At 39.9% G+C, this 60,948-nt stretch overlaps 1 protein-coding gene across 1 annotated transcript; it reads right to left on the reverse strand.

The window, feature by feature from the left end:
• Window positions 1–21,966: 21,966 nt before the first annotated feature.
• On the reverse strand, window positions 21,967–52,496 carry zgc:174356 (uncharacterized protein LOC100137120 homolog). The gene is made up of 7 exons (XM_036542197.1): window positions 52,380–52,496; window positions 50,087–50,822; window positions 49,172–49,269; window positions 41,863–42,001; window positions 39,510–39,593; window positions 37,692–37,848; window positions 21,967–22,153 (listed from the first exon to the last, which is right to left on the reverse strand). Exons 1-7 carry the CDS (start codon window positions 52,494–52,496, stop codon window positions 21,967–21,969), a joined length of 1,518 nt encoding a protein of 505 aa, XP_036398090.1.
• Between the last annotated feature and the right edge of the window lie 8,452 nt (window positions 52,497–60,948).

The following is a 60,948-nucleotide window of genomic DNA, read 5'->3' on the forward strand; positions in this document are numbered from 1 at the left end:
CTGAAAATTCCAAAGGTGTTTTTAACAAGATTGCACCTTAACATCAACCACCATCTACAGGGGAGTCAGCAGTTCTTACTGTGCAGCTGAGATGGCAGTGAATTGGATTCATTTTCCAAGCAGTTTCAGACTGTAATGAGCTCATTAAAGGCACGTAATTTTGGTCATGAGGGTTAACAAAAGTAGACATTACAGGGCACCTTTTGCATTTTTTTCAAACTCTGTGCCAGGCTTTTATAAGATTAAATATGTCAAAATTATTATTGTGATGACACCTATGCAAAGTTTGTCAGACCAGTTCTTCAGAGTTTATATGTTTTTTTACGGGTTTTCTATATTTTTTTATTGTTATCACCACTCCTCAATAAAGCATCTGTCACATCATGCCTTGGCATTATAATGATCAACAAATTTTGTGGTCTGTGAATAGAACTGCACCACAGGACAATACACACACCGAACAGAGCATCCATATGAAACAGAAATGCCAGGAATAACAACAAATCAAGAGCTGCCAAAGGTCATCCAGTCTAATGGGTGAGATTTCAATCCACAAGAGTAGCATCTGTCCAGCATTTATAATTACCTACCTTACCCAGCGTGCACCACTCTGTTAACAAACTCGCATTCTCACAGACTCATTAGAAAGAAGGGAGACAGCATAAAGGTGCTCTTCTTACAGAACCTGTGTACTTTCTTAATGACTGGCGCAAGCACAAATCACCACTCCACCTGCCATTCCACTAACATTCTCATCGCTGGTTCCTTTCGTGTTACCATGGTTACTGAGCAAACGATTTCAAAAAAGTTGGTTCTGGTTGCTACACGGACCCTTTGTGTGTAGTAACCATCATTTACATGAAGAAAACAAGTTGTATAGCCACTGAGGTGTGACACATTACTACACTGGCTGGCCAGACACTGTTGTCCAGAGTGACTTGTATAGTTTATGTACCATACATGTATCTAGCTGGATATTTACTCAAGTAATTGAGGTTAAGTACCTCACTCAAGAGTAAACAACAATACCCAAGAATTGAGCCTGAAAGCTTTTGGGTAACAAATGCTGCTCATTACCATTACATTTACCTTTACCTTTTCATTACTTAGCGTGTGAGTTATCGGGAGCAACTTGCAAAAGGCGAGTAAAAAGTGTTTGTGATAAAGTGGCATGAAAAGCTGTACAAGTTGTACCAATCATATTCAAACATGCGCCTGTGACAACCAAAGTGCTGAGATCACAAGCGCATACTTGGTACTTGGCCATTACTGATGTTGTAACTAATTTTGAGTACGGTGAACACGGAGACTCACGCAGCAGTGCGAGTGAGAAGGACTCCGTACATAATCATGTGAGTCCCACTCCTAAAGCATGAGACTTTGCAGTCCTGATAAATGAGCTTTGTGAGATTAACACAAAAGATTATTGCGCGCGGTGCTCAAGTGAACCATGAAGGCAGCTATTAGCATTAATAACGCCATGGCATTATGAACAGCTTTTTTTTCCCACTGATTTGTGCAGTGCAATAAAGTCATTTTTGCGTGATGCTTGACTGTATACTGGGACAAAACGCTGTCAGCTTAACATAAGGTACATCCAACTGAGTGAGGTCAAACAAGGGAATGACTTTTCCACAGGTTCAGACACAATTTAGAACAACTGACCTGCGGCTGATACAGTGGCCAGGAGTTTCACATGAGGTATTAAAGCATTGTTAAAGGTAGAAATGAACTGACAGATTATTAGAAAAAAATTGTTTTCTGTACCCTAAAGTGAGGAACAGGGGGCCAATTTCAAACTAGGTAGCTAGGTATTCATCTGTTTCTCATTACTTTGCCAAGGTGGGGAGTAAAAACGTGGCTGAACCCGGGGATATGCGTGAATTCCTGAAGCTGAGAGTTCACCTGTGTCTTTTGTTCTGATGTTCTTCGAGTCTGACGGGTGATAGATGGGGAAAAAATGGAGTGGATTGCCTATCTTGTATGAAAAGCAATTGGATCAGTGTGGAAGCAAGCTGCCCAGATGAAACTGGTGTCAAGCTGAGTTGCTGGGTATGTTAGGGTTCAGCCATTTTTCAGAGGTATATTATGTTGCCCTTTCTTGAAAAAAGTATAAAGGCAAGGAATATAAACCTCTGTTTTTAGAAAAAAGGAACTGTATGTTGGGTATTGCAGATAATGGCTTTAATGCCTTTGTCCACACTTTCAGCAATAGTCTTTAGCCAATAAACAATAACTCTTTTCAATCTTATTGTTTAAGAGGAGGAACAGTGCCATAGCACCAGTATAACACTAATCATTCAACCTCCAGCACCTCTAATACAATTGCTTGGATGATATGCAGTGGTGAAACAGTAGATAGCTAAATACAGAACATAAAAATCATGCAGGAAATGTTTTGGGCAGAATGTGTTGAAAGAGAGTTGGCTGCAGAGGTGTAATGTTGTGTTAAAGGGTTGTGTACACTCAAGGGAAACATATGATGTCATAAAAAACTTTTTGAGGAACTGCAGTATTTTGCCAACCCAACATCATGAACACAATAATATCATAGTCGCAGGGGTGTATGATTTTTTTATTTTGGTTTCACTATTTTCCTAGGCCTAACTCAACAAAACACCAGTGAAGGGAGATGTGCACTTGATAACCCCAATGATACACTGGCATCTACTTGCCTAATTATTTTCTTGTAGCATAATGGTGCATGTTACCTTGTATATTTTACGGTGGAATTGGGCTTGGTTGTCTTAGCTGAGCACTTTTTTTTATAGCACTTTGTGTTGTAATATTAACCTATGAAAATTATGTGAATGATGACTGCATTTGATCAGTTCTTTGTAATGATGCGACTGACGTGGAAAGAGACAGCAGTTCATGTTTTTTTGTAATGAGTAAATTATGCCATTTGTGAGATATTATGTATGTTGTCAACACGGTTCACCCTCAGGTGTAACCAGCCAATAAAACCATGAATGCCATCCTCATGTGATGTGCGTGCCACCTATGCATGTGGCATTCATTTTCATTTGTGCTCATTTGTATCAAACTGTCAAAAGTATTGAAGCGTTGCCTTTAAGTCTAGCAACCGAGGGCTTTGTAATAGGAAACAAAAGCACTAACAAGAACATGTTCAACAGTAAAGTCATAAAACCATAATTATTTTGAGCAAAAAAATAAAACCCCTCCATGTCAAGCAGCATAAATTCATAACCGCAAAGGACTACATAATATGGTTGATTTATGTAGAGGGGGTAATTATGGAATGATAAAAAGGTTTTAAATGAAGGGTTTAATTACTCCACTCTCTTGAAACGAGGTCTGTGCCGGTGGTTTTTATTCTGTGAAATTAGCCATAAAAAAGATAAATGTAATTTTCCTGCAGTCTCATTGCTTTCACTCCAGGGGCAGGAATTTAGCACTTTCTCTTCCAGCGATTCTCGGCATTTTATCGCCGTGTGATTCGCTTGACCGGCTCAGTGATAACAGCCCGCCCTGCTCATGTCACATGTCAGGACACCTCCGTCTGGGAAAACGTTGTGCTTTTAACGGTTGGCCTTCGGGACTTGGCACTTTATTTTATGTAGAAAAGGGCAAAAATTTTGACTTGGAACCCTGGCACGGAAAGATCACCCCTCACAGAAACCCTTGCACAGAAAGATCATCGGCTGACCAGCGCCCCGTGATGTAAATGGCAAAAACAAGATAAGGCAATTCTTTACAGACTAAGTACATATCCTACATTACATACAAACGGGGGCACTGGGTGAGCTACAGGGATACTGCTATGCTGAGACATCACTGGTGCCATTTCCAGCCCACAAATCCACAAATAATGGCAGTGAGGTCAAAGATAGCGGCTGGTACTAAGAAAATGCTAGATTACAGTGTGGAGTCTCACCTCAGCCACGCTGGGCTTCTCTGATGGAAGGTCACTGAATTAATTGAAAACATTTTAATTACCAATACAAAGGGTTATACGTCTTTGATATTGATGTTTCATCTCTGTTTTGTGTTTATAGGGGTGATATGTGTTGACATTTACTCTCACAAGCCAGTGTATCACATAACTAGTAGGCATGAGCTAGTGATAGCTGCAAGCTTAAAGTGGTTGCTGCACTGTTGTGCAAAGATTTTTCAGCAGTTATATTTCTTGGGCATATATATATGTTCTTATATGGATAAAACAATTGCTGTAGAATTGTGATTTGGCATGAGGAAAAAGAAAAAAAAAACATTAAGTGAAATAGCTTGTGTCTCTTGATTTTCAAGGTGTGGTATAATCAACGATGCAAAGCAGTAATCACCAAGTTCAAGGAAACATCATCTGTAATCAACAAACCCAGGACTGGAAGACCCAAACAGCTGTCTAGGAAAGATGAGTAATACTTGAGGATAATATCCTTAAGGAGCAGAAAGATTATGAGCTTTGAGGAGTACAACAGAACTGGCAGAGGGCCCATGTGACATTGTCAACAGTATGAGGGTCTCTCTAGAATTCAGGACTTAAAGGAAGCGTAGCAGTAAGAACACCTGTTAAGATGAGATTAAGAGGCTAAAATACACACAAAGTTTTAGATTCCTAATCAAAATTTAAAACATCTGAGACTTTTACATATTCAGTTGTCTTACTACTAAGTAGGCCGCCTCAGATTCAGATCTTGTGCCATGAAGTGGTGATATGTTTTAAAAGAAAAGCGCTCAGCGATAGTATGAGCAGCAAAGACACTTCGAAATCTTACTGCATTTACCAACAGCTAATGAAAGAGTTTATGGTTAGATGTTGGCCTACAAGATAGTAGCTTCCTGTAGTTCCTAGTAGTGTAGAAGAAGCTTAAAAGAGTTATGATCTAGTTACATTACATTACATCACATTACATCATTTAGCACAGCGTTTCCCAACCCTGCTCCTGAAGGCACACCGTCCTGCATATCTTCTATCTATCCCTGCTCTACCTACCTGACTGAACTCATCAGTGGCACTTTTGATTAGCTGAGCACACCTGATTTAGTCAAGCAGGAAGGATACATAGAAGATATGCAGGACAGTGTGCCTCCAGGAGCAGGGTTGGGAAACACGGATTTAGCAGACGCTCTTACCCAGAGTGACTTACACATAAGTTACAAAAACAGTTGCAAGAAATGAGCCTACATCCCAAGCCACACCTATTTCCATGGTCTCACAGCACTGGTGGCCAAGAGACATCCAGTGAACACCCTGCATATTGTGCTGAACACTGATCTGAGATTACGGAGGCAGTGATGGACTGTGTGCTTTCAAACACAGCCTTATAATCATCAACTGTCTTCAGATCTGTTAAAATCTACTGTATGTGGATCTCAACAGGTGACAAGACTGACTTGAGGAAAAAAAAAGCAGTGCACTACAGTCCATGCAGTTTAATTACACAATGAAATGGAAATACCTCGTCACATGTAAGAGTGTATGCCTGCATGTGCTCAGCAAAGCGGTCGGTGAAAACTATACACAATGACCGCATTACATGCTCCCCTTCTCCAAGCTTCACGATTCTTCACTCACACATGCAGTAATTCGGCAGTCAAAGCTATGAATTATTCAACAAAGCTCAGGCTCACAGTTGTCAGGTCTTGGCAGGAGCTGAGCCACAAAGTCTAAGAAGTTGTTTTTTTAAATAAATGAGAAAAAATATCCCCCCAGTTGAGAAGATTCAGTGGGACCAGTCTAATTTATCTTTAGCTGGGGTGATGCATGCGATAGGTCACCCGAAGCTCTGCTCTGACGTCTGAGGCACTCATTCTGACCACCACCCCCTGCCCCATTTCTACTTGGCAAACCCTGGCAGGTTCATCATGTTCTTCCAAAAAGCAGCATGAAAATATATTATTAAAATGCAATAAATCCATGTTCTCAAATTTCCCTCAAATCTCAAATTTCCCTCGGGATTAATAAAGTATTTCTTATCTTATCTTAAATGTGCAAAATAACGTGTGTGTGTACATTTATTTTAGTGTCCATCCTATTCCATGCTCATTTAGCATTTATTTAACTACTTCATGGGGTATATTTGGTAGTTTAAAGATATACTTACTTATTTAATCAAGCTCCCTCACTTAAAGCACAAGAATGAGTCAATAGCTGCTGTATATGAATGTATAAGAAGGTGTTTTTCCCATGCCCAGCCTCTTTCTCCTGTCATGGCTGATCTCTGAGAGGTTACTATAGTTTCTGCCTTTCTTGCATGTTCCTCCCTGGCTCTTGCCAGCTGCTCATACAAATAATATTGCAGCCTACAGCGTTCAGTTTTTCTCCTGTTCTGTTCTTGTTGCTCTGTTCATTCACTGCACCGGCACTAAGTGAACTTACAGAATGTTCTTCCAAACTTGTGTGTGCGTTCAGCACATTTTTGAGGCTTTTTCTTGGTGCCTTGCTATTTTGGGTCTAAGGGAAGCGTGGGTGCGTCTGTCCTTTTCCTTATATCAAGCGTTTCTGTTTCATTCAAAAAAATGACATGCGATATACTGTTGCCTTTAAACCACAAAGATACAAACAAAAATGGGAAATGTAAATCAGATTGACAAAAAAAAAAAACAACTTTCAAATGAACTTGGTTTAGAACCTTTAAAGCGAAAACGTATCAATTATCTGGAGATGGAACGGTTCAGCAGGTATCCCAAAATGACGCTATTCTGGGGACACAGCTGAACAGCTGGCTGTATTAGTTTAGTAATGGAGAGCACTGTGATGCATTCTGTCTCTGGTCTTTGTAGCCTGCAGCGCTTTCACACACATTAATTGTGAAGTTGAGAGGAGGAGAAACTAGGATGGAATTTACAGAAAGAGAGAGTACAACAGCAGTCTCAGAGGTAATGTTGCATGTTATTGCTTTTACTATCAACAGGGATTTGTGTAGACTAAGCGTACACAATAATCGTCTAATGTACATTAATACATATTTTGCAGATGCTAAAGATGAGAGAAGGACTCTATTCATTTTAAGTAGTCTGCCTTTATTGTCTCCTCTATGTTATCTCTTGTAAGTGATGAAAAGGTAACAATGCATTGAGAATTATGGCAGGCATGTTTCTTCAAGAGATTTGCTGCTCTTTGTTTTCCTTTTTATTTTTTTTTATTTTTTTTTTACAAGAGCTTTCATTTGTAGTGTTACCCATGGTAATAAAATTCTGAGGTTTGAGTCTTCCTTTCTTGGAAGATATGTTCATAAAATGTGTCCTAGTGTGACACAAACATTAACAAGAACAAGAACCTGAATCTCTAAATATTAATATTATGTTTGTTGAGAACATGTACTACAGCAGTCAGCGATACAGTGTATAAGTTGTGGGACTGTACTTGGAGAAAGTGGTACTTTAAGATTAAGTCAAGACAATAAAGAAAGTAAAAAAAGGTATTTAAAGTATTTAAAAAAGATATTGCTGCGCTACTACCAATGCAAATGTTCAAAATTGTGCTCTGCATATTTTAATACTATAACATTCATGTATTGCAGTGCCCAGCACAAAAACTTGACCTCTACCTGACAGAACATCTGTGGAATGAACTAGAACACAGAATCAGGGCAAGGCAAAGATGGCCCTCTTCAGTAATGGAGCTTACTAATGCTTAAAGGTGGAGTTGAGCATATACCTCCAGCTTTCTACCAGAAATTATTGGGCAGTCTTCCACTGATTTGACGTACTCATTATGGCCAAAGGCGGACCAACACTTTTGGTAGGATAGCGTGCAGGTGAGTATACATAGACCAACATATACATTCCAAACAAACAACCAATCATAAAAGATAAGATCATGAGAACTCACGTGAGAATCACAGCTCAACAGGAAACATTTTGATGGATACACACAGCAAAGAAAAATGCAATGTGTAAAGCAGTGACAGAAAGCTCATTTGCTTGTGGAAAGATTTCCTCTTGCTGTGACTGACAGCATATGGGATTCCTGTCTGGAGAGAGACAGGAAGACCCGATTACCTGAGGGAAAAAGCGTGTATGAAATTCAGACCTTCATGGGACTGGGACCTGGGAACTTTCCCAATGGACTGCTGCATTGGCCGTTATCGGCTTCCCTCACACAGAATTCAGACAGGCCTGCAGTATGCCCACAGCTGCAGGGGATAACAACTTCCATTGCAGCTTGTTGGTTGTTTTTTTCTATCAAAACAAGCAAAATCTGAAAATATGCACGAAGGCAATTAAATGATAACGTTGTTAATAGATACTATCGACTAATCACATTATAATAACTGTTCGCTCAATTAATTTAAGTCAATTTAAATGAATTTTTAGTTAACAGTGGCTAGTTGGTAGCATTTATCACATAAGCCTGCTCCCATTGGAAAACTGGGCAAAATAAAAACAACTTTTGAAAAAACTAGATAAAAATTCCATAGCTGTTTTATTTATTTCTCTATAAAGAAATAATAGTAGTAGTAGTTTTATGTATTTCTTTTTAACTTAAATAACTAGTTTAGCCCCCAGTATCTTTTTTTTTCAGCAACAAACCTTTTGTTGAAAAACTCTAAAGCCCAGGGTATGACTGATGCCCCCGAACAATGTTAGCCCTGTAGATGCCCCACCTCACTAGCCGAGCTGGTGTGGTCCACCCTATCCTGACCCCATTCACACACCCAATACACCAAGCTGCGGCTAAAAAATGCATGGATGAGCTGCTGGCAGTTATCATTAAACCATTAAGTTGCCAATGGATGTCACTGGGACAAAGCAGTGCTTGTCCCGAAGCAAGATGGAAACTATAGGCTCTGTGTAGATAAACAATGTGGTTATGAGGAATTCATGCCTCAAACAGACTCGTGTCTTGGACCTAGTGGCTTGGCTTAACCTTTTTTTTTCTCTGTAGACTTCAGGAGTTGCTGGCAGATGGCTTTGGCCCCAGAAAAGAATGGTGAGATGACTTTCCCCACCGGCTGGGGTTTGCAGCTGTTCACAGCCCTATTTATCGCATAACAATGTTACTTATTCAGCCAAAACATCCTGAAATTTCTTTCCCTGCTTATGGAACTTCCCCAGAAGACACTGGCCCTGCTGCCAAGTTTGTAATTTGCTGCGGTTCAGATGCCAATCCAATTGCTGTTTCAAGGTCTTTAGGCGTAGCGATCCCTAATTACACCCTTATCTCAGTACTCCCAGTCCTACGCAAGCATATCATGAGTTGATACATTATCTAACAATTATCTACCGAGGATTATCTACCAATATCTTCAGATATTTTTCACCCAGTTGTGTTCCTGCACCTTCTCACCGATGTATCCTACATTCTCCAAAAGCTTTGATTTCAGTCAGGTGGATTTGATGGCCCCAGAATGTCTCCTCACAAGACCTCCTAATGGCCCGTAATAAGTATGGGCATCTGGGGCCAAATTCCAGTATACCTCTGGCTTTACCCATGCATAATCACACCATCATTTTCGCTTCCTGGCCTCCTCCCCTTTTGTCTAATTCACTTGCCAGCTCATATTACTGTGCCCGGTCCTCTGCCCGTTCCGGATCAGTGCCCACAAAGCTGTCTGGCATACCTAATAGACAGGCCACACTGGTGCCTGGGGCTTGATGGCCCAAAACGTCCTCTGTTGACTTTCCCGCTTTCCCGTGTTATATGCGAGGGGTGCTTCTCGATCCCTCCGCTGCCACTGGGTCTTTGCATCACCAGAAATAGCATCAGAGGCATGATGCTGGCTTCGGGCGTTCCAGAGGCAATACAATGTTTTAAATAAAACAGCATGTTTATAATGCGGTAATAATAAAAAAAAAGGCTGGAAAGGATACCATATGTCTCCTATCTCCTCCGTATGCCATAAGCAAGAAACACACTTGGCACTGGGCACCCGGGGCGAAATTGTTGTCGCTCCAGATGCGTTAATGCTGTAAGCTTCAACCTTGGCCTGGATTCAATAGTACCACCCCAAAAGTTTGTCCTTAAATTTGAACAATGAATGTAAGCTAATTGGCACAGTTTTCCCACCTCACACAACATTTTTATTTAACTTTGGTCAATAAACTCATTCTGTCACATAGAGAACTTTAGTTGGCCAACACAGGTTAAGCATTGGAGACCTCCAAAAATTAATGTTGCTAAAATAATTCCTATATAAACATGGTAACCTAACTCCACCAACACCTTTCAATGTTTCAAAAGATGTCAAGGTTGGCTAAAAAGCAACTGCATCATCTATTGGAAACAATTGTTAATTTAATTGAATTTGCCATTTTAAAATATATTTGAAGAGGAAAATTTTCAACTGATATATAAAGAAAATTCAATTCATTAATTATATTCATAAAATCAGATTCATAAAGTAACGGCATCTTCAGACTTTCACACAGAACTACAGCATGAAAACAGATACTGTAGTTCCTGTGGCAGTTCCTCTTTGTGATTCACTAACCAAAGCTTGTTGTATTGTATATGAAGATCTAATAAACTGCACAAATTAAAAAGTTCTAAATGGTTTAAAGAAAAAAATACAATTTCATTGTATTGTAGTCATTAGTGTTGTTGACACTGCCCCCTGCTGTCACTGTGAGAAACTATTTTTTCCCTTCTGCAGGATCTCCAAGCTTGGCGATATTTCTTCTTTGTGGGTTGGCGATTTCTGCCTTTGCTAAGTAGGAGTCTGTTCACTTGCCTCACAGACCATTTGTGGGGTCCACACACGATGCAACATGCATACCTGTCCCATTCAAATTGTCAAAAGAAGTTGCGTCACATCAGCTTCCCCCTCCACCTATTTTGTCACCTTCTGCGAACAACTGCGGACTGACAAGGACCGCACTGCATATTGGAGGCGCCCTCCCCTTATGATCTATGGTTTCATAAGCCACCATGTCCCCATAGGGAGTTCGCTGCCTTTTATATGCGACTGCCATCAAAACTTCTCTGTCGTCTACAAAGACGAGCTCAACGTCTCTGTTCAACTCATAAATATTTGTGCCACCACACAAGACAAACTTGAATATGTTAAACTCCTTTGAGGTTGCTTTTTTCTGCAAGGTTTAGTGCAGTTATAATTCTGTGGCACAGTACGCCATCAGATGCCTCAAACTGACAGCTTGGCTGGGAGCTTCGCCGCGGGAAACATTTGTGTAATGGAGTATGGAAGATGCATCACTAGTGACTTTGAAAGAGCTGGTCCACTGATCCATGCTGGCTTTGATCTGGTAAAATTTCTGCATTATTGCTGGCGTATGTCTTTGATAGTGTAAATTCCCACCAGGTGTTTCGCGTTGCCCTATTCCATTCGTTCCTCCTCCCCCTAGAGCCCGTACACAAGCCTCACTCTCGCTTTAGAGCAACTTCTGAGGGCTCTTTTGTTGTGAAATTTGCTTGTTTTAAAGCAGAAGGAAGGAAAAGCATCAGTCAAAGATCAGAGAATTATGGGCGGTTATAAGGAGAAAAGTATAAACAAAGACACAATTGATTGTTAAGCAGACAGTTTAATCAGTTTCTTTTTTTCAGCGGGTACAATTTGATTTCTTTTGAAATCATTTGAAGCCGCTGATTACTTTTCAATCTTTTGAAATTTGACCCTCAAAACCCTTCTCACATCTGAGCTCCATTCCACAGCTTCAGTATCTGAAACTGTAATTACACTTTGGAAACGCTGCAATGAAAGCAACACATTATTTTTTTGTCCAAATGTGGCATTTGCGAAAGCAAAGTAATTTTCCTGATACAGGCCAGTTAAGTACACTGTGGTTCAAATCAATACTACACCCTTATGGTACGTGAGAGAGCATTTTGCTCAATAAACACCGACTGGCAACATTTTTTTTTTTTGCTGAATATGACCAATGCGGCTAATTGAAAAGTTTCCTCAGAGCTAGTCTGTATGCAGCGCATTCGGTCCTGAACGCTGCCCCAGACATCCGCTGCACTGTGAAGCAGAATCTTCTTTTGAGCATTCCACATCAAGCCCGAGTCACAAAGGGAGCGCATCAGTGACATCACAGTAACCGGGTCACTTTGCACCTGTCAGAAGCGGTCTGTCACACCGGGAGCTGATACTGTGGCGGCGGCATATTGCACCACTCCACACTATCCAGCGCCTTAGGGCTTTATCATCAAAATTACAGCAGGCCAGAAGCGTGTGGCCACAATTTCTCTTTTACTCTTGCTGAAAAATGAATGTCTCTGTGTCTGCTTATGAGTATGAGCGCTTCCTCAGAACGCGGCCATGGCTCCTTTCTGGAACAGACCAAATGCAAACAAAAAAGAAATCCAGGGAAAGTATTTTGTCTGCAGTAGCAGATATTTATAAAACACCACTGTGAGGGTCATCTGCTTGGTGCAAGCTTGGTGGGGCCAACCGAGCCCTTTCCCTGGGTTTCATTTTCTCTGAGTCATTCGGTTGCTCGCAAGGGAACTTGGAAATGCCTCGAAATCAATGCAAGGTAATAATAGCTGGGAGAATTGGTGATTTTTGAGAGAATTTCCCTCGGTGCATTTTAAAGAGCCCCCTTTTAGTGAGGCAATGTACCGGAAAAAGTAATCAAACTGAAAAAAGTAATCAAACCCAGCATTTAACCCCCCCCCCCCCCGCCCCCCACCATTACCACCAGTCCCTCTTGGCTCATAGCTGATCAGAAATGCTGTAGGATTTCATTACATTCAGTCTGGAAATGGAGTCGCCTCCAACAGGGATGCTATGTTTTCAGTACCATTTGCAGAGGGAAGCAACTATTGTGGAGTGCTTGGCAACAGTTGCCATTAGTTCCAGAACAGTTTTAAATAATCCGGTGGTTGTTGAAGGTTGATTGAAAAAATATCCTCCTAACATTTCTTTTTGGCAGAAATACCAAAAACAAGAAAAGGAGCAACAGAAGAGAATGAAGGTTTATTGATTTTGCAATTGCCTATGTAGCACTTCAGAAAATTGACATAGTATATTGTCTTGGCTTGTACTGCAAACCAGAAACACCTTGAATTTCAGACTGGCAAAACATGAATGTCAGTTCATCTATCAGGTATCTGTTCACCTCCGTATTGTTTTTTTAGCATGTTATTTTAAACTATGCACATATTTTTGTGCCTCAATTGTGCTTCGAATCCATCTCCCTGGTTACAGATCTCCTCCCTTTTTTAAGATAAGCCTTGTTGAGTCACTGTACGCCAGAATAACAGTACAAGACTGATGCCACTGATCTCCAGCATTAGCGGGATAGACAACACTGACACAGAGCAACTTGCAAGGCTATGCTGGGGAGATGCATTAAATACGTATCAACAGTGAAGTCGCAAGGCTCTGGCTGTGGGGTGCACTCAGAGGTCTGTCAAAGGCGTGCCAGCATTCTTGCCAGAGTGTAAAAGAAGTTTGAGTAAACAGAGCTAGAAGACTGCTTAGAGTGGGCTCTGTTGTTCTTTGGCGAGTGTACTGTTTCATCCTAGCAGATAAAAGTCAGCCTAAAGACGGTGAGACAATCAGTTGCGCAGTTGAAGGGGACTTCATTAAAATTCTATGAGAGCGGGCTGAGCAGGCACAGCCAAGTTCTTTTTCATGTTCTTTTCACAAGGCACAAATCCCCCAGTGCTGGTTGATGTTCATAACATGCCTTTAATCCTCGTCCCTATGAAGCCATCACTTTTCATGTTCTTTATTCGACTCTTACCCAAGCACCTCTGTGAAAGCTGGCGCAGTCGTGTAAGATATCATGATATCTTACATTTCCTGTGACCGGTTCTTGTTCTCTGTAATGAGGAAGGATGCCTGGAATCTGAGACTCGGTTATCGAATTTGGTCAACGCCGAGATGTGTTTACCTTTTGCAAAAGACATTGTGAGCCCCTTTGGGTTTGGACAGTGGACCAATCTTTAGTGCCGGCTACAGCATTTTCCTGTATCCTACAAACAGAGATGCAGTGTATCTCTTGTAACATGAAGTATTGCATGTGAGTAAATGACTACCTGTGTGCCCGGGGAATGTTATTAACCACTAAAAGTGAATGATATTAAACTTGCGCAAAGGAAAAAAGGCCGCAGACATAGCATTAATCTTGCAAGGATAATTTAACGCCTATCCTTTAGGCATTATATGCGCTGTCTTATGGGAACATGTTAGGAATGAAAATGCATAGATGGGCAAAGCTGTTAAACCGTTACATTAAACGGTCATATAGTGTTTGCCCAAAGCGGACTGCCTTGGACCGTGAAGAAAAATGTAAAACACATCGTGGCACATGAGAGGATACTCGGGCAGCATGCATGTGTAGCCTGATGCTTTGTGTACCTGCAAACAAAGCCTGGAGGTCCTAATATATCCAATTCAAAAGCCGTCAGAGTAGATTTACCGGTGAGAAACTGACGCGTAAACAATTAGCTTGGATCAACCCACTCAGGGCTGGGAGCAGATGCAGCCCAACCCTTGAAGTACCTTGGCGGCATTAGAAGTCAGCCGTTCTTTCGCTTGGATGAAAGAGAGGAAAGAAATGATAGTAGTTTTTTTTTTTTTTTCCCTTCGTCATGCTTGGGCGTACAAGATGTTAAGTGAATAAGCATTTTCAGCATTGCCGGTGAGTAAAGAAAGAGGGGATGGTGGTGCTGAAAGCCCTCGGGAGGATTCAGACTCCATGGGAGAGACCATTTCCTTCTGTCTGAACACTGATGTGGGATCTGGGTGCCTTTTGTCTTGTGTTCTTGTGGGGCAGACAGCACTACCATGAATGCAATAAAGGGCAATAAAAGTATAGCTAAGCAATAGAAGTATTGCTGAGAATTTGGAATGGACGGGGATTATAGGAAACTTTTGGTAGCCCATAGGAATGCAACAGTTTTTTTTTTTTGGGAGGGGGGGGAGATGACATCGGGATTAATATGAAATTTGAAGCCCTTACTAATGTGATTTCATTCCTCCTGTGTCAGGAAAAGCAGTGGGTATGCTATGATATTGCTGTACGTTTCAACAGGTTGGAAAAGCCTGAGTTTGAGTTAACTGTTGGACAATTTCAACCAGCCATATCTCACTCAGCTATTACTGAAGTTACATACAAAGATTTGGGAAGAGAGACTTCAAATGATCCCTGTGCAACTAACCAAACCTAGATTAACTGGTTTTTTCCACTATTATAAAAGTCCCATTTACTGCTTCCTGTCCGTGTCAGATGTTCACAGCATCCCCACCCCATGCCCCCCCCCCCCCCATCCTTCCCAACTCCCTGCCCCATCTTTGCCTTCTTTCCTCTTTATGATGCCAAAATGGGGATTCAACAACCTCATTCGAATGGCTGGGTGAGACCCCTTCATCAGACTCTCAAACAAAGATTAATATGCTTATATCCACAGCCAGCCTCTACACTCTCTAACTGATATATTTGCATTCTCTGATGATATGTATCTATTGAATTGCAACTTAATTAATCCCGCATTTTTGGGGCTCCATGACCAGTCACTAGGGAAAACTAATCAGTCACTGGTTTCGCACTTAATTTTTGCCCAAAAGAACAATGTTCCTCTTAATGTGAATTGAGCAATTAAGAAAAATTCAATTTCCTTCTTCACAATGCTTTTATGCACATTGTTTCCATGCACATAGTAGTACTGGGTAAGGAATGTATGCCAGAGGTTCCGGCTTTGAGTTCCATATGTAACACTGCTTTTGGTGTTTCAAGTAAAGTGCATCAAGATAAAATGGCTTCAGTAAATATCAGGCTGTGATAAATGATTAATATGTTAAAATGCAACCTTGGTTAAAAGTTTCTTCTAAGTAAATAATTAATGTAACGGTAATATTCATGATACCTCTCTAACCATAGACTGGCATAATTTAAAAACATGTCATTAACTCTTAACAGACATAAGTCAGACATCAAACCCTAGCCTGGCTTTGTTTTCTATAATGCCTAGCCTTATCCCAGGACGCCGTGTTTATTTTCTTTCTACCATAGTCTGTTTTCCACTCAAGAAAAATTAGCCCAGATAACCTGCTGTGTGCATAAACATGCTCTGTGTTTAATCAAATCATATTCATGTATGTCATGTAAATAACTGGAAAATAGGACAACAAACAAACATGTGACCTCAGTGAGGAAAACTGGAGGGAAGGGAAACTATCCCATGATGCAACTGCTTTAATGAACTGGCTGCGTTTATCAATCATTACACATGAAAAAGGGCGATGTTAGTCCCACCATGATGTAAAAAATACAGTGAGACCAGAGCAATTGTCCATTTTATTTGATGAATGTCAATTAGATTTGATTCTCTCTGATGCTTACATATTTTTAAAGCCTGGTGATCCTCTCATATTTCATAGAGCATACCCAAGATTATTTCATTGTTATGTAAAATACAACTAAAAAGCAATTTCATGCATCAGGAAACCTGATACATAAACAAAATGGAATCTAATATCCTTGTGAACGTCGTAAAGCTTCCATAAGATGGCCTGCTTAATGTATTTCTTCAGGGTGATGTGTGGAAATGTTCAGATTGCTCCAGACCAGTGGAGTGCGCACCCAGCCATTCTGCCACATACTCATCAGAATCAGAAAAATCAGAATCAGAATCAGAATCAGATTTATTGGCCAAGTACGTTAGCACACACAAGGAATTTGGCTCTGGCAGTTGGTGTCTCTCAGCGGTGCAGACAATATACAGAATATGCAGAGACAATATACAGCGAAAATGTACATCTTATTTACAGACAAAATACACAATATACAAGCAATATACAAATATTATAAAAGACTTTCTGTCCATATACATATAGTGCAAGTAAGGTGGTGCAAGCAACAATAATGGCATAGCAGATGATACTGCTCAGCTATTTATGAGGGTGATGGCATGAGGAAAGAATACCTTCAACATAAAAAATAACTTAAAATCAAAGTTGCTTTGGTACTTATGGCTGGGAAGTATCATTTTTGTCCTGCCAACATTATATCTCAGCCACTCATATTACCAAACCCAAACATATTTCCTTTATTTTTTATTTATTCAATTTTTGGTGTGCTGTCAATGACATTACTACACAGCTGGAGGACAGTCACCACTCACTGGGGGGAAAAAGCATTGTGACATCATTATGGTAGCAGGTTTTCTTTTGTAGAATCACACAGTACAGTACCGTATTTGGCATAACAATAACTTCAGTTCTTTGAGTGAAGAAAACATACTTTTGTCAGCATGGAATCTTTGTGATTTTTTGACTGTTAAATGAGTTGCATTGGCTTGTGTAACATACCAAAGCGGATGCTAAATCTTGTGATGAGTATAAGACTTACGACACTTTTAAAACTTGTTCTCCTACTGTGATTTGCATTCTGGTCCATGTTCAGATTTTCTTCTTTCCTTTTTTTTCCAATTAGATTTGCTTCATTTCAGACAAGGAAAATTCCATTTGAATTTGCAAATGAATCACTTTTCTTTGCATTGTCCACTTGCTGTTGTGGGGAACAGAATTCTAATTGTTTCACAAGGAAACTTTTTTAATTACACCGTTTTGTTTTCATTCCTTTTATTTTCTGTTTACCTGCAGCAGAGGTCCCCCTGGAGTGTAATTCAGGGATAACGGATTGCTGGGCAACCCTGCGTACTGTGCACTTGCCTCTTCCTGTGTGCAATTTGGTACTTTCACCAATTAGCTACTGTAGAAAAGAACCATACGTACCATACAACAAACTGTCCCTTTGGGAAATATTCATGTGAATTTGAGTGAGTATGTCGCAGTTTGCTTGCCTTCCCTTTTCTTCCCTTCAGTTGTTCATTTCTGGGTCTGTGTGTCTTTTGCCTCATAACTACATGTTTTTCTTTGCCTATCGGCTCGAAATTTTGAAAGCATTGAGTTCAGTTCCAAGTGGTCTTCTTCTTCTCACTTGTGTCCTTGTGTGATCACATCACTGTTGGGAGTTCCATGTGTGGCTCAAAACAAACCTAACCACACCTCTGTTTGAATCAAACAGGTGCGAAAGTCCCCTCACCCCTTTGGACTCTTGGTTGGACCTCGTCTCATTCAGTTTGTAACTGGGTTTCTTTTTTTCCCAACTCTGTGTTTATCTTCCTTTTGATCACAGTGGTCAGTACCAGGGGGGAGGGAATCATTTCGCCATTAACTTGTGGGACTTTTAGGATGGCCAAATTAGGAATTTGTCCAGGACCACAGGGAATCCCTTACTTTTTTCAGTGAATGCCATGGGATCTTTAATCCGCACAGAAAGTCGGGATCTCAGATTAATGTCCCATCCAAAAGATGTCATCTGTCAATAGCGTAGTGTACCCGCCAAAGCACTGGGACACAGTTTTGTTCAGAGGGAAGACTGCCACCTACTGGCCTACCAACACCATTTCCAATACCAGCCTGGTTTTCCCTGGGGATCCCCCTCCCTCTAAACTCTAACTAAGCCTAAGCCTGCATGGTTACAGCCATCAGGCAGGAGAGTATTTCAGGGTGACATAGCTGCATTATGACTCAGCAGCTTTTATGTAACCCATTTGTAACTTTCCTTAGCTCACAGTACCAGGTCATACTGTCTTGCTGGTTTTCTTTGATAACCAAAGAAAGCACACACATGTTGTCTGTCCTGACAAGGAGCGCTTAACTGAATGGCTGATCAGCACACAGCTCACACAACAGCTTCCCCACGCTGAACCATAACTGCAGCACTTCAGTGTAAATGTTTGGTTGTGATGGAGGATCAGTTGAAAAGGGCGAACGCAGCCTCAGGTGTTAAATATTGACTACCCAGAAACTCTCATTGGCTGCCAGGGCATCATCGATGGCTGACAAAACTCTATCTGACAGATGTGTTCAGAATGCAAAGACTCAGTCCAGTTGTGATCATAAACGTAGGCGATATCCTTTAATTGACTACAGGCAGTGATTGCTCCAGAATCACATTTGAAGTTCGCAGCATCCATTTTTAAAGTTATGCATAATATAATACCACATATTACACTGTGCTTCATATCTGCTAAGTTAAATGTGGGTTTATACAATGAAGAGAGAGAGAACATGAGCACAGGTGATACGCCAATGAAATTGTAGTTTGCAGAATACTGACACTGTGTCATACTGAGTTATAGGCACCGTGTGTTGTTGAAATCAGACTAAATGTGCCTCTCAAACAGAGTCATTCTCCACAAAGTTTCTTTTTTTTGACAGAGACAGATATTGTTTTTAAGGTTAATGTCTATAATGCATCATTTGTTTAAGGCCATAACTTGAAGTCATGGTTCATTTGTATATCACTGTTAGGCACTCTGCTTAGCATAGTGTGATGCAGTTATGTTACTGTTAAGGAATATTGGTTCACACTCTTTTCATTACTGTTGTGTTTTTGCATCATCGTTTTTCACCTTAATATATACCTGATGCCACTCTGGCTGCTCTGTGCCTGTATTAATGTTCTTGTCTCTGCAGTCATGTGATCAATGTATCCTGCAGTATTACACTTGCAAGTCACTGAGAGCATCTGCTAAATAAATTGTAATAAATTACTAAAGGGATGTACAACATCTGTTCCAACATTTCCTGCTACCTGAGTACTCTTAACTTCCAACAAAATAAACGCATGGCTTCTAAATGTTTTTGTCTTCCAACACCTCCTGCTGTTTGTCATACATCAGTGTTGATTAAAGTTTTTTCTGGCAGAGGGGTAACGCATTTTATTTCCATTTGTACATCATAGCCACAAAAGCAGATTTTTATATGTAGTTTTTAGGCATAGACACAAATGTCATTGTCATAGGCAAATGTCATTTGCTCTAGGATAAGTATTCTTAAAATTGATCATTCAAACCTGTCTGTCAATTGACACTGTCCATATGCTGTCATTCGTAGTATTACTGGAAAAACTTGCAATAGAGTGCTGAGCTGCTTCTCTTAAATGATGTAGTGACATTGATAATATTAAAGGGTATCCGTTAGTGTTAAGGTTGCTGGGGGCAGGGGGGATGTCCAGAAGGCTATATAATCATGATTAATCATGTTGTAATCCTTCAATGGAAGTTTAATTATCAAACTACAGCATAATGTCACATTAGCCCAGCGCATTACATGTACAATAGTGAGCACATGCATACACATTGCCAAAATACGCTGAGGTATACAGGTCCAAGCTCAGCTTTTCACTTTCAATTGCCCCTGTTGCTTTTCAGATGAACACATCTAAAAACAAACAAAAAAAACAACAATAACACTAAAGCATTATGCCGGAATATCGCTAACAATGCACTCTAAGACATATAGTGATTTTAAATGATTCAGTTCAATCCAAAGATTCATCCATTTTCTGTGGCAGTGAGTGCTGTATTAAGGGGCAAGGGGTGAGAAGGTGAATTTAACACAAATTCAACCTGTTTTGAAAATGGGTACAAGGTCTAAGAAGTGTAAGGTTTACCAGAGAAAGGTACTTTAAATTGCATTTCTATCTGGAGAATGCTTTTTTTAGAATGCTATCGTCTGACACATACTGTACTGGTAACAATGTGCTTTTTTCATGTTTAATATATTTGCATTAAATAATTAAATAATGCTGACTTCATGATAGTTGACCTCTTCCACACACACACACACTGAAACCTAAAAGCAATTTATAATTTGAAACTCATACACTGCTTGCTCTTAGTGCTCAGTTCCTGCAGTTCTTGAATGAGGTCGAGTTCAATGTTTTCAACAGCAGCTCTCAATTACTTTTCCAGATGCAAGGGTTGACCTTTTACTGTGCTGATTTTTCTCTCATTAATTATTACTCCCGCTGTCAGTGAAATATGAACACTGGATTCAAACTTACACCAGATCTCAAAGGCAGCCTCTCCCCTTCTCACAAGAGATGGTGCACGTCTTCCTTGCCTTTAGCGGTGGAGAGGTGTAATCTCTTTTTACTTTTTTACATGTCAGAGCGGCACTGTAGAACAGCTTCACAAAACTGAACTCAACATTGTGGTCAAAGAGCATCATGGGAAAACAGACACTTCTGTGGATAGCAGAGTTATCTTCAAAAACACCTAAAATCTACCAGTCAGATCTAACCTATTATCAGAAGACAGGTCTTTCCTACTTAAGTCTGGCACTTTATGATCTACCCTAATATGCATTTACAATCTCCATCTGGCAATTGTGAATTTCCAACAGTGCATTATAACATTTTTGCTATAGATATTGGTGCAGATGTGTGTCTTTTGCCAGTATACTTGCACCCTGAACCACATGCTCCCAGATGTACTCCATGCTGGGCAACTTTTGATTGATTGGGAATCCATTATAGTCCCCCACAAACAGGGGACTATGGCTTTTAGCTGTTGTGCACCTGGGCTTTGGAATTCAATTCCAAGCCACATCAGAGCTGCACAGCTACATTGATTATTTTAAATTCAGTCTTACTACTCCCCTGTTGTCTAATGCCTATTCCTTTTGATTGCACTTCTAGCTGAATTTTATTTCCATTGTATTCTTCTTGTAAAGCATTAGGATGCTCTCATGAAGACTGCCATATAAAATCACAGTGCATTGCATTTTATTGTAGCTTGTGCGAAGAAGCAGTTGATCCTCGGCATTCAAAGAATGAAAAGATTTACTGGGTCCATTCTTACAATTTACTCAAAATTCAATGCAAGCAGGCTTTATAATTTCCTTGACTGATGTTCACATCTTAGGTATGATTCACAGCTCTCATGGGCAAACTTATCAGGTGTTTGCAGGGTGTATAATGATTCCAAAACTACCACGCAGCACAAAAAAATTGACTGAGAATACACAGCATACTGAACAGGTGCAATGATGTGTGCATCCATTAACTACAAGAGAAGCAAATCTTTGGCACATTCATAAACACTGCCGCACACCTGTAGGCCTTTTTGCATTCTAAAATCTGGATATTCCAAATTTGCTGGCATAAATACAGGAAACATTTTAACCTTTTTACCTGTTTACTCAGGCATCGGCTGTTACAATCTTAAAACCACACTGTTTTCGTTTGGAGAAAGGAAGAGCCACAGTAAAAAAAGTTCCACAATCTTCGCTATCAAAATAATTCCTTGCCCTCTAAGGGTTTGACAATTGCGGCCCAATCAGAGTGGAGGTACTCATACACGGTGCTGGGAAGGTCAGGCCCCGCTTTGAAAGGGCCAGCAAAGTGAATTGTTCCTTCAGGCCTTCTTCGCATCAGCTCGAGGGACAGCACGACTTGGAAAACTAGGGCGTGGCAGGACCTTGAGGACCACAGACAGAGGCCATCCTCAGGCGCACACAGCACTCCCCCAGCTCACATCGCCTAGGATGACTAATCAGATTGACTAGACCACATTCCCTCATCTAGAGCAAAAGGCATGCCCTTAAGATGTCCAGAAGACACTGTGTGTTGACAGCTCTCCCACAGTTCTGTCTGTCTTTGTGAATGTCTTCTAGTTCAGCATCTTCAGCCAAATTGGCTGAATCGACATGAATTTCACATTTCTGAGAATTAAAATACAGCTGTCATTTTGGCTTTTATGTGATATTTTCCCCCAAAAAACTCAAAAATAGACTCATTCATGAGCAATAATAGTCATTTTTGTGTTTCCTTAATGACAAGTTATTTGTAAGAAACTAGTTGGTAGTTTTGTCTTTTCTGTGGCATTTTCCAAAGTAAACATTGTTGAATGTCTGATTTGCATTCTGACTGTGTAATGTCATTTGGCCACACAACAGTTTCATCTTTTTTGGGCTGACAGACAACATCACACTGGATTGAGATTTTGAAATCAGGCTGGCAACCTTGACCTTTATTCAGCATAGCCCTCGGATGGAGAGAAAGCTGGCCTTTAGCCTGGTCGTGCCATCCTTTGCATCTCAGACCAGGGATGCTAAGTTTGACTTTCAGCAGTAAACTGGATGAACTGTCTGATTTCAACTGACTGGTTTTGTGTCAATTGAATTTAAAATATTAAAAAAGCAAGTCTGACACATTTCTGAGTAGAAATACCCATATTTGTGGATAACTAAAAATATCATATCATATCATTTGTTCTACGAGGGCAGTTGGCACTGTTGCCTTTTTTTCCCCAAAATGAATCATCTTGAATGGGCCGAAGAATCACAACAGGTCAAAAAATAATGAGGACAACACTTTGCATTGAAAAGAAAAACAAAAGACATAATCTCGGAAGTACACCATTATTAAGACTAAATGAAAATTTGAAATTTCTATAATTTCATTTCCTCGTCAAAACTGCATCAGCCCGCATCACGCAGTGCTCTTGAACTTCTCTGTCTCAGAGCCTTTTCCTGTCTGGCACGGTGATCATTAGGCAGTGCTGCAGTTTAGTCCTGGATGACCAGACGAGGATGGGTGGCCGGCATCTCGCTGATCCACCTGTGAATATAAATGTGGCAGTTAATGAAAATCCAAATTCCACATAAATTCAATTTGTAAGCACCCTGATGATCACTCCAACGGCACTACATTGCAGCAAAAGCTTTTGCTGCCCTACTTTTTAAAACAGTTCACCTTTTCTTGCCACCTCCCAAAAATGTACCTCCTCAGAGTACCAATATGAACATGGTACATTTTGCACATTAAAAATTCAGTGCTCTGACCCCTTCCCCTCCTAACACTGTGACAAAAGCTGGTAGCTGTAAAACGGATTGCAGTTTAAGAGTAGCAGATAAAAGCCTGGTGGCACTTCAGGCTTTTTCAGTGGCAGAAACACAGTGGTAAACACATTGTGGTGAAACGTGAGGCACATCAAACCCGCTGGCTGGAAATTGGCGGTAATAGTTTAAGCTGTGCTCCTCACGACAGTACTTACTTCCCTTGTGGCAGTGTTTCCCACAATGGCCCTATATTTTATGGATGGCACTAACGATTCAGGTTTTGTGCAGCTAATTGCCTGACCGCACTTTATGTACTTCATGTGAATCGTGCTGGTTAAGGGCATCTGCCAAAGGAATAAACATACATATAAATGCCACTGCATGGGATCTACTATAATTCAGTCAAGGGCTCAAAAAAAGATTTGCATCAAGATTAATTGGACTAAGACTAAAGAATATATGCAGATGTAGTTGTCTTTAAGCAAGCAGAAGTTAGATGGTAGAGGTTAGACGTCTATCCTTACGGCCAATATGTGGTTTGGTAAAAATGAATTTCCATACAATCAAAGCATAAAGGTTGCTTTTGATGTGGTTATAACGGTACTTTATTTGGCTTGGAGTCACACAAAGGGATCACACCTGGCAGTGGGCTGAGGTTGTTGAAAGTCTATGTGGGCATCATAAACAGGGGAAAGAGAGGGGGGGGGTGGGGTGGCGGAGGTATGCTGACGCAGAAAGGAAGTTATAAGTGCATTTTTATGGTCATGCAAGGGACTGGTTTGTTGTCTAGATTCGGTTGATTGTGTAGCGATTGTTTGAAAATTCTTCACTGGAATCTTCATTTGGAACTTCAAAAAGGGTGAAAAAAACATTTACATAAAATGAAAGTAAACTGTACTTGCATACATTTTTGGCTGCTGCCATGGGTAACAAACTGAAAAATCTATTGGAATTTCCCTGAATAATCGTATAGACAGACTGACAGACAAACCGACAGACAGACAGACTGATAGTGGAATATAATAGGCTACATTATCCAGATGGCATAGACAGTAATTGAAAACAAATGGTATATAATAAATAACCGTGTCAAGTATACGACCCTAAAGCTGGTTGCATTCTCCGTTCAGATGCTTTACTCTACGAAGCACACCAGCTATGCAATTTTCTGTCTTAATTAGAACTTACACATGTGGAACAGCAACCGAGCCACATCTCAGAGCACCGCAAATCCCCTCAAGCTGCTGTTCAGTTCAAAAAAGAACGCAATCGAGCCACATTAAATCGACAAGTTCAGATAATCCCTCGTTTTTTTAATCACCCACACCGTACCGCAATGATTGTGGCCTCAGAATTCCCGTTGACCGAGGCTTAATGAGGCAGCTCAAGCGCCGAATACCAACGGATTTTTGCTGACAGCCTGCATGTCATAGGACGAAAAATTGTTATTATTGTGATTTTATTCTGTATTTATACCTTTTTTTGCCACCTGGAAATTGTTTTTTCACAATATTTCAAATCGTGTATTCAACAGCACCGTAATTTGCAGAGCACTCTCTTTTTTCTAAAGGTCATTTCTGTGTTGGAAAATACAGAAACCAATTTCTGCCGTTAATTATTATAAACATGTTTCTGTAACGAAGGTAGCGCTCCCCCATCCCCACCCCCCTGCATGTGTTCCTTTGTGGACTTTCAAAGGAACAGATGGAACCATGAGTCCTTTTCAACAGCAGAACCAAGGACACAGAGCCTATTTATATTGTACAGAGAATATCAAAAATGTCCTTATTTAAATATCTCATCATGCAGCTAAATCCACCTGACACTGAAAAAAAGGCCCCACATTACTACAGCAATCATATTATTTTTCTTTTTCCTTACAGGCACGTGTGTCTGAGTTTGGAAAAAACATCACTCTTCTGGATTCAGAACAAGAGTTGCAGAAATAACAAATCCTCTTATGTCGTGAATGTTTAACTTCTTCTGTCCAACATGTGCGCTGCTTTGCACAGCAAAGATTTCAAACTTCCAGCATTTCAAACACCCAGACCACTCTAACTACACTGCAATGGCGTGCAAGATATTGCTACAGTGATGCCGTAATGAGATACCAGACCTTGCAATCTCGACAAGACTAGCTTTGCTCAAATAAATAAGGCACCAGTTCTAATGTATCACCTGCTTACATTTGCTCAAAGCTCCTTGCATATTCAGAGGGGTTTCTTTATTCGATTTGGTTGGGGCAGGTATTAAATCCAGAGCTTCAGCTGAACTCAGGATGTAAACACTAGACAGTCCCCAACGATAACCCCGTAAAAGCCCCCCTTTCGCACTGCCACACAAATGAATAAGTAATGATGCTGACAAACAAACAAGCCGCAGTATTGATTCCGCAGCGGCTCTCATTTCAACCTGGAGAACAGCAATAAGGCCTTCTTTCGAGATTTGCATAGGCTCTGCAGCTAGGATCATCCCGGCGTCCAAATCAATAGTCGCTTCGCCAAATCTCTGCCCACCTCAAACGGGAAAGTTCACCTGTTTAAGAGAAGCGCAAGGCTCACTAATATAATTCTGCACTATTCATCTGTGTAATTAGCATGTTTAGCTGCTATATTTCATAAAGCTATGTTCTTGAATTACACGTGAATACATATATATCATTTATACAGGGTCTGAATAGATTTTGCATCTTTACAAGACCATTGCTGAACACTTGAGCATGTACTCTTTTTACAGATTCCTACTTCTATACTGTCCTAATTCATAAATATATCATTCAGTTTGAACGTCATTGAAACCATCTTAAATAAGGACGAACAAAATAGATATACAGACACAACACCTTTAAGCTCATAAAGAGGCAGCAAATTACAAATAATGTGCAATCTATTTTTCATTTGTTTGTAAGGAAAGGAACATCTTCATGGTAACAGCTTTAAGTGTACGGATAATGAGGACTGTGCCATTATCACCGGGAAAATAAATAACCAGGCAATTAGAGTAATGAGACATAATAATGGGCCTTAGAAAAGGCAAGTTAATTGATATTATGTAATGTGAAGCATACAAAGTTTCTTATTACAGTGAAATTCAAATTAACCGCACTGGGACATTAGGACATAGATTAAACATCACATCAAGTATTGGATCAATGACAATGGGTACATAAATTCCCTCTGCTATGCCTATGAATGTTTACGCAAATGCCTGGTTACCTGTTACCTGGCGATAACCGCAAGTTCCTTGATAATATAACCTGTGCTACCATATTGGTAATTACTTACCAATACACCTGGCTCCTGTTGCTTTTTTATGTCTCAAGATAAAACAGACAATTGTCTCTCCATTTCAGTGGTAATTTTTGTAGCCATGCAAGATCTATCTTGGGCCTGTGTCCATAATATGCAAATTGTTTGCTTGTGACCGTAAGCAGGGTGCAGTGGTAGAGGCCCTTCTTGGCTGTGTCTCATGTTACTCCCTCATGATACTGGAAGTATGTAATTTCTTCAAGGTATCAAGTTGTTTCCTGGATCATGTTTCTGTGAGATATTATATCTTTCCTATTATGGTATGTATTTCTCTCAATAAGGATATTGTTCCCAAGTTTCTGTGTGTTAAGGTGTTAAGTTTCTTTTTTCCCAGAGATTAGGATGTTGTACCCTCAAGATATGAGGTTTTCACCTCAAGATATGGATATACCCTCAATGTATGATATGATTCCTTCAAGACACTAAGCTTCTGCCTCAAGGTAAGTTCCTCTTCCCCTCATTGTTCCAAAGCATTGAAGTAATTTTCTCAAGATAAATATTTTTTTTCTCCCCATGTCCCACAAGCATCCACACAGTATGACAGAATGACCTGAAACAAAAAACAGAGGTCTGTCTGCTTGGGTAGTTGAACAAAAACCTCCTTGCCTCCTTGGCCAGTAGATTATTTCATCTCAGCACTCTATTACCCTGCCCAGGAAAATGAGCTTCACATATTATCTATTTATAAGAGCTGCATATTAAATGAAGCAATGCAGATTAAGGAACTTAATCCAATGTAGAATGGCCCTGACAAGGAAGCAAAAATGCAACATTTCGGGTACAAGACCATCTCCTTAACCAAAAGGCCACAGTGTTCGCCCCTGCTTTTATTTAGTATCTCAGACGAGTCCCTGGATTTATAAATATTCCAAAATTGAGTGTCTCTTAATAAATGTGTGAAAAAAATTCTAACAGGAGCTCTTCAGGTTCACAGATGGAATGGTTTAGAAATCCCAAGTAGTGCTTCAGGTGGGATAACATGATAACATGTCACGTCTTGTGAATGAGAATGAATGAGTCCCAGATTTGGCTCAGGCACATAGGTGAGATAATTACGAATTCATCTCTGCTGTAATTCAGTTGAATAATGCAAATCATGAATGTCTATTACATGTTTCATTAGCCTTTGGGAATGAGGGAGTACTTCTGCATGGTTCCTGTCTATTTTGATATTGCTATTGTTAAAATCCACACCTGCCATGAAATTATGGTCACTCTTAAACTTTAACAAGATATTATGTATTGTTTCAGTTCCCTTATCTCAAATCATGAGGTTTTTTTCATGACTAATGTATCTGTCTTTCTTTATCAGTGATTCCTCCTGTGCATTTTTAGTGTTGCTTATCAAGCATATGCAAACATAAATTTCGAAATGCAATGTGATACAGAAGGTATGGAAGAGATACTTTGAGGGCCAACTGCAACCAGTGACAGGGACATATATTTGGAGAAAACACCTCAAATTTCTGGACAGAAAAGATGTTATGTGGCAGCACAGGTAAGGGATGCCAGGTAAGGTCAGTGAGAGATACCAGTTGCCACTCCTCCCTCTCTACCGTTCGACACAAGCATAAGACAGGATTGTTATGTGTCGTTCTGTGTGATGAAATTACTGCATCCCTCCCCCCTTCTAGAATCTTCCACTTCCACTGCCTATGGGATTAGTATTAACTGCAGACCAGCAGAGTGTCTACCCGCAACTCAGAGCCAAATCCCCAAGTCTTCTGTTCCTGCTGCTACCTTCGGCACACATGCCAAGACAAAGCGAGCCCTCTCCTTACCGTTCCTCTTGTTTTGTTAATCTCATGGTCTGTTAAGCATCCTCTTGTAAATGTTCTTAAGCGCTCAAGGTGGAGGAGTAATCCATAACTGGTAAATGCAAAAAAAAAAAAAACAAAAAGGGAGGAAAAATTGTGAACTGTTTCAGAAATATGGAGCACTAGCAACAAAGGAACTGGATTTTAAATGACACGGCATACCTTTATGTCAAGGTCTAGGTGGGTTCTGAGCTTGTTGTATCAAACCTTTTTCATTAAAAAAATAATTTAGCAGCTGAACGCTTTAAAACCTCTGCCAGCATTGCTGAATTGAAAAGCTCAAATCATGTGAATATTACAGATGGGCTTGGCTGCGCTTTTTTGTTCTAACAGGAAATATGAAACTTTTACTGACCTCATATGAACCTTCTCTGAAATTGGACTAGTCACCAAATTGTCTGAAAGGCTGAAAACTTCATAACTTTCTTCTTTTCTAGGTGAGGATTGCCGAATATGACCATTGTGAAAGTGGTTTTCGTGTGCATGATTGTAACTGTGTAATTCAACAGAAAGTAAATTACGCTTAGTGCATGTTATTCCGGTCTGATAGTTCAGTTTTGCAGGGATAGCAAGCACAGACCTTGAGTGACCAGGTGAGAGCAGAGGCTCAGGTGTTTCTGTACTCCTTGCAAAACAATTATTATGTTATCATAGTAACCAAAAAGATCTGTAAATATTAGCAACAGTGAACAGACAGCATCCCCAGAAGGCCCCTTCTCTTACTAAAACCATGACCCCTGGGGTCACAGCTAACTGGCTCTCTTCTGAGCAGCAAACATGCTATTGTTGACTCCGAACATTTGACCACCCCACTGACTTTAAATAACCCCTTACGAGTTCCTGTAAGCTCCTAATCATAGCTAATAGCAGGGGGTCTGAGGCTGAAACCTCAGCACAGCATCATACAGCACTCTTTAATGAACACATCTTCACTTTCACTGCAAGTACAAGTATTCGACATTTTCCAAAATTAACAAAAAAAAAAACTGCTTGTATTGGAAAAAATGTATCACTTGTATTTAATGAAGGACAATTGTTCATTGAGCCCACGGGTTTATCCTCTTGTCTCTTCTAGGTTTCTTATGAGGAAATGTTAAAAGGCCTTATCTTCACTAACTGACTGCTAATTATTAGTTTTCTGAGGAGATTTTACTCTGGAATTTGTTATTTCTGTTCTGTTATTTATTCCAATAAATTAGATGTTATTTCATTATTTCAATTTTGTACTATTGAGTTGCATGTCATATTCTAGGTTCTGTGCTCAGCTCTATCATGATAAAATTTAATATAGCAATTGGTATGACGTAAAATACAAGATATATGATATATAATGTAAATAAAACAGGTTGACTCAGAACATTAAGTAAGTAGGCCCTATCGGTGGAAATAGTGGAATAGCAACACTGTAGTCAAGCCAAGCCTACCTGTATATAGTCCATGTTTGACAATTAAACACAAAACTCATTGTGGTGTGTTTTTCAATCATTTTTAAGGATAATAATTTGTATAGGGCAGTAACTTTTTTGTCTGCCAAATCAGGACCAGAATACTGTATGCTATCCTGTTTTGTTGGCTGCTTCGTTCACCATAGCAAGAAAAATTTATGAAAAAAATGAGACTACGTTTATTAAGACAAGCAGACACTGGTATTTAAGTGAACTCAAGCTTGCAGTTACTTCCTTGAAATTAAAGGTAGTGTGGTGGGGTCTGTCTTGAACTTAGTTTGCAATTCCTGTATTCAAAATAAAGTTCTAAGGATCAGAAAATAGTCAGACAAAGTCAAATGACTTTCAGTAGGGCAAGTCAAATCCTGTTTTAAAGGGAAAAAATGAGGCAAAGTTCATATGATTGCAGGAAAAATATAACAATTTGAAATACCAGTTCTGAATTGCATCTAACAAGCCAAACCACACCAATTTCATCTTAAAATGAATTGCACATAACTCACCAATAAATCTAATACAACTGGTGCTTATGCAGTCATGTTTAATAATCTTTCTTACTTTGGTTCGAAGAGCTGCTTGGCACAATGCCCTTCTGTAATGGACACTGCGTCTTGGCCTGTGGCAACCTTGTCTCAGCTGTAATTTTTGGGAAGTGACGCTATTTAATGAGCTGATAAAGAGGCGAGGCAGGTAGTCTTAGCCAGGGGCTCTATGTTTGCATGATGTTTGCCTTTGAATATTAAAAAACCATTTGGGCACCTATGTCAATATTTGTGCACACTGAGAAGCACTGCACCTAACAAAGAGAGGTTTTAAATCACGTTTGATGATTAATTTGTCCATTTGCCATGCCACGTCTCAAGACACAAGCATTGCTTGCAGCCCCAGATGAACAAAAATGGTTCCGGTTGGGTCTAGCTATAGTCAGACCCTCTATTACGGTCAACTGGGGCAGCAGTGTACCATAGTGGTAAGGAGCAGGGCTTGTGACTGAAAGGTGCTGGTTTGATCCCACGTTGGGGGGCTGCTGCTGTACCCTTGGGCAAGGTACTTAACCCAGAAGTGCCTCAGGAAATATCCAGGTGTATAAATTGATAACATGTAAAAACTGTCGCCTATGTACTGTAAGTCACTCTGGATAAGAGCATCTGCTAAATGCCAGTAATGTAATGTAACCAGTGCAGAGAAAGCGTAAAACAGTGGCATAGTGGTAAGGAGCAGGGCTTGTAACCCAGAGATGCTTGGTTCAGTTTCCAGGTGGGGCACTGCTGGTGTACCCATGAGTAATGTTCTTAACCTTAATATTCAGTAAATACCCAACTGCATAAGTATATGGATGACAGATAAGCTACATGAGTTGCTCTGTATAAGAGCATCCACTAATCAAATGAAAAAATAGTTATCTGCCCTCATTAAGCAATGTTTTTCTGAGCATGTTCAGTGCATCAGAAATTCCTTTTGAGCAAAAACCAATTAGTTGAAATCTCAGGGGCTACTGCTTTTTGCTAACAAAATTAAACTATAAGTTTACTGATACTATTATTAGTTTATTATTATTAAACATAGAACATTATATAAAACATAAGATATAATAACTATATTACTAGTTTATTACTATTATAAAATATAGCGTAAAACTATCCTTACAGATGCTCTTTCAGGTTTCAATCTGCTAGGGCAGCCATTCACCTACTTCCTATTGTTCCATAAGCCTATGTTAGCCTATCCAAGGGGCAGCAGTGCCGGTGCTGCTTTCATTTTTACTGAAAGTGCATTTCTCATGCAGTTCAGAGCAGGCTCCTTGGCCTGCGTTTATTGAGTCTGCTCGCTGTACTGCCACACAGCGAAAAAATAAAAGAATTTGAAAGAACCTGTGTTGTGTGTTATCTGAGAGAGGTGGAAAATGTTTTTTTTTTTTAAATGATTTCCCGAACACTGCACGATCATCTCTGTGTGAAGCTTTTCATAAAACATACTATTTTATATAAGTTCAGCACTCATTTTATTTGGGCAAGGGGAACCAGAAAAAAGTGGCTTCTTAGATGGAAAGGACACCTAAAGGCATGTGTAAATATGACTGTTCCCTGTATGGATTATGTTTTTGCTTCACTTGCTTCTTTAGCTGTCAGTCTATTTACCTGAATATCTATCAATGAAATGCATGAGGAAATGTGTTTTCCCTATCCTATTCATTAACTATATTTGTGGCTTATAAACCCAAGCAATGTGGGCATCACAGACAGATTAATATTCATTCATGCATTTCTGCATGAAGTTGACTACTCTGTTTTTTCTGCTAGCACCACATTTAGGCCACATTTGCATCATTCATCTTTTCTGTGTGCCTCCATTTTGCCACCCTCTATTCCTTTCAAAGTGAAGAGTGACTTTATTTTGTGCATAATCATATTGCAGGTTCTATTCATATTTCGGTCTTATTTTTGCCCTTGGGAACCTTTTGTGTCTGCATGTCTCCTTTTTACCTGGGCCTGGCAATGTGCTGTCTGGTATGCTCTGAGGCATGTGAAAAATGAGGTAAAATAAACTCTCACAGGGAAAAAAACACACACAGCGGGAAGTGTATTTCTTCAGTCTATTGGCAACACGTGTGACCCCCTGTACTATAGCAGATCTTTTTTGACACTGGGAAATGGTGCAACACCTCACTTCACGCATATTCCAGGACATTGTTTGACAGCCTCTAAGCTGTTACACGTCACCAGTGGAGTGGTGTTATCAATTGTTTTCAAGGTGGTGGGTAAAATGTTTGTTATATATGAATGAAGACATTAAAAAAACAACAAATAAAGAAATATTTCACTACCAAATACAAACAACAGGAATTTCAAATTGGAGTGCCAGGCATGCAAACTAACTGTTTGCAGAAAAAAATAAAACATTCATTTCAAGCTCAGTGGGGTGGTCCTTTGGTCCTCAGTGGGGTGGTGGTAACATCTTCATTTCCATTAAATGAAAACCAAAAACAGTCTTACAATTTAATATCAATCATCAAAATACTGCTGAAGTATTTTGTATTTTGTATGTCATTAACGATACAGACGTGGTTTCAGAAGCCTGAGTGTTGTAATGGACCTGGTGAGTAAAAGCTCTAGTAATTACCACCTGGACGTTCTGTTACCTAAAATGACTTGAAACAGAACAAGTCACAGTGTGCGAGATTATGCTTTTACATACAGGAAATGTCACCTGACCTCGGAAGTCTGAGGAATGGCCGTAAGAACAATTTAAATCAAGCAGCTTCCAATAACGAATCCCCAACTCTTGTATCATATCAATGCTGCTAAAATCATATTCACAGCTCTGATACCATGTTAGTAGTGCCAACTGCACTGTCAGAAAAATCTTGAGTACATCTACAAAGATTTGGGTACAAAACCTTACGGTTCTGGCATAAATTTTAAAATAAAATCAGTGACAATCCATGTTTGTCATTTTGTAGGCCAACATATTTACATAAAAAATTATTTTGTTCCGTTCCCCCCCCCCCCTTTTTTTTATGACAGTGTTCCTCCAACTGCATAATGTCTGTTGCAGTAAGCAAGCACTCTGGATTTAATGTGACACTGACCTCAACTGAGTGACGTAGCTGACACTCAAAACTTGAAACTTGGCGTCTACCAGGCCAAGGGTGACTTAATCAGTGCTCTCGGTCGGATCATCAGAACAAATCACGCAGCAGTGCTCCGGGCAGCTCCATGCTGGCATGTCTGGGGAAACTCAGTCCAAGCTGCACGTTACACTACGCTGCACATATTCTATAGTAGATCACTCTGATCACTTTGCTTTTGGTGTTTAGCTACTTACTTAGTGGTCAGTGCCTACAACCATGATTTTTTTTGGGGGGGGGGGTTACACAGCCTCCAGACACTTGAGGCATGAGGTCATGAGCTCGACAAGCTTGAAAAGGAACAAGATTAATGACAGAACTCACACAACGGGCTTAAATGAACAAATTCCCACTGATATTGTACAAATGCTGCAGAAAACGAACCAAAAAACATATATAACTCCCTGTCAGTCATTTAACACAAAGGGCACTGGACCTGACAAGGCTCAAAGTCATGTATAACGACATTTGTTGCTCGCAGTTATTTTGTTGCTTGCCTGCGATTGGGTGGCCCGTTCTGCCATTTCAGAACTCACCATTCTAAGACTTCTTTGGTTTTTTTAACAAGCGCTCCCGCTTTCTGTGCAAAGCGCTGCTGTTTCTGCTACATTTACCACATCTCTTCGCATGTTTGGCTCCGTAGAGTAAGGGCACCCCTCTGTAACGTATACAAATGGGGAGGCGAAGGGAGAGCAGCTGTTGTGGCTGCAGTAACCGTTGTTTCACTTCGCAGGTGATTCACAGTGATAGCCCGTTGCCATGGAGACATTACCCAACTGCTTGGTCGGTAGCGACTGCGATACCTTCGCATCAGCACGGGGAGACACAAACGATCAATGTCCCAGCGTAATATCAGTCACCGCACCCTCCATACGCGATATAAAAAAGAAAAAATTTACAGATTTTTGTTTCTGTTCAGTAATGTTTTTTTCTGTTTAATCAGGGACAGGAATAAATACGATAGGCTCTGTAGATCCAGAAAGAAATGTCTCAGTGAGGTTAGACTGAATTCCCACTCAACTCTCAGTACAGTCTGTTTGCAAAGTCTGTTTGTAGACAAATAATCCTCCTTTTTTTCCACTCAGCTTCCCACATAAGTCCTCTGAAGTCACCCTGATCTGACAGCTGTTCTCACAACACAAGTAACATCGGCTTTGATGGATGCGCATTTCACAGCACGAACACTGCTGCTTTGCCACTGTGATTAAGAAATGACTTCTAAATAACAAGTGCAATTTAAATGAAGCCAAGAAGGGGCTAAAAACTAAAGTATTACTATAGATTGGGTATCGGTTCATAAAATGAGCAGAGCCTATTGTTTTGTACCAATCCAGATATATGTGTACTGTATGAAATTTATGGGGTGTCTTCTTCCCTTGCCCTATTTCATACTTACAGAATACATTCTGTAGGTATACATATATTTAGAAAATCCCTCCAAGCTACTACATCAAAGGGACCAGCTGTAATTGCAAATTTAAATGTATACAAATTTATACAAAATTAATGATACAAAGGAATAATGTCGCTGCACCAGAAAGCAGCACAAAACATAAAATATTGACAAACATCTGTGTACTGACTGAATGATTTATCCTCCATGAATAAATAACTGGTACATATCTGCAGCCCACAGGTCTGACAATTAAGTCAAACAGAAATAATTCTTTTTCATCATGGTTTTACCTTACTGTACAAATAATTGTTTTCAACCTTGCCTATATTTTTCAAATCATACTTAAATCTTGAAGCCATCTCTTCAAAACCTTGTAAACAGTTACTACTTTCTATTAATTCTTACACATTAACATGTGTCCAGTATTCAGAGAAGTTAAAGCAAGTTATTGATTAAGAATTGTGAAAAAGTATTACCTGCTTAAATAAAGTTAATGTCAAGATAACATACAGGTTAGACTGGTTACCTGTGCAAGTATATTGATGCCTAGCCTTTTTTACATAAACAATAACCATAAATGCCATCAGACCAGCAATTAGTAACATCATATTATCTGAAGATACAGCTATGACACTAAAGGCTTCCGGACATGAATTTGCCCAGAAATCATAGATCACAGCTTGAGGCAGCTGACCCAGAATGCCACAGATTTATTTCTGGACACAAATGACAAGATAAGTGGACAGCTTAGGAGCCACATTAAAAGCCTATTTGAGAGAAACAATTACCTGGAATTCAGCATGGAAACCAAGAGGAATTAAAAAGAATGACTAATTGAGATAAAAAAGGGCAGCAACCATTCTCTCCTAATGATTGAATATATGAAACATTAATGTGATAATACAGTAATACTCCCAAAATTCAGAAAACTAAGAAGTGGGCAAAGCTAGGAATCTGCTTAATGTTGATAATTCCAAAAGAAATTTCAGCAGAAAGTGCATTATAAACCCCAAACAAACCAATGAAGAGAATGCTATCTTAAAATTTAAACTTAAATTTGCTTAGCAGATGCTCTTATCCATACAAGCTTGCGTGGCTTAAATTCGTTGTATCCGTTTGTACAGCTGGATATTTACCAAAGCAACTCATGCATAATACCTTGTCCAACGGTACAACAGCGAGAACAAAAATCCCAACCACTTGGTTACACTTCCTACTCCTTCCTACTACACCACACTGCTACCCTGCCCACACTGTATAGCTCAGAGACACTTCCACCCGTGAACAATCAGTTTTGTTCTTAACTGAATTAAATAAAGAGAAAAATCACATTATATGGGGTGATGTTGGCTTACCCTGTGAACTCAATAAGACTTTTATTTTTTTTCTCCAATCATAAAGGTATTCCTATACAGATGCAAACACAGCACCTGGCACTCCAGTCTATGCCCTGAAATACGTTCAAACCTAAAATCATGAATGACAGGAAGAGCCCCTTTTCCCAGATTGCACTGTTGGCTGTAAATAAAGTCATGTATACAGAGCACAATCAAATCACACAAGGACATAAATAACTGACAGGGCGGAAAGTACAAAGGCAAAAAACAGCTCAGACTATCCAACAATCACAAGTCAGCAAATAACACATCTATTCTCTTGTGTACTGGTATGAATAATATCACGAATATTCAAGCGCCAATCTGCTAGATAGTGTGATTAGGTTTAATAGGTTTAACTATATTGTTGATCCCTCATTTAAGTGTCTCTGGGTCTCAACCTGAGGTAAATTAATCGGCAGATGCACTGAGGAAATGTCAGAACCTGACAGTTCTGTGTTCTTCATGGAAGCCTGGATTCAATCAGCTTCACTAAATAGTTTTTTTTTTTTTTTTTTCAGATATAGTCAGTCCAGTTCAGTGATCACCAAAATTGATTTCAATTTTTTATATATTATTAATATTATATATAATAATATATTATTAATTCATAATTATTAATTCTGTTTAACTGAAAAAAAAACTCTATTTATTTGTTAGCCAAAGTTAAGGTCAAATGTTGCTTGATTCCAAGCCAGAGCTTGGAATTGAAAACAGCATGGAGTGGGACATTAAAAGGCACCTGGGTTGTTATCTGGAAAGCTACAAATCTGTGACCTTACTGTTACCATTAACATAGTTATTCCACTGGAGCTTGACATTAATATTGAGCTCTCTATGAGCTCAACATTAATATGAAAAAAGCAGTAGGCATTTTGAAAATTACACTTAGGGAAAGTATTTGCTTGGTTATGCTAAGGCACATACCAACTAGATGCTCTTTACAAGGGAGCTGGATAAAAGCTTTCTATGATCCCTCCAGCCAAACACTTTCCCTGTGTTTTTCTTTTTTGAGACATGTTTGAGATGGTCTTCAAACACATTAACACTAGCAGGCATTTACAGCTTTCCGAAGGGTAGCAGCAGCAGGCACAGTCTGCTCTAACGATCCAACCTGGCACCACAACTGCTGTTGTTCATTCTTACCCTCAACCCTGGTTATTCCAGTCTTTGTTACCTTTACAGTGAACACAGTAAGTACTTACTGCATGAACACCGTGACAATGAAGGAGAAACCGGCCATGACGATGAAGGCCATCCCCGGGAATGTCGCCAGGGTCAAAGGATACATGCCGTTGAATATCGTAGCTGCGACGAGAATGCACAACGCCTCCATTGACGCCATAAAGGAAAACATGGCACCTTGAAATTGAATTTGAAGAGAAAAAAATAGGTTAAGGTTTTCAATATAGATGCTAGGATGTATTGTTATAAACATCCTATATTGCACTGGGGATTGACAGACAATAAATGTACCCTTTCTGCAACAGGGTTGTCCTTGTGAATGACTCCTCATTGGTTGGGGGTAGAAATAGGTTGAGGTACTGACATTTTGAGTGATACAAAACTACTCAGAGGGATCTGAGGAGGCTGTGAATCTGGGTGGGTTTGGTGGGTGTTTCTGAGCGCTATCCCAAACAGTGCCAAAGTTTTCCACTTCAGAGTAAAGAGATTCTCAAACTCCATTAGAATATTAACAACTTATGTGGTATGTTGTCACAGATGATGAATTCTATGGCTGGTAACAGAGAAAACGCATTGACCCGGCTATCCCTGAGCTAACAGCGGTCAGCGTTGGACCACTAATGCTCAATGACATTTCCCCAACAACAGCTCAACAGCCAGCAGCCAGTTTTGATCTCCAAACATTCCATCACCTCTGACCGAGCATGTCAAAGCTCTAAATGCTCTCCTTGCCTGAATTACAATTTTCAATAAAAAACTGTCTTAAATTATACAACATAAGCTATTGAGAACATTAGTTACCTCTATGATACAGATGTGCCCGCTAAAAGGCTCCTTGTGCTATGCTCTTTGTACTTACAGCTGACATAAATGACACTGATAGCTTATTATTCTACTAGATGGTATGGGGCTGTCAAAATGAGCTTGTCCAAGAAGGAACAGTCATGGCTGCTTTTTATTATTCAAACTTGGTTCATCCCAAATACAACAGACCTGGGTATTGTTTCTGATTACATACACCAATATGAATGTATTTATTTGCAGATCTGTGGATGAACATCTTTAATCCATGCTGGAATGACACATGACAGCCCCCCCCAGCAAAAAAGAAAACATTTTGGTAATGTAAATCAACGGTTTTGACTACAGACTGAACTTTGGAGGTGAAATATTATTTTGGGTAAAACGCAACTCGAAACAGAGGTTTTTATCGCAGATATTTTGCAATTACAAGCTTTAACCTTCCTCACGCATAAATTTTCTCAACTCTTTGGCATTCATGCTAACTACCTTAAAATCTCATTTTTTTATTATTTGTTGACATCATCTGGTTGGTATTGTTATATGTGATGGATATTTCTGTAAAGGTTGATTCACAGGTATATGAAATGACGAGAGATGGGGGGGAATCAGAGTCCTACTATATGTGGACCCAATCCCCGTATATTGATTCACAGGCAAAGGGAGATGTTCATTCTCTACAGAAAATGCACTACTGAGTGGATTTTAAAACCATCTTTTCAGGATCAACAATGGACCCAGTCATAGCCGTACAGATATACAAATGAGAGAAGCATTCATGCTGTACCTGAAATGTACCCGTGAGTGGATTTTAAAACCCTCCTTTTTTCTTTATGAACAATGGATCGAATCGTAGCTGTATGGATGTACAGACAGAAAAAGATGTTGATTCTGTGGGGGGAACGTACAAGTTCGCAAATTCTAAAACTCCCCTTGCTCACCTAGGTGGACAGCGGGGCCAATTGTAGCTATGTGGATATACAGATTGGGAGAGACATTGATGGTGTACAGGAAGTGCACTGGATTTTAAAAGGCACCTTGCTCGTTTGGATCAACCACGGCAGAGGACAGGGAACGAATGACGGCCTGCGTTATCCCAGAAGGGGCTCCCACCACAGCCACTGAGGAAAAGAAATCGCATGAAAATCAAACCAACAAGAATGACTAAAAGAGAGAAAAATAGCAAACATTACCGCAATAAAACATTAATACCATGAACAGAAGGCAAAGGGACAAAGCTGGGAATCTGCTTGCCAGAGTTATTAGTAAGGAAAGACATTAATCATATACAGCAACAAGTATAGTCGAGTTCAGCAGCGTTGAAGGGAGGGGAGGCAAGCAGTTATTCCAGCACACCGACGAAAAACGTGTAGACGTACACGCTGTGAGTGTAATTCTCTCAATGGCTGCAAAGAGACAGAGACAGAGTACGCCCTTTTCTAAGAAGTACTTTGAGCTTAACAGCAAGTGCCTGAAATACAGGATTCTGCTCCAGGCTGAGGGGAGAGAAAACACATGACTTATTGATTTCGCATAAACTGAGGCTCCGACCCTCAGCTTCCTAGTGCCCTTAGTTTAAAGGGTCCAGTAAAGATTTGAATCTTTTTATTCCTTCCCCACTTCACCTGCTACTGCACCATGAACATGAACAGTCCACTGATAGCGGGAGATGCAGGAACAGTCCACCAACACCACCATGCAAACCAATGTTGACCAGCAACAGTGTATGGTTTCTATGTTCAAAAGCAGCTCTGAGGATCATGCTTGACTTTCTTCCAGCTCTTGAAAGGGCTTCATCCCATGTTTTGACTGAATAGGAATGACTGCCAAAGTAGTGTACAGGTGCAGGGCCAGTAAATATGATACGACTGCAGGACAAATACAACAATTTGAAATATTGAATACAGTACATATGACATGATATGAACTAAGATACAGGTACCTCATCTGAAAATGAACTGCATTTAAGTCACTGAAGAAACATTTACAATCTTTGCTCACAGATTTATATCTGATAGTTTTTAAGATTTTAGTTCAGTGCAATGGTCCTCTGTAATTTGAAAACTGGTATCACCAGTCATTATTTGGCACATGGTGAGGTGGACTGCATCTACTGAAACACCAAGGCCTCAGATCACATCACAAATTTATTAATTTGTCCTGCCACGTCTCAAAACATGAGCATTGTAGACAGCTAATTTTACACCTTTCTGTTTCTTAATGGAAATGAATGAAGCTTCCGCGCACAGTGGCCTTTTCAAATCTCATTTAATTAGCTGAGCTTTCAGTCACTAGACCTTTGTCCTCAATATATCTAATATGGTCACACATATTCAGAAGGGAGCTAGGGTGCAATGAGTCACAACTTAACCAATATTTACATTTTTTCCATGTCTGACTGTATTAAAAGAAGGAAATTCATTTAAATAACATACATATATAATTTAAACATCTGGCCATTAAACCGCCTAAATTTTGTAACATAATGAAGAAGGTAAAGAATAGCTAACTTTTTTCCATTAAAAGAAGTACAGTTAGAGTATTTCTCTTTGTGAATCTAATATTCTGCTCATGTCTGGTAGAACAAATTGAAAGTGGTGTTTTCTTCAGCTGAGAATAAGCAGAAGGCTATTCATTGCAGGGGGGTTTAATGTCGATGTGTTTAGTTTTACATGACAAGGCCCGGGCACATTAGCATTAGAATGGAGCCGATGACTTCTAGAAGCTGCTACGTCACCCTTCATTAAACTGGATATATAACAGTGGAATACTGATGGTTTGGCTCCTGCAAAAAAAAAAAGAAAAAAAAAACTTCCCTTTATATGCTTTCACTTTCTTGCCATTGATTAGAAAAACAATCTCCACAGCATATTTAATTCCGACTGTCACGTACGTGTATGTGAGCTTGCTGGTAGTCTGCTGCTCCGATGTCACCTCTCACACCCATGATAAGAGTACCAAAAGCTGTGGGTAGTTATGCTGGCGGGTAGTGAGTAATTAAAGAGATTGGTGTAGTTAAGGTGCTGTGCTTAGGCAATGTGGAGGAAAGATATTCTGGCCGGAGGGGGGTGGTTATAGGTGGTCATAATGGATTCACATACATATTCTGGTGCTGTTTGTGTGTTTTGGCATAAGTGTGGAACCATGCCTTCTTCCTCAGTAGATATCTTGAATTTACAAGAATATTTTATACAAAAACCTGAATACCTCCCAGAGTATATCCTTTTTTTAAAACGAATTTGATGTTTCAAACACAATTTGTCAGCTTTCAATAAATGTTCCTCTCTCTCTCTACATTCCCTTTGGAGATCCATAAAGAGGAACATGGTAAGAAGAAAAACCCCACATACATACACAACATGACATAAACTGAGAGACTTGTCCTCTTACCCAGAAACACCATCCACGTGTTCATGGAAAAGGCCAGAAGTACATAGGAAGCCGCTCTCAGCAGGGCACTCATTTTGGCTAAGGTCATCTCTCCAATGCATCGCAGCATCAAGGGGAAGAGCCCCATCAAGGAAAAGCCCTACAAAAATTCATGACATGAAATTGCAGCACAACCAAAGACAGCAAAATCTTTCTCTCAAAATACTGAACATACATTTAAACTTGCACTTCCCTATTTCATTTGCTAGTTTTACTGTCTATAAGTCCATGTTCAGGACAAGTAACATGCACAAAATTATGCCATGAAAACTTGATTGAAGTACATGCAATTCCCATAGCATAATACAGTCATGTAAGGTTACGCAAACCACTTCCACCCCATTTACTGTTTAATGAACAGATGAATAAATACTGATTGTCAGACAGATACATCCCATAAATGAATGCAAAAAAGTGATGCATCGGTTTTTTGTTTTGACAAAAATCTTCGCATGGAAAACTGACATGTGACATTTTATTGACATGGCTGGCTATGTCAGAGAATATCCCGCCAGTGCTGACACTTTTACTCTTAGAACCTATGTTCTCAACTGGACAGTTAACATAGTTGAATCAAAGACGTCTGGGAAGCCACTATGCACTGCATGGGAAACAAGGCCTTATATATATATATATATATATATATATATATATATATATATATATATATATATATACTGATATTTTGGTGTTTTAAATGACTGATACTTGTGCACCGTGTTTTCACGGTTGAGGCTTGCAGCTGCATTTAAAACATGGTTGATCTGGTTGAAGCGCATAATGCGACAACCCTAAAAGATTGGTGGTGCTTTACAAGAGGGGTCAAATTGACCAAACAATGAAATTATGAGAGCCTCAGGTCACAGAGACTCAGTCTCCCTTCATTGCTATGCATACAGGTTTGATTTAATTATCCAGGGAGCTGCGGGGAACCCCTCTGCCCCCCTCCTCTGTATGCACCTGGAGACATAATTGGAATGCATGAACATTGTCCTGAAAAGGTCAGCACACTGTGTTTTATGTTTAATGAACTCATTAAAGCCGGTGGTGTTTAGTAATTCCTAATGAACCCATGTCACCCTAATTATGAGCCGATCCAATCCCCGAGCCGTCCAAAAGGCAAACAGTAAAACCTGAACTCGAGTGTAAAGTTCCCGAGGCTACTCAGGTGTGCTATAATTACGCTTACTCAAAGTAAGCCTGGCTCTGTGTATAAAGTCAAGTTCTTCTGGGCTGATGAAATCACAGATTCTCAGTCCCGTGAAATATCTGAGTAATGGATTGGAAGACGTCTCACTGATCCTGGAGTCTGATAGCTGGGGAGAGCTTTGCATGTTGGTATTCACTGCGAAATTTAAAATAAATAAATGCTACCATATCGAAAATGGCACAGAAACATAAGAAAGTATATATTGACTCCTGACTAATGTATTTGGTGAAATTTAAATAGTAAAATTGTAAATGGAAAAATCAGACACACCATACGGATGCAACAATCTTTTATTTGACGACAAATGGGACCTGTTGTTATAGATGATTCGGTTAAAGGACTTCCGACCTCTCCCATCACAGAACTCTGTGAGGTGGCAGATTGCCTGGAACAGCAGCAGGTGGCAAGCCAACCTTCAAAACTTGCAGGAATATTAGTCCTCTACCTCAACAAACCCTTTGACACTAACAGCAGTTCTGTGCAAATCCCAGTTCCAGGAAACTAACATTATAGTCATTATATCAACTAGCAAGCTGTGACACATTTAAGACTGCTACCACCTTGAAGGGGAGGTTAGCATGAGCATTAGCTTGTTATTGATATCCGGTATGACACAATCTAATATTCAGTATCAAAGATCTTATTCTGATAACTGGAGCACACTTACTGGTGTGTCCTGGAGGATGCCAGTGATGGTCAAGGTAAAGTCATCACCAGCTAACCTACCTGGTTATTAAGCAAATTCTTCACTGTCTCAGTTAACTCATGCAACTCACTATGCTCATCTCAATCACTCATGCCAATTATATGCTGGTTTAAGCATCACAACATGCAATTTGAATCAAGCCAAGATGAATTAAATGCCTATATAAATACATCTGTGCCTCTGGAAATAAATAAACAAATTCAAAATAAATGCATATATTCTGAATTAATCAAACACATCCTGAAATAATTAAAGAAATGCTAAAATAAAAACATAGAAATTAATAAATACTTGAGGTAAGCGCTTTTGTGTGACACTTAAATAACACAGCAAGTGGCAACAACACACACTAGGATAGCAAAGCCACAGGTCAGTGATTTTCTTTGCATTGTTAGGACCCTGTGAACACGTTTTGGAAGAAAACAAATTGGACATATGTGTGTTAAGATATATTTCTGAAAAAATACTAAGGGATGTAATTAAATCTGACCCCTGTTTTCTGGAATAAAATAAATTGTATACAATATTACCCTGTGGTATGCAGCACATTAGTAAGACAAAGTAAAACAGTTGAATTTCTTAAGCAAAAAAAAAAAATCCAAAACAGACATCTTTTCCTGTTATATCAGAGTTATCAGTGTTTGCAGTTCTCTGCCTCTGTGCTCCCAGTGGAATGAACATGCTGTCTGAAAATGGTGCCAGACAAATTAGCACCAAGCCAAGTGCTGTGACATCTATGCCACCATAAATGTGGGAGAATCCCACAAGGAATTTCGCGGCTGTGATACACATCGGCTCGCGATCAGCCAAATCTCCAACGGAGAGCTTCGTCAATATGACAAACTGAAGCTGCACTTTCAGCTCACAAAACACACCAGACAACGCTAAGGCACAGAGACACTGCAGCAAATGCACCCTGAGCCTGTTTTTTTTTCCTTTTTTTCTCCAGCCAATCATTGGTAGTCTTTGTGGGGCTGAATAAGCTCTTTAATTTGGACAGTGCCAAATCAGGCAAACTCCTCACGGGCTACACAACCTTTCACAACACCCTTATCGCGTGATGATGCTGATTTTGTTGCCCGTTGTCACATCCTGAAATTTTAACTGTGTGAAGATCTCTCTGCGTGTCTTTTCAGCATGGCACCACTAACTTCCTGCGTTTGATTCCAGCTGGAGCCACAAGGCTGACACAAGGCTGAGGACAGGAGCCAAACTGGAAAGATTGTACACTGGCAGAGAAAATAAACAGAGACTCCCCATGAACATGCCACAGCTGGGCTCACTCTTATCTCTTATCTCTCTATCATCGCTCTCATGCTTACTTCTCACAAGTCACTGCACTACATGGATATGTTTACTGGTATATTTTTGCATGCCTTCATGAATAGCTGAGATTGAAAGGAAATGTTGCCAGTGACACCAGCTATGCATGCACTGCAGTGGAAGTAGCAGGGCCCCGCAGGACTAAATCTGCCAAAATGAAAAATATATCCGTTAATACATCCATTAATACATGCAGGCACAAACATCTATCTCAAGCCTGGTGGAAACTTTTGGAAGTGTCACAAGGAGGAAAAAAAAGATTTTGCTGGTGGAAATGAAGACAAGACCAGTGATGAAGAACAATGAAGTTGTACTGTACAAAGGCCACAGTACGCTTGACAGGATCAACGACTTATAAAAATGGTGCAATATTTGTATGACCAGAAAAAAACAAACAAAAAAAAAAATGCAAACACTATCACCTGCTTGGTTCTGGACTGTTAAAACCTTGAGGGTAAACTCCTATCATATTTAATCCCAGAAGATTAACAGGTAACCAAGGAGACCTTCGGTTATCATTACCAAACGGTGAAAAGAAATCATGCTAAAAGGGATCACAAAGGGTGAGAATTTCCTCTCTGTAGGAGAATGCAGAATGTACTTAATTGAACAGATGTCTTCAAAGAAAATTTTCCGTGAATGCTCCACACCGCATGATTGAAACTTGTCCTTAGTTTGAGGAAGGACACACACAGGAGCAGCTATGACCTTTTGCTAATGGTTTGGAGAGCCTTAGGGAAGTAAAAGGTTAGTTCCAGAGAATTTCTTTCTGTTGCACTTTTTTTTTCTTTAGATACCACTGTCAAATTTGTTTTCACTGTTGCTGATTGATTATTTTCTTAATCTTGTCCCATTCCTGATGCGGCTGGGTTTGATTGTGTGCTCCAGTGCTCCAGAAAATGTAGCATACAACAGTGAACCCCAGAAGTGAACTATGTTGCACAATGTCCAGACTTCTGCTCTTATTCAAACAGCTATGGCATTTAGTACAGAACTGGCCTTTTGATGCCTGGAAGATATTGAACCACGTAGAATTATTGCATTACATGAATAGGGCTGTCGTGATTCAAATCTCTGTTAAATGGTCTTTGATTCCTTTTCACATTTTCATTAGATCTGAAAAAAAATCCCAGTCCATTTTTGATTTTATAATCTGAAGAATAACACAAAGAAACCCTTCATGTTTTTATTGTTATTGCTTAGCCAAGTAATGTGGGGGGGGGGGGGGGGGGGGGGCATACATTTGGCAATGTAAATGATACCTGACAAACAGGCATCAACAGACAGGAGTGAATCTTGTCTTAGACTCCCCCAAAATACTGCTGTAAGGCTCATCAAATGCAAAATGTTCCCCTGTATTATCAAGACAGCACGCTTTTGAGGTGTGTTATGCCTACAATGCAGAGGTAAGGCTTAATGAAAGTAACAGAGATAAAGATGTGTTTGACCTATGTCTTTGTGTTTTATTTTTCCTTTTGCTTTTCACAAGGGAGGGGGGGGGGTCAAATTATCCACAGTTTTTCTCACTGAGTTAATACTTAACACTGAGTTAAAAGCTTAAGTGTTACGTTCCATGATGTGAATCCCACAGTCCACTGAAGAAGACATGCAAATAATACAGTTTGGCTGGTATTTGTGATCTAGTGGTAGCCTGGTTAGCAACATGCTAGCCTACCGTTCATAACAGCTATGAAGAGGGAATCTTAACTAGACTTCTTTCTTTCAACCACCAGCTATCCCAGTATGTAATTGTCTTTAACAGAAATGTTGCAGTCGTGTTTGACATTCCACACTTGATGAAATCTGTGATGAGTAACACTCACGGCCACAGATTTAAGGTCACTCATATGGTTGAGTGAAGGAAAATGGACTGGAGGAGAGTAGTATTTATTTTTAAACAATTTTCACCAAGATGTAATCACATGCATGCTTTACAGCATAAATTAAAGTGAATACAAAATGAGCCATTATTCAGTATACTAGACCTATTCATATCTAATCTCAAAATGCTGATACTTGTGGCTTTAAGGACAAAAACACGGAGTGGGTAAGCCGAGATGTTTCACAAAGTTGATAAGAAGGACACGCTATGTCTGTACACAGACTGTAGACATATTTGTAGTAAACAGAGTAAAGAAAATAAAGTGTAGTCCTTTTCATGTACTATTCAAATAAATTTTAGAATACAGAAAGCTGTTTTAGCCTTGGGTTAACTGAAACATCTGAACACACATTATGATTGCTATTATGGAGACGGTACACCTTAAGGCATCCGCTATGCAATCACTGAAGGCAAAAGAGACTAGAAGAGAAGCCAGGATGAGCAAGCTGTTCTATATACTTAACCTGAAACATTATCAAACATTATTACTAAGATTAAAATTTAATATGAAAATTTTAACACCAGCATCACTAAAATCAATAATATTTTAAATGGAGAAACTCCTGAAAGACAAGACACATTAAATCCCCAGCCTCTTGGCAATTTGAAAAGGAATTATAACATATATAATATGGAATTGTGCCCAGATTAATAAACTGCATTAAGGCACCCATGTTAATGTTATGAGTTAATCCATTCTGTAACATTTTAATACACCAATTACACACTGTTGAAATAGTTTTAAAAAGTCTCTATATTGTTTTATCTAGTCTTTATGTTGTCAAAACACCACCTAGTCTAAAAGCATTATGGACAAACATTCATAGTTCTCTATCCTCTCTAATTCCATTCTGTGCCTCAGTAAACAAATAACCATTCAGGGCTGCATAGAGGTATAACCTAGCATTATCAAAATTGTAAATCAATGTTAATAGGGGACATTTTAGTATTCTTTTAAACACTCATTCTCACCTTGTTTTTCTATTACAGGGAAAAAAGGTTCAACCTCTCAGCCAATAAATGTGCTTCTGGCCGGGTCTGTTGAAGATCTCATGCAATACTTCAGCGACAGAAATGGCTAGACAGATGAAGATATTCCACATGCTAACCTACACTATGGAAGACAGCAGCACTACACACTCTCAATTTCTGGCTTCCTCTAAAGCTGAGTATTGGTCTGCTGACCTACAAGGCACTGCATAATCTGGACCGCTCCCTACATTACATCACATTACTGACCTCCTGCACTCCGACGGTCCATCATGCCATTTACATTTTACATTCATTTGGTCGAATACTGTATTTGATCAAGAGAGGGACCTCCTCATTGGACACCAACCTCTTCACTGTTTCTAAAACCAATGCAATATATGTCAAATTGAAATGAAATTGAAATGTTTTCTTTCTTCATTTTAACTGCAAGTAGCTAAGTGTAGTTATAAATAATACTGATGTTGCACACTGTCACCACTATGGGGTGCCTTTTATTCCACACTTATTCCACACTTCCACAAGGGTTGGGGAGAGAGATTTTACTTAAGTATTGGGCCAGACTCTTGGTAATAAATGAGACACGTTCTCATTTCTGGTCAACGCTGTGCCAAAAATGCTTCTCCCCTATGAGCCACTTAAGTTCCTGTATTAAAATTCACGCAGTGGCCATGGGAACTCTACTGGGAAGCACTCAAGTGTGGTTTACACGTGCGTATCTCAAGCTTGAATCAGCCAGCCAAGTGATCAAGAGCCATACTTAGCTGAACAGAGAAAATCCACTGCATGTCGAACACACACTCAGTCCCCGGACTCAATCAACATATTTCCTTAACTCTGCCTTAAAAAAATAAATGCAAATTCCAACTGACAAATGTTGACTGAATGCAGGGTTGGTCAGAACAGAATGTTCTGAGGTTCCTTTACAAAATGTAGCATGGTGGTATGGAGCAGGACCTGTAACTGAAAGGTTGCTAGTTCGATTCCCTGGTGGGGCACTGCTGTTGTACCCTTGGGCAAGATACTTAATCCAAAATTTCCTCAGTAAATATCCAGCTATATGTATGGGTAACATGTAAAAAATTGTAGCCTATGTAAGTTGCTCTGGATAAGAGCATCTACTAAATGAGAATAATGTAACATAAATTTGTCCACTTACTAACAACAACATTCTCGTCGAGTTGAAGACACCATACATCTCTGTGGTGAATTCTCGTGGTTCATACATCAGAAAGAGGAGCAGGATAGACTGATCCCCTAGAGAAAAAAAAAGATCACACAAGAATTATTTCTCGATTGCTTCGCGAAGACCGAAGAGGTGACATTTAAACACTTCACAAAAGAAGTTAAAAATAACCACCACGCAAATAACCACAGCATGACTAAGTCAGCCAATACAAGAAATCGAGCTGACATTTTGTAGATGAGAATTAGTTTGATGAGGTCTGTCTAAAGAGACTAATATCATGGCAGCGGGCTGATGTCTGAGTGGCTGTCTGATTAAAATACCATGGTGTGCGCTTCCTTCAGTGAGACTTCTCATGAGATCATATAGAGTACATTAACCTTTACCGTTTTCTTTTTATTTTATTCAGCTTCTTCTCATCCACATGTTTGTTACAGATTTATATGTAAATGTTTTCAAAAACGAATTTATCAGTGGTGACTATAATACAATAAGAACACAAGACAATAGATTTAAATCACAAGCTGTCACAATATCCTCTGAACAGGTACTGCTCACAGGTTTTTGGACATGAACCTTTCAATACCTTACCAGTAGCATACCTTGAAAATTTGCCTGTAAAGATTAATTGATTTTTAAATTTTTACTTAAACTCAAGATCTTCACATATGGTTATTGAAATGAATGACTGCCCACTTCAATGTGAAGTTCTCTGAGACCCATGGAAGGCCTTCTGTAAATGGAGTCCATTATTATTATTATTATTATTATTATTATTATATTCACGACTGTTCACTATGTCAACCTCAACCTTTAGGAATGATATAACTCCAACTCCAGCTCCAACTCTTACCAACACTGCACAGAGTAAATTTTCCCATCACTCACCTACAGCAATGAGGTTGTTCAGGAAAGTGCAGAGGATAAGGAAATGGAGCTTCAGTCTCTCCTGCCCGGGTCTGTCCCTGAACACTGCCCTGAACGACAGCCGGACGTACGACAGGATGGAGGCTTTGAGCTGGGTGTTACCCAACCCTGCGTCTACCTCAGAGGGTGTGGCTGGCAGGCGGCTGCTGACCTGCCCGGGGTCCCGGAGCCACAGAGAGATGTACAGGAGAGCGAGGATGTGGCAGGCACAGAACGCCCCGAACGCCACCACAAACCCAAACCTCTGGAGGAGGACCCCGCTCAGGAGGAAACCGACCATCCCACCAATGAAGATCATGGCCTCGGCGACCGCCATCCGCCGGGTGCGGCTGTTGCTGTCCGTCACGTCGGCCAGGTAGCTGAAGCAGCTGAGGAACACTGACACGTAACCCCCCGAGACGCCCGTCACCGCAGCCGCGGCGACGGACCAGTAAGCGCTTGCACTCTCCACCAGCGTCATGGCGATGAACACGCCGCCTCCCACCAGAGACAGCAGACTCGGTAAGACCATCCCGAACTTGCGTCCGGCCCGGTCCGACCAAGAGCCCAGCAGGATCGCCGGGGGGATGGACACCAAGCTCAGCGTGCCCGCATACATCAGCAGAACGTAGGAAGACTGCCGTTGGATGTCCTCATCCTCCTTGTGATGTTCTGGATTGTTGCAAATGTTCCTACTGGCGTACAGCTCGTTGCACACCTGAAACAATGACAGGAATGTGAATAGGTGTGGCATGATAAACCCTGGATCAATACGCAGCCAAAGAAGTGAGAAAAAGAAAAGTGTTGTCCGCTCAATATGTATGGACAGTATTTATTGGCAATGACTGGTTAACTCTATAATCTCTGTGTGACGATTGACAAATTTTGTACATTATTGCAGTTAAACTGTGGTGTGCTGTCTCTGTTTAGTGATCACGGTGAACTACAAAGACAGTTCTTTCAGCTGCAAAAAAGTCCAAACCTTGGTTAACAAAGGCTGTCAAACTGTCCTTTTTAAATGGTGCTTTGAGATACCTTAATCTTCTAAAGGGAAAGAAATGGTCTCTGAATTGTCTCCATCGTCTTCAGAATCAAAACAAGTGTTTGCAGGGACGAAATAATGAGATCTATGAGATCTTTTGTTGAAACTCTCAGTTGCCCAAAGAACATACAGAGCCCCTGACCAGCTACATATGGCAGACAACTGATATTGGCTTTCAGCCACTGAAACCCTGCCTGTTTTACATTACGGTCTTCAGATCTCACGCAGGGCTGTCTAAACCTATTCAATATACCTCGGCTGTGGGTGATGCTGTGTGACACAAAACCCAAGATCACTGACACACATTAGCATTTCAGCATTAAAAGGTTCCAAATCCGTTAAAGGATATTTTATCAAACTGCTTTTAAAAGAAGAATCTTTTTCAGTTTCTTTGAATGTAAGACAAGGCAATTAAAATTTGAAATCCTTTCATTTTATTTTCAACATTTCATTCATTTCCACAGCCATCCATACATGTTTAGAAAGCTTCTCAGGGCTTGAAATCAAAGGCCTGGATTCAATGAGTATTTGTGCTTAACTCTGACTTATAATTAAGTGCAGGCGTACTTTTATTCTTAGATATAAGTGCAGCAACTTCAATGATCACAAAAAAGAATCAAAAGTAAAACTTGCATTATTGTTGTATCTGAGTTAAAAAGTACACACACAATACACACACACACACACACACACACACATACATATATATATATATATATATACATACACACATATAATATCTCCTACATACGTGTATTAGAGCGTACTTTACAGTTGCCCTGTGCCATTGTACAAGCTCTCCTAATATTCTTAATATGAGCAGAGGTGGAAAATATAACATTTTATTTCACTTTAAATTAAGATTTTTGAACTTTATTTTACCATTTCATTTCGTCCGTTTTTGTTTAACAAAGTATGTCTGATCAGTAGTTTGTTTGTTATATACAGTAACTAATTTTTGTAGAAGTCCGTACAAGCTCCATACTGTTAGGCACCCTAAACACTGCTTATTTACAAAGCCAGATCTTTTATTCAGGGCAGCTTAGCAATGCTTGCGTGACATTTTGACATGACAGATGTTGCCACTTACATGTTGCAAATGGGCTCTTCCCTATTACATCATAAGTGCTCTTTCGTGTTCGGGGTCTGAGAACCGCAAGTCTGTGCTAGTGTACGTCAGCGTGTGGGACCAGTGGAGGCGAGCAGGCTCGGGGCTCGACACTGCGCGCTCACCTTGGTAATAATCAGCTGCTGAGACGCCGGCGTCATAATGAAAGTGCTCGTCATGTAGAAGAAAATAACCGGCTCCACAGTGAACACTGCGCGGAGCCTCTCTCTCCACCCCGACATTTTCCCCCTCGAATCTCGCCGTCACTTTAACTTGCGACACGGCGAACAATGCAACGCGGAACTGAAAACAGGGGGGGAGGTTTCTTTTATATCCGGAAAAAATAAATACTGGGGTCAGTCACATGCTGGTCAGCAACACAATAGTAAAAGTGTGAGTCATGACCCTTGATATCAGAGTGCTTCCTCTCCCTCACAGCTGTAAAAGAAGTTACTTATTAGCTTCCCTTCCTGGTTTTGCGTAGACGCGGCAACAACCTGCTGAAGATTTCAGAGATATTCTAACATGACATTTCTACCACGTAACTCGTTTAACAATGTTTTAAACGCACACACATTATTTGTGTAATTATGCGCTTGTGTAAATTAGGGACTTAAGTTTTTTTCTTTAGAGAAGATCAGTCACAAACTATACTGTATATCCTGAAACCATTTTTAATGAAAATGCATAATCTGTGGCTGGATTCTTGATATAGGCCTGGATTCAGTCAAATCTGCTGAGACATTTTTAGGAAAAATACAATCAAATGTAACAAAAACATTCCTTTGCAAAATCTTAAGCATGGGAACCACTGATTTCAGACACCTCTTCCAGTTTCCTGGATTTTGAGCCCTTATTAGCATAAAGCTCATCCTTGCAAGCATAAGGCTGAGCTCATTTAACAGTTACACATGTTTTTTTTCCCCACAGATTTTACTCTTAAAAATGGTTTCATGAAGATGACAATTTAGTTGTCAAATTACATACACCTGTAACTCCCAGCTAATTAATAAAGCATTTGACATTCTTGGAACTCGTCATTATTTCAGGTCAAAGGTCTTCAAACAATTTCTTTAGATCATCTTCAGTTAGGTTCATGAGGGGAAATCAAGCACTGTCAAAGGGACTGCAACTGAAATCTATTAGAAAAATGGATTTCAATCAAAGCCTAGAAGATGCCTTGTCTGGTTCTGATTGGATGATTGTAACACTACGACAAGAATGTAGGCCTGCACAGAAGTCCAGACTCATGTCTTGTAGAATGCTCATCCTGCAAAAGTGTCAGCACAGGACCTTATTATGACCAGTGGATTGCTGCCCAAGTTCAGATGCCTTTTCAGCTACCAATCATACCTTTTGATGAATACTACCTCAAGCAATTAACCCCTGCTGCCGTGTATGCGCATAGTGAATTGAGATGACAGCTGGAAGCTGATACGTGAGACTAATTTATCTGGAGAGTGGAATTTAAATCATCATTTTATTCTTGTTAAGTTGGAAGATTGATTTGATCTTTGTATTTTTACAATTGCATGTATATTTAGCTGGCTTTCCTAGGTGCTGGATTTGTATACTTTGTGTTAACTAGCTGCTGTAGATTGTAATAGCACATTGCTTACATACTGTAGCTGTAAATGTAAAATGGCCCCAGAAACCTTGCTGCGTGTTCAGCCATGCTGCTCTATGCAAAAAAAAAAAAAAAAAAAACGAACACGATCACCATCACACAGGGCGGCACACAATCTCCTTGTCCTTCCTGCTGCTACTTTTGAACAAGAGTTTTTAAAAAAGGTATGGACTTCTCAGCTGCCTCCACACCAACGGCAAATAACAACAGAAATGGCATTTTATTCATTGTGCAAAATGTGAACATTGGTTGTTAGTTGTGTGAATAAGTACATGTTCATGTTTTGGCATGGATAGTCCAGTACACTATTTTCTTTCAAAGCACAAAACAGTGTCTTGTGCCATTATCTTTGCAAGTGGAAACTACATCAGGCTCCATAAAATTGAAGCCCTGAGGGAAAATTTTATTACACTAAGTAACATTTAAACCTAGGAGTAAGATAAACATTTTATCTTCTCCTGTCCAAGTCTATACATATCTATATACAGCAATAACAACGGATAAATTAGTGATTACATTCACTCACAGCTCCACCATCCTGGGCATACAGAATAATGTTAACAACATACAATAATGTGTGATGTGTAATGTTAGAAAAAGGTGGCAACAATTTGATGAATATTAATACGAAGCCCATCATCAAAGGGCCAACAAGAAGTCCGTGGCAGGCTGCGTTTGGCCCCTGGGCTTTCATTTGAATAACCCTACTTTGCAGCATGAACCTCAGAAGATTGTGCTGTTAGTGTGCCACAGTAAGAAGCCATATTACTCTCATATTCTTCATATGTTGCACTATACATCCTGGCCAGAGTGCATCACAGTCCTTTTTGATACTGGCACAGTTAATAACAAAAGGGTAATTAACCTCTGAGAAGCTGTCAGAGGCACTGATGTCTCTCCGTGTGTCCATAGTGAATGTGACAACACAGGCACATTTAAAAGGACCTCATATTACGTAACATGTATTTCACAGACAGTCTTATCTAGAGCAACTTACATAGCTCACAATTTTTATATGTTATCCATTTATACAGCTGGATGTACCCAGAGGTACAGCAGCACTGCCCCAAACGGAAATCAAACCTGCAACCTTTGGTTTACAAGAGCTTTACCACTATATCGCGCTGCTTGGCAATGTGACTCGAAAGCATAAAATCAATCAAGGTCCGTCACCTGCAGTACGTATGGAAGAACGTTGCAAAAAAGGCTTGAGACTCCACATGAAAAGGAAGAGGGTTGGTGGAAATCCACTGCCACTCAATGATGTAATATGAGAATAGCAAGTCCTCCTGTGGGAAGAGACCTGTTGAACACAAAGAAAAGTAAAACTCCAGGTTGGTATATGAAAGAGAGCATGAGTGTCTTTACCTGAGATTATGATACTTGCAGGCTTAGACCAAACAAGATTCTCCAGTAGAATGGTGGGGACAAACTGCCTCAGTAGCGTGGTGTACACCTGTCAGTTAAAGAGTTTGTCTGAATTCATTTTTTTCTGCTTCTGCACACAAAATAGTTTGTAAATTCTGAGTGTTAGTATGTGTATGTAGACCATAGTAGCACATGCAGAGCAAGTCTGCATTAGTTTCAGGTTATAAATGTTTCCTTTTCAGGAGTTGCTGACACACCAAACAAGCCTTTTTTTAGCCATTATAGTGTTGAGTAAGGAAAGAAAATGCCATTTTTGAATTCACTTTGGGTAATAACATATTGTAGCTGGACTTTTTTGTCTTTTTCCTGTGGTTAATTTCCAAATCTAAAACAGATTAGTGTAAGGTACTGCACCACATGCCTAAAGAGAGCACCTCAGTAGCTGAGAGACATTGTGGAATAAATTTGTCACCTTTGAACTCATGATTTGTGGGAACCCCATATGATGTCACAATCACCGACTAATGTGGCAGGTAGTGATTAGACCAAACTATAGTTCAAATAAGAGCATATGCAAGCCATTGAGTGTCGATTGCCTTGTTTACAGTTTGCATTCTATTAATAAATAGCTTTAATTGATTAGTAAATCAGAGCTTCCATATTAATATTCATCACTTGTACACTAGATACTGTATATGCAACAGAATATAATAATCCAAGGACAGTGTCTAGTTCTGTTTTTTTGTTCATTTCATATTAGATGTGTTGTTAAAAAAGTAAAGCTTATGCCAGACATAGTGTCCATGACTAAAATCTTGAGATTGAAGTAAATGGCTTGGATACTGAACACTGACCTTTTTCTTAAAAATATCATTTTTCCTCTCCCTTTGTGCAGCCCTGTTTTGGAATCAGCAAATGGATATGTTATGTTCGTCTCACCACGACAACCCCTGTACTCGGGACTACTGAGGCGTAGTGAATGCAATCTTCTGATACACTCTCACCCTTGTTCTCACTCTACAACTTGCACAGCACACTATAGTGAGCTAAGCACTGACTGGAGGGTGGGCGGGTCTACACTGATATCATCCGAGCAGATCCCTGATGAATCACGGGGTGCCTGAGAGAGGGGAGACGAGCCACCCCTGCTGACACCCCTCCCCCCGCCACCTTCCCCTGAAGTAACAAAGCCAACTTGTCCTGTTACTGTGGGTTCACAGTCATTGTCAACCGATGACATGGCTGGGATTAACAACAAGAAAGGAGATAGAAGTAGGGGCATTTTCTTGACAGACTGACACGATACTTTCGACATCCTCCTACAGCCAAACTGATTGAGATAATTGGGTGAGGTTTGATGTTATTAGAAGAAGGAAACAAATCTACACATAAAAACAGATGGCTTCAAAAGATTTTTTTAGAGGGGTCAACACCACCACATCTCACTTCTGTCTCCAACTAGGCCAGCAGGGGTTTCTTTTTAAAAACTGCCAAAACACAAATGAAATTAGGCCATATTTAATGTTAACATCTTTTCTTTTTCTTATTCTGCATGTCTGAAAGTACAAAGTAAAATCAAAAGTGATTGAGTTCTTGCTTTCATCAGACAAACACTTCAGAATATTTATTTACTGACACCATACAGCTTTGGCCTTTCTTCCCACAGATTTCCTTCCTCCTTCCCCTCGAGGGCCAAAGCCCCGTCATTGTCAGCAAATTGTCTAACCAGCAGGTGGAAGCTGAATCGATGAAGCAAATAGCAAGGGCTGCAGTTAGAACATTGGGGTGCACTTCCCAATGCAAACATCTGTGGTGAGCTGTGTTATCTTTCTACAGCGGTAGTAAAGCTGTTTAAATGAGCATGCTGTTAAAGTTTGCAAGTAACGCAAAAGGCAGTTCCCCCCAGGGAAATTTGACTGGTGCTGAGCAACATTTTAGGTGGCCATCTTAGCCTGTCCTTGAGCAGTTGCCAAACAAGTGGTAAGGAAACCAAGAGTAAAGGGCAGAATTGTAGCGTAAGGTTAAGGTGACTGCTGTACAGGTGTCTTATGATCACTAATGCAGTAATAATGAAGGTAAGTGCGTTCTTTCTGCATCCTGGTACATGGAACAATTATATAACTACAAAAGAATGATTGTGCCTTAAAATGTCCCCTTGAAAGTAATGAAACTGGTGCATAGGTATGGAAAAAATCAGGAATGAATTAAATATGGGCAATAAACGACCCACACACATTCCCAATGGAACACAGATGAAAGATGTTTGTCATTTTGCATAATAATTGCATTGCATAATTAGGCTAGTTCTCAATATGGAAAAAGTACAAGATGTCCAAAAATTGAAAAAAAAAATTAAAGAACTATATACACATTACAGTCTATTTGGACCATGGGGGTAGTGTGTGGGTCTGTATCCCCTAGTTATTGTATGGAATGTGATGAGCCCAGGGGCAGAGAGTGTGAAGGGCATTATGTGAGGGAGAAATGGCTCCCTCTGCTGGTGACATACCACTACTCCCAGGCTGGGTTGAAGCCAATGGAGACACCTGCAATCAAGGCACCTCTTCAAACATTCTTCAACAGAGCTCATGGCAGCCATTTGGTGATATACAGAGGAAGGATGGAACAAGAAGAAACAAAAAACACCCCACCCACATGCATACCTGTTATGAGTGTTTGCATAAAGAAAGAGAAGAAATTACAGGGCAGTTTTCAGGATTAGTCTTTGGTAGTTTTGAGAACCTGATTCACAACCTGATCTGTACTAAACTGGATAGCTGAAACTGGCATAAATAATCACCAGATTTAAGCCTGAAAAAAAGGAAAACAGCATGGCCACCCCTATACTGTGAATAAAAATGTCATACAGTGCTTAGCAACATTTCATTAATTAATCGAAAATTATGTTAAAAGTTTGAAAACCTACTCTGACCTGCTTTTGACTAAAGTTGAGACTGAATTGACTATTCACTAATGGATCAACTCATCCGACAAGGGCTTGCAGTCATTGTTTTTACAATATTTTCAATTAGCTGGCTAGTTAGAGGCAATGGAACTCAATGAGGAGAATGGTTGGATGGTATCTGGTATATTTCAAATTGTGCACGTAAATGATGGCTTATTGTAATGTTCCACTAGGCTTGGCCGTAGGGCTTCTACTCACTGTACATGCTGCCATTTGGGAATGTCATCTGTAAATGATGGTTTATTTTTTTACTGCTATGCAGATGATACATAGCTGTTAGTGAAACAAGGTGAATGATTTACAGTTTTTGAGACCAGAATCGTGTTTTAAGGAAATAAAAAAATGTTGGATATCAAATTTTCTGCTTTTGAACTTTATAAAATAGAGAAGACACTCCTGAGACCTCAGAGCCTTCAAACCAATATTGCAAACGTAAACAGCGTGAGTCACTGTCTGTTTGTGAAAGGTCTTGCGGTTAAAACAGGGCTGCATGTCTTCTTAGAAAGCCATTGCAAAAAATATTTCCAGAGTGATATTTTTCAGATGAAAAATGTTGCCCAAATAGGCCATTTCTTTTAAAAGCATGCAGGAAAAAAAACTGGTTTGGACTTCCTAGACCTAGACTGAACTATCACAGTGCAGTGAGGCTGTTTGGATTTCACCACAGACGCCTTTCAACTGCTTCTCCATGGCAACAAATGCAACAAAAATACAAAATATAGCTGTCATAAATATAAAAACAAACATTTAAATTCTTTTCAAATAATCAAATGCTTAAATAATTTTAAAAGACATCTGTTTTCAAGAAAGATACTCCATATAGGACTCCTTTATAGGACTGGACAGAGGAAACATTATGTCACCCTTTGTAGTCAAACAAGTTGTCAGGGCACAAAGAAAACTCTTATCTTATGACCTGAGCACCTATTGTGGTAGATATAGAATCAGTAGCTAATCGCAGTATAACCAATAGCAGCATCTGTAAGACTAGAGTGAATTTATTAGATAAACACACATTTAACTAGCCAGTTAACACAGAGACTTTACCTGTATAAACAGGCAACAGCTGGATAGCAAGCAGCTAGATAACCAAATAACAAGATATCCAATATCTGGCCAGCAAATGGTCACTAACAGCTAGACGGCAATTATTAGCAACACAGCAGACTGGAGCAAGTGAATACTTTGAGCCACATGTTGGCTTGTTATGCAGTAAGCTTAGCAGGTTAGGTAATTGTATTGGTAGCTGTTTATCTAGGAAGCTATTTAGATGTCTACAGTTAAAAATACAAAATGGCCTAAAATGTCAAGAGGTACTGTTGATGGCTGTCTTATAGTTACATGTCTCCTTTTATTAATTTAGTATAATAGTTTGTAGAAGCATTTCATCTTATAAAAGTTAGTTAAGGCAAACTGTAATATTGGGTCCCCTGTCTTAGTAAACAAGCCAGCTAGCTAGCTCAGAGCCATAACTAGTTAGTCAACTAGCTCAGTGTAAGTCAATTGCGTTAAGGTGATTAGGTGGCAAAAAATCAAGTTTTGGGAATTTGTCCAGGTGTATCATGTGTCATCTTTACTCCATTCCAAACCAGTGATGTACCCAATACATCAACCTCAGGCAAGTCTGTGTATGTTTATTTGACATTGTCAGACCTGGTGCTGAAGTGATCAGTCACTACAGCAAATAATGATCCTGGTTTACACGAGGATTCCATAATCAGCCAGCCTCAGTCTTCCTTTCTGGATCCTCAGTCCCCCTCTGTTGTCTTGACTTTTTGAACGAAACCTCCGGCAGCACTTCAACTGCTCAAGTATTCTGCAGTGCGAATTCTGGCGGTTTTCTTCAACAATGCTGCTTTAGGCTGTAGTATTGTGGATAGAAAACTGGCTACGTAAAGCTGAATTACTGACCCCTGGTGTACTGCTATGGGTATCTCCCCGGGCAGACACCCCGTCAATAACTTTGGTGACACATAACCTAATGCTGGCGCTAGAACATTCCATAATACGAACTTTACAAAATCTCAGGACAGAGAAGTTTTGTTGGATGTCACTAAACGAAAAAGATCAGAAGTCATCCGATTGTGCTATTTTACAACTACGGCACAATGTGTGGATGCGTCGCAAAATTATCGTTATTCTGTCATTTCATTCGCACACCTGGAGTTGTTTAGCTGTGAGCATCTACCAGCCCAGCGGTTATGCGTGTCCAGCATTGTGATTCGACGGATGACGCACATTTGGACAATGACGTTTGTTTCAGTGGACGTCCTGAAGCAGTCCTTGAAAAATTAACTCTGTTGTGCTGTAAAGGGGAAACCCGCATATCTTCTTTTTTGACCTGGACCCGTTCCGTCAAATCCTGCCGAGTTGCAAGCCCAGTTACGTGCTAACCACACGATCACCCCCAAGTCTGTTGCTCCGCACGACTCACTACACGGTCACGTATGGTTTTAGTTTCATATTCGTCAGTGTTTATTTTCATCAGCAACACTAGCCTTTAAGATTCCGACATCTCTCTAATCATGATGATGCTGTTCGATTCCGTTGTCAAGTTGGAAACACCTGTGACCCTGCAGCTAAATCATGAAGTGTTCTGCGTTGCAGTGCCTCTTGATTATTTCGGGGGAAATTTTCTTCAGTAGTACAAAGCAGCAGATAAGACTTCAATTCACCTTCAATTACGCTCACGAGGGGAAATCAAGCGCTGTAAAAATTATGTGCGAAAATACAA

Source organism: Megalops cyprinoides, chromosome 12, assembly GCF_013368585.1.
Source record: "Megalops cyprinoides isolate fMegCyp1 chromosome 12, fMegCyp1.pri, whole genome shotgun sequence".
Lineage (NCBI taxonomy): Eukaryota > Metazoa > Chordata > Actinopteri > Elopiformes > Megalopidae > Megalops > Megalops cyprinoides.

Bases quoted from the DNA above. Each gene is read 5' to 3' on its own strand.
- zgc:174356 (XM_036542197.1), bottom strand. From the start codon at position 52,496: ATGTCGGGGTGGAGAGAGAGGCTCCGCGCAGTGTTCACTGTGGAGCCG. The intron at 39,594-41,862 runs GTAAGAGGACAA...TCTTTTCCTCAG, and splicing joins CACGTGGATGGTGTTTCTGG to TGGCTGTGGTGGGAGCCCCT. The intron at 22,154-37,691 runs GTAAGTACTTAC...GTGGTCCTCAAG, and splicing joins ATTGTCACGGTGTTCATGCA to GTCCTGCCACGCCCTAGTTT.